The sequence below is a fragment of the Mauremys mutica genome, chromosome 1, assembly GCF_020497125.1.
Source record: "Mauremys mutica isolate MM-2020 ecotype Southern chromosome 1, ASM2049712v1, whole genome shotgun sequence".
Taxonomy (NCBI): Eukaryota; Metazoa; Chordata; order Testudines; family Geoemydidae; genus Mauremys; species Mauremys mutica.
In genome coordinates this window covers 95,236,476-95,288,792 of record NC_059072.1, presented here as the reverse complement: position 1 = coordinate 95,288,792, position 52,317 = coordinate 95,236,476, and the positions used below count along the sequence as shown (strand labels likewise).

At 54.4% G+C, this 52,317-nt stretch overlaps 2 protein-coding genes across 4 annotated transcripts; one reads left to right on the top strand and one right to left on the bottom strand.

Annotated features, from left to right (window-relative positions):
* Positions 1 to 12,411: 12,411 nt before the first annotated feature.
* CDC42EP1 (CDC42 effector protein 1) lies at positions 12,412 to 23,617 on the top strand. Of its 3 annotated transcripts, none has more exons than XM_044992012.1 (3): positions 12,412 to 12,659; positions 17,165 to 18,096; positions 20,431 to 23,617. In XM_044992012.1, exons 2-3 carry the CDS (start codon positions 17,664 to 17,666, stop codon positions 21,261 to 21,263), a joined length of 1,266 nt encoding a protein of 421 aa, XP_044847947.1. In that variant the 5' UTR covers positions 12,412 to 12,659; positions 17,165 to 17,663; the 3' UTR covers positions 21,264 to 23,617. The 3 variants fall into 3 exon arrangements, with proteins under 3 accessions (XP_044847947.1, XP_044847930.1, XP_044847938.1); XM_044991995.1 differs by having other exon boundaries at positions 17,001 to 18,096; XM_044992003.1 differs by lacking the exon at positions 12,412 to 12,659 and adding an exon at positions 13,728 to 13,876 and having other exon boundaries at positions 17,001 to 18,096.
* A 1,901-nt stretch (positions 23,618 to 25,518) lies between these two features.
* Positions 25,519 to 28,278, bottom strand: LGALS2 (galectin 2). The gene is made up of 4 exons (XM_044985961.1): positions 28,041 to 28,278; positions 27,589 to 27,671; positions 26,945 to 27,104; positions 25,519 to 25,723 (listed from the first exon to the last, which is right to left on the bottom strand). Exons 1-4 carry the CDS (start codon positions 28,044 to 28,046, stop codon positions 25,577 to 25,579), a joined length of 396 nt encoding a protein of 131 aa, XP_044841896.1. The 5' UTR covers positions 28,047 to 28,278; the 3' UTR covers positions 25,519 to 25,576.
* Between the last annotated feature and the right edge of the window lie 24,039 nt (positions 28,279 to 52,317).

Sequence of the window (52,317 nt, the reverse complement as noted above, 5' to 3'; positions counted from 1 at the left end):
CCATGTAGAATGAATGGGAGAAGGGCACATATCTGACCCATATCCAGAGGGAGGGAGACTGAAAGCCACACTGGGAGGGTGAATGAGAGGGATACACTGTGGTCACTAGTCCATACACAGAGAAATCAGCCTTGGCTCTCTAGCTCATTGCTGGATGGCGGGTGGCCTCGGATGTAATCGCTGGACCTTTTAGGAAGGGTATGGCCACTTGCTCATAGCAGCAGCAGCAGGGTGGGACTGCAGGAAGGTCAAGTCAGGTCTCCAGCCTGCAAACTGAAGGTAAGACAGAGTACAAGAGGTGATATGCCCAGCTCATAAGAGGCGGGCAGACTAGAGATGAAGAAAGAATATATTCTGATAGATTTGATTAATAAGTGTGTGTTACAAAACTCTCTGGTCTTGAGCACCTCCTTACAACACAGTCGGGCAGCGCAGCATCTCTGCTTTCATTTCCCCTTGGTCTTCCTGAACTCCACCCAGCCACCAACACCTTTCAGTTGCTTTGGTCACTCAGCCCTCCACTCCAGCTAAGTCCCATCGCGTTTAGTGTCCATAGGCCTTATACTCAGGCCTGTAAATACTTTTTCCAAGGCACAGTGCCTTCCTTCTTCCCCTTGACTTCAGCAGAGTGTCAGCTTTCCATCTTGGCTGAAAGACAGCACCTGCAGCAGAACAGCATCTCCCCATTTCAAGGCTCTGCTCGGGCACTGGGTCAATACCTAGTGTGAGGGAAGAGCACTGAGCAACTGACACCACTGCCTGAAGATAGCTAGGTTTTATTTGGTGGAGTTTCATCTGAGTACAGCTCAAGTCTCAGCCTAACTTAATGGCTGAGATCTGAGCCCCAATGGAGGTGCAAGTACGAATAGAGAAGATAACCGCTAACTCAGCCTCCTCATGGTGTGTCAGTTCTCAGCTTTTGGAGGTCTGGCTCCCAAAGTTTTTGTCAGTCCCTCTAATGCAAACTCCTGCTCGTGACTTCTCAAGACAGGTTCATGACCCGCTGGTGCCATTTTGAGATTGGTGGTGGAACTGGACACACCGGTTGCACAAAGCCCTCGTATAAATGCACCCAAATCTTGCTCGAGTGTCACGGTGTTAACAAAAAAATTTCAATTTGCTGAAAGAGGAATTTGCTCATATAAGTTCTGCAGCTGGGAAATGTATCTTGCTAAATGTACACGTGGGGCCATTGAAGATCCCACAGTTATCCCCTGGTCTCGTGATTATAAGGGGAGACATTGCTCCTGATGTCCTGCTCCCAGAACACACAGGTGTCTGGCAGGAGAGTCTCTGTTAACTGTAGTCACAGCAGAGGCTATAGCTGCCACAAGTTGCAGCCACTAGAGGGTGACGTGATCACAGCACCTGAGCAGGTCAGGCAGCCCATCCAGAAGAGGACGGTATACATGCCCATTACAACCTAGAGCATGTTTCCCTCAAGAGTATAGGGCTGCAAGCCCAGGGTCTGAGCAGTGAGGCTGGTAAACCCACGTCAGAGACACACCTAGCCCTGCTGTGCTGCTACAGGAGAAGAGGAAGGAGCAGGCACCTGTCCACTCTCCCAAAGCTGCCAAACCCTCTCACATGTACCTTGCTGACTCCCCACCTGAACTCTCACCCACGTGCCCCCCGTCACCCACCTCCCTGTAGTATGGGCTATGTTTTTGCACTTGGAAAATCTGGTCACCCTAGAGAGGTGGGAGATGCAGCTTCAGGGGAGGGCAGGAGTATCAAGACTCTGCTATGCAGGGCCAGCTTTAGGCCAATTCCACCAATTCCCCCGAACCGGGCCCCGCTCCTAAGAGGGCCCTGTGCCCAGTGGCAGAGCCACCAGGGGGTGGGACAAGTGGCCGAGAATCCCTTCCCTGGCTAGAGGCTCCTTTTAAATTTTTACTCACCCAGCAGCGCTCTGGGTCTTTGGCGGCAGGTCCTTCACTCGCTCCGGCGGCAGGTCCTTCAGTGCCGCCGAAGACCTGGAGCGAGTGAAGGACCCGCCGCCGAAGACTAGGCGTGCCGCCCAGTGAGTACAAGCGCCACGTGTTTTTTTACGTGTTTCTTTTTTTTTAGTCATCCCTGCCGGGGCCCCGTCAAAACTGTTCAAATCGGGCCCCGCACTTCCTAAAGCCGGTCCTGCTGCTATGGCACACACAGAAAGGCACAAATGGGAGAGCGACCTGCCCTCTTTGTGCCAGAGCTCAAACTACCCATGACACAGAAGCCAAATCTCCTGCCTAGGATGTAAGGCACTGTCTGCAATTAGCCATGGGGCGGACCCCAATCTGCTCTCTCTGAAGAGATCAAAGGGAGCCTACACAATAAACATCTGCACTGCCACCACTGAGCCACAGGGTGGTGTCACCCTCACTCTGCTATGCACTCAGACAGGAAGGGAGGAGGGGGTGTCCCACAGGGATGTTGGCTGGCTTGCTGCTAAGTGGCATGGGGAGTTCATGGAGCTGTAGGCAAAAAGGGGAAAGGCTGTGGCAAGCAACCGCTGGTGCAATAGCCTTTGATCTTCGAAGGGAAGAATTTGGATTGCTCATGAAAGCCAGGGCTGGAAAGTGCAGCCTAGTGCTGTGCAAGAGTCTGCCAGTGCCTCTCACTCCTGACCTGCAAAGCCCTCTGTTATTCCAGCCTTGGGCTCTGCATGTGCACGCTCACCCAGTCCTGGCCAGCATCTCTTGCTATCTCTAGGCCCCTCCAGAGGACTGTGTGGCAACTTGTGGAGCCCTAGGCTGAGACCCATCTAACTCATTACACTGCTGACATAAGCCAGAATTGGGGCTCAGATCTTTCAAGGGGAAAAGCCAGTGATTTCACCCCTTACATCCATCTTCCCAGGCCCCCTCCCAGCTGGCCCTTGGGAAGTGACCCTAGATAATGCAGGGGTTCTTGAAGCTCTTCTGTCGGCCGCAGAGGCTCAGCTTTGGCGTCCCCATTGCTAACTCGCTGTTATTTGTATAATTCCTTTAAATATTCTACTCCCACATTCCTGACCATTCCCAAGGCTTCTCATTCCTGTGTCCCGAGCCAATCTGTCCACCCCCCCAGGCCATCCCACAGAGACCAACACCAGCCAAGGACAGAGACAAGATCGCATTCAGCACAGACAAACAAAACCGAGACAAATCAAAGCCCCAGCCCCCGGTGTCGCAGGAGTTATGCCTCAGCTCCCAAGAATCTAACCCCAAATTCCCCTCATGGGGAGGATTTATGCTCAGCCCCTGGGAATCTAACCCCCATCTCTGGTGCAGTGAGATCTATGCCACAGCCCCTGGGAAACTAACCCCAGCTTCCCTGCCCCAGTAAGATCTATGCTCAGCCCTGGGCAATCTAAGCCCAGACTCCCTGGCACAGTCAGGTTCATGGCCTTACAAATCAAAGCCCAGTCTCAGAAGCGCAGGACTGCAGCCCCACCCCAGGGATGCAAGCCCCAGTCTCTTTCTAGCCACAGACATATGACAGACCAAGAGCTGTGAGCTCTCCTCCCCTGGCTCCCTCCCTTTGGGGGGGGGGAGGGTCTGTTAGTTACATAAACAGGAAGAGCCTGGCCTCCCCCCCCCCCTTCAGAGTTAAACAAGTCCCTGTATTCTGTGTGCATGGCCTCCTGGGGGAGGGCTGTTGGCTGCCCCGACCTCAGTCTCTGCACTTCCCATGGCTGCTTCAGAGGGAGACTAAGCCCCTTATTCTCGACACAGAGCATGTCTCAGTGTAAAAGCGCCTACGTGAGGCAGATGCAGGGAGAAAGGAGGTCACCCCAGGCTCTCCCAGCCCGTCTCTGTCACCCCCAGCGACCTAGGGGAGAAGGGGGGGGCCTACACCAGTGCATGTGGCCAGGGCTGTCCCCAGCCTTGGGGGCAGCATGCCCCAAGCCTCACTTGGGTGCTCCGCCTTAGGAAGGGAGGTTGCTGACGGGTAGTGAAAGGGAGCACGGAGCACAAAAGGGCAAGGGCTCGTCTCCAGCCCCGGGGCCAGTCGACTCCGAAGAGCCTCATTTGCTCCCAGGCTTATTTTTAAAAGCTCTGTGGTGTTCCCTCCCAAAACCAAAGGCGTCCGGGCCAGTGCCAGGCCTGGCAGCTGCCGAGGAGGGCGTGCACGGCAGGGCCTGGAGAGCTGCAGCGGGTGCCCTCAAGGGAGGGGCTCGTTTCCTCCTGCTGCCAAGCTGGAGCTGGATTGTCCTTGGCTCTCGCAGACCAAAACTTTTAACCCTTGGCTCGCTGCACCGTGGCGCAGGCAAAGGATTCAGGGCTGGGACCAGAAGCTGGGTCTCCTGCATGGCAGCATGGAGCGTTGTCCCTGAAGGTACTGGCCCACACAGCTTCTCCCAGCCCCTGCCAAGCCACTACAGAGTGAGACTAGCCTGGGTCCCCACAGCATGATCCAGCCCTGGGGAGCAAGACACAAGACTTTGGGTGGAACCTGGGTCTCCCGGTGTGTTAATTCCTTGGGCACCAGGCCCAATGCCCACAGGACTTCCAGGACCCCAGGAGTTGGACTGGGATCTGGGTCTCTCACAGGGCAGTGCAGAGCACTAGCCCTGAGCGGGAAGGAGCAAGCACAGTCCAACCCACCTTGCTGTAGTAACTTCAGCTCATAAAGCAGGGCTCAGTTGAGCCCCCCCCGCTCCGCAGGTCCAGGGTACCACTCCACAGGTACTATCCCCCCTCCCACAGTGCTCTGTGCCACCCCCAGGGGCAGTGGTGCTACTCCCTGCCTGTCTGGTGTAGGAAGCAAAGGGGTGGGTCCCTGATCGAAGCCCCCTTGCATTCCTCTCTCCACCCCTTCCCACTCTCTCCAGGAATGCAGCAGCAAGCTGCACGTGGGAAACTGGAATCAGCAGAGACCTTGGATGTGTCAGCTCCCAGCTAAGTAAACAAGAGGCGCTTTGGCAGGCGTTCAGCCTCACAGTCAGAGACCTCATGGAGGGGTGGAGAGGGGTCCCCCCCACTGCACAAAGTCTACAAACCTCTCTCCAGGCTCAGGCATTAGCCCCGCACCCTTTTAACCTCATGAGGTCAGGCCCTGAAGGGAGCTGCCAAGGACATATGCTGAGCACCCCTGCCATGGCGGGGGCCATTTAGGCCGTTCCAGCTAAGGCCTCTGGGATCTGACCTGGCATAGCCCAGCTCGGGGGATCCCTGTGAGGCCCAGAAGTGCCGATTCTGGGAGAGATGCTGCCACAAGCTGGGGTTAGGGTGCACATGGGGAGAGGAGTCCCCAGTACTGGGAGTTAAGAGAATGTATTGTGCCACCCACCCCCATGCCCTCCCCAGAGGGCAGTCTGACCAGGCTGTGTTGGAGGGAGAAGAACCTGAGCCACTGCTCAGCAGAAGAGAAGAACGGACACTTGCCTATGGCTCCAGCCAGGGGCACGCTCAATAGATGTTGGGTACAGGACAGCTCAAGGGGCGTGGAGTCATCAGCTCTGAGTCTACACAGACTGGAATGGTCTCCTTAGTAGCACTAGGGAGCGCACAGTTTGGGGGAAAGGCTCTATCATCCCCTCACAGACAGTCCTGTTGGGTCCATTCCCATAGGAGAGCTCTCTCTTCCACCTCTCGCTACATATCCCACCTTCTGCAGGTGCAGGGAAAGGGGCACCATGTGCCACGGCCCCGCTTGAGGCGCTTTCTTGGGCGCCACCGACTGGCCCTGTATGTCGTAACGAGCTGTTTGCCCCTCCCAGAATACTGTCTGGTTTGGGGGCACCCCTTGGGGGCGGCAGGGTTCGGCGCAGCGTTGCACAAGGCCCCAGGGCAGCTGTTCGTTCAGCCCCCCTTCCACCTACCGCAGCCCGTGTCCGCCCGCCAGAGAGGCGGTCAAAGGCAGTGCCCGCCTGCTGGCCGCCCGCCCGCATCCCTATCGCTGCTCCGCAGGCACCGACTGCAGGAGAATGAGCCATTGTTTCCCAGCCTCACGGCCTCTTCCTGTCCTCGTAGGCCTGAGACACAAACAAAGGCATAGCTAGACAGTTCGGGGAGGAGACCCGGCCTGCTCCTCTCCTCCAGACCCTGCAGCATCCCCACAGGCAGGCAGACGCCTCCTCGGGGGGTGGGTGGGGAGACCCCTATTTTTAGCTGCCTCCCCCCTTCCCCAGGCCAAAAATACCCAAGCAGGAGGGACAGGCAGAGCAATTAGGATAAAATAGCCGTCCAGCCCCCCGTAGCTGCCTGCCTCCCAGCCTCTCCTGCCTCTGCACTTCCACTCCCCTGCCCGTCCCCACACACATCTCCCCCCTCCATCTCACTGCCTTACCTACAGGCGCACGCTGCCAACCCCAAACCTTCCCTTCTGGCACTCTCCCCACAGTCTACCTCCCTTTCACTACCTCTCTCCTCCCCTCCAGTCTTCCGGCTCGGTCTCCCCTTTTCCCCCTTTCTCTCCACTCCCAGGCAGTCTCCTTTTCCCCCACTCTCATCGGCCCCTTAATCTCCCCGTCCCCAGGGCAATCTCTCCCTATCTCCCCTATCCTTGCAGTCTCCCCCTGCCCGCCCCCAGTCGTCCCCACACCTCCCTCCTCCCGCCAGCACAGACAGACTTTAAACTCCTGCAGATGTGCAACCCCCACCCCCCGCCCCAATCTTCTGCTCAGGGAATGCATTCGGGGGAGGGGAAGTGGACCCAGAAGTGCCCCCCTCACTCTTTTGCTACACAGGCTCCTGCAGGAAAGAAAGCTGATATCTGAGCCCCCCTCTGCCCCTCCTGGCCCCTGAAGGGCCTGTGAACAGGAACCGGAGAATTAAGAGGGATTGGGGGGGGGGGTGAGAAGAAGACGAAGAAAAAAAATCTTTTCCTGGCGCCTGGAATTCCAGAGGCGTTTCCGGGCCCCTGGCAGCTGTTCCTGATCTCCACTTACTGTCTCTAGTTTATAGAACAGCCCCCCACCCCATGGACACCACCCCACCCTCCCCTCTAGAGGGGGCAAGCAGAGAGTGCCCCTGCCCAGGGCTTTCCATTGCCCCTTCCTCTGCACCCCACTCCCCCCAGCCCTCTGAGCCCACCTCTGCCCTCACCACACCCATGCCCAGCCTCCCCAGCAGGCACACCAGCATTGCAGCGCATTCCCCTCCGCCATGCAACCAGGGCTGGTAGGAAGCAGGGAGGACAGGTGGGAGAGGAAGAGACAGAGATATAAAGGTTGGGGGGAGGGAGGGGACAGTGAGAGAGGGAGCCTGGGAACTCGGCCCTCCCCTGGCATCTGGCAGACAGCAATGCCTGAGCTCTCGGCGTCTCTCCCCAACTCCCAGGGGAAAGGCGCCTCCTCCCCCGCTAACCCCCTGGCCACAAAAGGAACCTGGCCAAAAACTCAGATCACTGGGAGGAGGAAGATGGGGGAATAAAGCCCCGGAATCCCTCTAGCTTCTGCTATTCAGTGGCCCAGTGATCTAGAAGCTGAGGAGGTGGGGGAAAGAAGGTCAGAAGTCACCTTCTCCCTCCCACAAAAGAAAGCCCTGCTGTCACTCAGTGAGACACACAGAGAGGGGGCAAGTGCTCAGGGCCAGAGGCTTAGGATCGGGCCTGACAGACTGGCCCTGGGGGCCGGGGGAAAAGGAAGCTGACACCCCTAGGCAGGGTGTGGGGAGGAAGGCCCCCTCCCCTCCACTTGTGGCAGGGGGCTGTCTCTGCCCAGATGCCTGCAGTTATTCCCAGACCGTGTGGTATGCGACCTCACAGCCGCTGCGAGGAGAATGGAAACATCTGGAAGTCGCCCGCAAATGAACGGCGCTCCCAGTTAATGAGGAAACATGAGCCAAGGAGCCTGGGCAGCAACAGGATATCTGCTTCTCGTGTGCTGAACCAGACGCCTGCCCCTGCCCCCACCATCTCTCTTCCTCCCTCCCAAATAACTGTGCAGGGACCAAGCGCTCAGAGACCCCACTCTGCCTGTGTGTGGATGGAGCCCTGGAGCCCTCAGCACGGCCTGCCCTCAAAGCAGCCAACGAGAGCGGCAAGGCCAAAGATAGGGCATCGCTCGCAGGGAAGGGAAATCCCCTCCCGCCCTGGCCATGCAGAGAGCACTGTCACAACACCCACTGTCACCTACCTGGCACATGCCCACAGCCCTCCTTGGCTCACAGACATGGGTCAGGGAAGGGCCACTGGCCAGACATGGAGGGAGGAAAGGAAACCAGGTGGAGAGACAAGGGGCATCCCAGAGAGGCCAAAGGCCACTAATGAATGAATTTCCCTCTACCATTGGAGAGCACCTTCCAGTGTCCGGGAGCCCGAAGCACTTTACGGACTGCACTGTGGATGGACAGCAGGCAGATACCCAGCCATTGAAAGGCAATTACCCTTAAGCTGGGCTTCAGCAGCCATCCTGCACCCAGCAGCTCTCTGTGACAGGGAAGAGAAGAATAACTGGAATCTCCTTCCTGGTCAGGCCCAGCACCCTGGCCTCCTTCAAAGCCCATCTTGCAACAAGCACCTCCACCAAACCCTAGGCACGCGGACACGGCAGACACAAGGAGAGGGAGGAGACATAGGGCAACAAAAACTCAAAGCCAGTCGGGGATCTAGCAAGACACACTCTGAGTTCTGCTGCCCAGTCACTTGGCTTTTCATTGCATCCCCACCCCTCACCTGTGCATTAGATTGTAAACTCCTTGGGGCAGGGACCGTGTCTCCTTGTTTTCTCCATGCTTTCGATGCCACAGAAATCAGAGCTAATAATGACATCTCCAGCTGAAACTGTGGGGTCACTTGGACATCACAATGAGAGGCAGGGTAGAAATGCCTATTGATTATTAGTTAATATTACTGTTTATTTATATGGCCTGGAGGTGCCAGCTGTGATCAGGGCTCCATTGTGCTAGATGCTGCACATCTCATAGCGAGAGACTGTCCCCACGCCAAAGAGCTTACAATCTAAATACGCAAGCCAGACAAAGGGCAGAGGAAAGGAAGGATTATGTCCCCATTTTCCAGGTGGCTAGAGGTGGAGGGAGGACAGTATGGAGTAAGAAATTACACATTTTGGAATGGGGCTACCCGGGTTAACATCCCTGTACTTGATGTACTTGTGCCAGGGATCAAATGTCCTGGCTCCCTTTTAAGGCACTTTCCACAGCACAGCACAGCACCCCTTCCACTGTGCTGGGCCTGGGTTCAGTTCTGATTCAGAGTGACCCCACTGAATGGGCAGCGCCTCTGGTTGCAGCAGCCTGCGTGTTCCTTGGAGGTCTCCTAGCCCAGCTGCACCCCAACCTAATCCTGCTCAGTTGATGGGATACGAGAATCACAATTCCAGGTCGTTTGGCTGCAAAACCACCGGCTGGATTTCCACCCACTTTCCTGGAAACATAGTGGATCCTGCTGCCCTGGAGCTCAAAGATGCTTAGAGTGTGGTGGGGGAGGGGACAAAGAGCAAGAGGAAGAGAGAGTGGACTCCCTGCAGCCCCTCCCTGTGGAGAGTGTTGCCCCCACCCCCATCTGGAAGAGATTTGTTCTGCATTCCCAAGCAGGGTGATTGCCACTCATCTGGAATCAGTGCTCCCCAGCACAGCCAGCACTGGGGAGAGTGGGGGGCCCTCGAGACTACAATGGAAGCGCGGAGGTACCCATCCAGCCAAAGCCAACTTTGGCTGAGTGGCTCCAGCTTGGGAGAGATGCAGACTGAAGGGGATGCACCATGACAGGGAATAGCATTCCTAGATCCCTCTGGGGATGAATGAGATCTGATGAAAGGGCCTATCCTGCCCCTCTCACCACTTCAGATAGCTTCCTCTAGTGGGGCAGCTCCTCTGCCAGGGAGAAGGGAGTGTTTCAGACATCACCTCCTACCCCTCAAATCTATAGGGCTGGCAGGTTTGTATTCCAGGAATGTAGGCTTTGCGTGTTAATAATATGTTGCCCTAATGAATCTGATCTCCCCTCACCCCCATGAGACAGAAAAAATTATCCTTGTTTTACAGATGGGGAAACTGAGGCTGATTTACCCAGGTCTGTTGCAGAACCAGGAATGGAATCTAACTCTCCACACAAGGCTATCCTCCTCCACTACCGCAGGTCTCGCTGCCCTATAAGCGTGTACTCACACACAGTGCTATTAGTAGGACTCTCCATCCCATCCCTGGCCCATGATATTACATGGGGCCACAAGTAGCCTATCCAAACTTCATCAGAAACGAGCCATAACAGTGAAACTCCCCAGAATCCTATCAATTTCATGCTGCTGCTTGGAAAAATTCAGAGCAACTGTAGAGGCATTCTGAGCAGTGTGCAGACTCTGGAAGGTGACACAGCTCCTAACTTCCCCAAGCAGCACTAGCTACTCATGCATTGGAGCTAGTCATGTGGAAAGGGGAACCAAAGAGCAGAGGCCTGGGAAGGGGTGGAAAAGTGGTAGCAGCAGAGGCTCTGGAGAGTGTAAAAGAGATAGACATCTTCCCCTACCAGGAGCTAGAAGAGGGTAGCGCTTCAAACTGATCAGACACTTTGTAGACAGAGGCCCATATCAAAGATGGAGTTTCCCATGCAGAGTCCAGGGACAGCACCCTGGAATCAGGGCCAGCTCCAGGGTTTTTGCCGCCCCAAGCAGGGGGGGAAAAAAAAAGCCGCGATCGGTGGCACCTCCATCGCGCCACTTTCTTCTTCGGCGGTAATTCGGCGGCAGGTCCTTCCCTCCGAGAGGGACTGAGGGACCTGCCGCCGAAAAGTCCAATGTGCTACCCCTTCCCCTTGGCCGCCCCAAGCACCTGCTTGCTGAGCTGGTGCCTGGAGCTGGCCCTGCCTGGCATAATCTCAGCAGCACCCAGGTGGAGATGCCAAGGGTCTGAGCTTCATTCCCATCTTCCATTTCTCCCTCTGGCTAGCAGCTGTGTAGCAATTTTGTCATGCCTGGCCTACTCAGTGCCAGAGAGCCCCATCTCCCCTCCTCTACCTAAAGACCCCAGATTGTGCCACCAGTGGGACCCTCCATTCCATTCTGGCCCAGAGCTCCCACACAGAGCCACAGGATCTCATCCCACCTCTACCTTGTACCTCCTATCAACCAGACACTCCACCCTACCTCTCCCAGGAGATTCCCCTCATGATGACATTAATGCAACATTCCCTCCCGCAGGATTTTTCACCACACTCCTATAAAGGGAAAAACCCCTGGCGATACCATGGAGATGATCCATACAGGTGCAGAAATCCTATGCAGTACCCCCAGTAGGATCCTCCATCCCCACCCTACACAGTGCCACCAGTGAGACCCTCCAGCCTTACCCTGCACAGGGCCACTAATGAGACCCTCTGTGATGTCCCAGGTCTTGAACTCAAACCTGGGCCACTCCAGACAGCTGCCACATCCTGGACTCCCAAGGTCTGTCAAAACCTGGTGGACTGAGAAGCTAGTAAGACTATAGCCTCAGCCAAGGCACCACCCACAGGAGCCCTGACTGGAGGATCCCCCGGCTCCACCGATTGGTCCAACCACACTTTTTAAGCCAGAAGGAGGCACAGGAAGTTTGTTTGAGTGACAAGGTGATTTCCTGTTATGGCAATATTGGACCCTATTTGTGCCTGCCTCTTGCACCCAGCCCTGTTCCTGATTCCTGCGCGGCTCCTGCCTTTGCTACTGTTCCCACGGTGCTCCTGCTCTGGGCTTGATCCCTGTCTCTCCTCCTGTTCCCACCCTTATGCCTCACCTCCAGCCATCAGTTACCAGTCCTAGCGCTGACTTCTGGCCCAACTCTGACTTGGCCCCAGCTCTGGTAACTGGCAGTTGACTCTCATACAGACTCTTGGCTTTGTTCCCCAACCTGGACTCCTGCTCTGACTACTAGGCAAGATTGCCTACATCCCGCTCCATAACACCATCTTTCCTGACCCTGCACAGTGCTGCCAGTGAAACCCTCCATTCCCCACCCTGATCAGTGCCCCTAAGAAGACCTTCCTTCCAACCCTACCCAGAGACCCTGCTCAGTTCTACTAATGGGACCCTTCCTCCAAGCCAGCCGGAGCTCTCCCCATCCCTTGCTGGTAAAAAGGGGATGTGTGTGGCAGGGGCAATCCTGGAGTAAAAGTATAGTGGGGGAGGTGAATCTCAGAGCTCTCAAGGACTGGGACGCCCTCAGACTTGTTCTTAGTGAGGGGTGCATCACACGGCAATTCTTAGCCTTGCTGGCCACACCCAGTCACCTGTAGGCAATGCTGTCCCACGGCACACACAGGCTGGGGCAAGGGACCTCTGACCCAACCATGGCTTCCTGATAGACAGACTCAACTAGACACAGGCGTTCTCTGAGGCTGCTCTCTTGATGAGGGTGAGATGCTGCCGACCCAGGCACGAGGGGTAGTGGGGAGGGAGGGGGCAGAACAGGGGCTCCTGCAATCTTTTCTCCTGGACAGTTGGACTAACTCCCTCTTTTTCTCTGGCCTCCTTTCCCAGACAGCTGGGGATTGGTCAGTAAATGTGGAGACCCCACCCACCGCTCCCACATCCCCTCCCCATTCCCTTCTCCCTCCCTCCACTGGCACCAGTGCTCCTGCACAGCAGCCAAGGAACAGCGCAGAGAAGGGGGAGACTGCTGAGGAGCCAGCCCCCAAGCAGTGGGAAAAGAGGGTCACCTCCCCTGGGAGCGGCAGCACTTCACCAAGAGCCACGGGGAACGTTTGAAACCTCGGAGAACTTTTCTTTTTTTAAACCTTTTTTTTTTCTCAAAAAGGTAAAAGCTAAAGTTAAGACTTGACGGGCATGGGGGAAAGTTCAGTGGAGCAGAGGGCAGGCGAAGGAAGGCGCGTGTGGTGGGGTGTTGGAGAACAGGGGGTTTGAAGGAGGGGGTAGGGAATGGGGGAAAGGGAAATATGGCAGAAGAAGGGGAAGGGAAGAGGGGAATGTGGATGGAGGGGGAGGAGAGGAAGGGGGATATGGCAGAAGGGAGAGGATGGGGGGTGGAGGGAGGGACGCAGAAGAAGAGGGGGAAGAAGGGGCACTGAGGCAGCAGGAGAGCTGGAAGGGTTGTAGGGTTCCCTCTGCCTTCCTACGCTCAGCTGTGGCCACCCATTCCCGCAGGGTCCGAGGGAGACTTTTTTTTTCCCTAACAGGAAAGGGAGTAGTTTTGTTTTGTTTTCGGAGTGGGGGGTGGCCAAAAAGTGCTGCGTGTGGAATTCCAGCCTCAGCCTCAAAGCGGGTCTGTTCGGAAAAACCCCTACGTGATCTATCTATATATATATAGCAGCAGGCGGCCCGGGAGCTCAGCGGTGCTTTATTCCAGCACATGCAGTCTGCATTTCTCCTGCGCTCAGAGGAGCTGGAGATGGTCCTGTCTAGGCCATTCAGCACCGGGCTGTCCCCTATAGCATCCCCTATAGCACGCTTCAGTCTGGCTCTACATGATCCAAGCAATGGGGCTGTTGTTTCCTCTGGGAGACTCTTCCACAGCTTGATAGACCCTCCCGGCTAGGAATGTTCTCCCAATCTCCAGCCCAAATTTCCCTTCGCTCCTCCCCATCCCGATGTTCCTCAGACCACCGTGGACATCTCCTCTCTCTCCTGGGCCTTTATGCCCTGGGGGCGGGCATGTGGTGGGGGAGTCTGCCTTTGGCAGTCCTGCTCGTCTGGATCACTTTTTCCCTCTCTGCTTTCCGCCCATCCCAGCGGAGACAAATCAGTGGAAACCAGCTGAAGTTAGGGAGAGATGTTGGCAGTCTGATTGTGGCTTGCCTTTTGGGGCCCCCTGGGGAAAGGGGAGAGGCGAGGAGGATTAAGGAGAAGGGGAGCTGTTGGAGAGGGAAAGGGCCCAGCCGTTGCAGTGATGGGCTGTAACACAGACACAGCAGGAGGAATAGAACGCATGCCCTGGCTGACCCTTTGCTCAGAGAATCACGAGTTTCACATGGATGAAAGAATAACTGGAGTGGAGCTGAAAACGAGAGAGACCAGGTGGGAAGGGTTCTGAGCGCCTCTGTTGATTTTGGGCGGCCACACACCAGCGGGGGCTGACAGGCAAGAAGGAAAGGGGTGACAGGGACAGGCCGGCGACAGAAGGCCTGCCCTGCAGCCTGGGTTTGGCATTGCAGGGGAGGGCAGTGCCAGCTAGAGGCAGGGTGGGCTGCTGAAATCCAGACTGTGGTTGTGGGCTAGTCATTTTTGTGGTAGTGAGGGAAAGAACGAAGGGGAGAAAAGTACCCGCCTCCTCCTCCAAGGATCCCGCCAAGCAGGGAATGGGCCCACAACCCCCAGCCCAGATGGGCCTTTTGCTGAACACCACCTCTCTCCTGCCCCCTTTCCCTCTTCTTTCTGATCTGACCCCGCTGTAGCCTTGAGCATCTGGGCCCCATGTGCCCCAAGGAGAGGGAGACTCCTGCGGGGGGCGGGGGAATGCAGAGGCACAGCTATCCCCTCTCCCTGTTCTCTGAGCCTGGCCCAAGGCCAGGGGAGCTGGAGTGCTGAGAACCGTCTCAACTGCCCCATTGCCTTCCCTGCACAGGGGGCTCGGCTCTTCCTGGCCCCGGGATAGCTCAGCGAGGCTGCAGGGGGCGTGCAGGGCCCGCGGCAAATTCCCCTGCTCTCCCCACCCCCCACCCCGTCCTTTTCTTGCCTGGGCCAACGGGTGCAAGCTGTGGATGGGGTGAGGGGTCTTCATGGGGGGAGGGGGAGCCAACCCCCCGGCTGGAGGCAGTGGGGAATTCACACAGCCCAGTAGGAGCCCAGCCCAGAGGGGAAGCCTGGATCCCCATTGTAGCCAGGCCTGGCTGATCCCCAAGCCCCCCCCACACCACATGCCTAGCAGGTCTCAGCTGAGAAGGGAGAGCTCCCCCAGTTTCTCCATCAGCAAGGAGGCGGGAACCTGGGGAGCCATGGGGTTAGAGGATCCCGGGAAACAGGCTCCCTGCCCCCTGATCCCCAGGGAAACAGCCAATGGTTGCAGTGGATTTCAAGGGGAGTTTTGTTTTGCATTTGCCTACCTCTACCCCCTGGCAGATAAGAGGGGCCCTGGGTGAGCAAACAAGGCTGGGGTGGGGAAGGACACGTGGCACCAGTGGTGACGGAAACTCGTGGCCAGCGTTCCCGGAGCATAGCCCTCCCTGGCACCTGCTCCCTGTCAAGGTGACTTGCAGGCAGCAGCACAGGGGCACGTGGCAGGGAGGGGAGCACAGAGCGGGAGGCTGAAATGGGCTGGGAGCTCAGCTGGGGACAGGACAAAGGCTGGCTCTGTTGGGGACAAGGGCCAAGGAGCACTGGAAATGCCACTGGCAGGGGGTCTCGGCTGGGTTTATCACTGATCTCCTGGAGTCTATTCTGGCATTCCTCCTTCTCCCCCATCCTACTTCCTCCGCACCATTCCCCCCCCCCCCCCAGTCCTGTGCACACACAGCCACAGAGCGTATCTGTGCTCTCCAGCTGCAAGGCAGAACCTCAAGGGCTGGGCCGTAGGTAATCTCACCCCCAGCCCTCCAAGAGTCCTCCAGACCCCAGCCCAGCCAGCAGCCTGTCTGGCTCACTCCTCCCTGTCGCTAATCCTGCTGAAAGGACCCAGCCCTGCCCCTCAGTGTAGGAACCAAGGTGTCTTCCTCTGGCCCTGGGGCTGAGCTTACCTGGGCAGGGGGAACATGCCAAGGTGCCAGCAGCCTTTGGCCCATTGATTATTCACCTGCTGTGTTGGCAGAGGACTGCTCAGTGGAGGCCTGGAGTGGAGCAGCCTCCAGGGGATTCTGAAATGGCAACACTCCACAATGCAAAGGTGATCTGAACAGCTACCCTGGCCCCTTCAGGGCTGGAAAGCAAGACTGGGAGTCTGCTAGGAGAGAAACTTGGCTTAACCTGGGACCGGGAGCCCAGAGACAACCTGACCTACCGCCACAGTCTGCCTACTTATTTCCAGCGTGCCTGTCGCGATAATATTTAGGGACAGACTATTTGTGCACAGACTGAGAGCTGGCTTCCAATCCCAGCTTGGCCCCTGGCTTGGACAAGTCACATCGTCTTTCTGTGACTCAGTTTCCCTGCCTCCAGAATGGGCGGTGCAGGGGCTGATGCTTAATACGGTAGCATTGGTGAAGTGCTTTGTGAACCTTGGAGAGAAGTTGCCATAGAAATGCAAACGAATTCCCCAATAATCATAATATTTAATGTATTTCTTTCCCTTTCTAGCTACCCCATGGGTTGGGCTCGGGCACAGGTCTGGGGGGATACAAGTTCAGCAGTGGGGTCGGACATAGGGCAGGCGCAGGTGCGGGGGTGGGTGGGCATAGAGTCAGGGGTGGGTACAGGTTCAGAGGTGGGGTCAGGGGTGGGGTCGGGTGCAGATTCAGGGGCGGGCGCAGGTTCGAAGGCGGGTGCCGATGCAGGGGTGGAGTCGGGCGCAGGTTCGAAGGTGGGTGCAGATGCAGGGGTGGGCGCAGGTTTGAAGGTGGGTGCAGATGCAGGAGTGGGCGCAGGTTCGAAGGTGGGTGCAGATGCAGGGGTGGGGGTGGGGTCGGGTCCAGGTTCGAAGGCGGGCGCAGGTTTGAAGGTGGGTGCAGATGCAGGGGTGGGGGTGGGGTCGGGTGCAGGTTCGAAGGCAGGTGCAGGGGCAGGGGTGGGGGTGGGGTCAGGTGCAGGTGCAGATGCAGGGTCGGATGCAGGTTCGAAGGCAGGTGCAGGGGTGGGTGCAGGTTCGAAGGTGGGTGCAGATGCAGGTTTGGGGTCAGGCAAAGGTTTGAAGGCGGGGCGGGGGTGGGGACGAGTGCAGGTTCGAAGGCGGGTGCAGATGCAGGGGCGGGCGCAGGTTCGAAGGCAGGTGCAGATGCAGGGGCGGGCGCAGGTTCGAAGGCAGGTGCAGATGCAGGGGTGGGTGCAGGTTTGGGGTTGAGCACAGGTTCAGAGGTAAGTGCAGTCGCAGGGGTGGTGTCGGGCACAGGTCCGGAGTGTCCATTCTTATTTCACCTGGCCCGTCCCTCCCCAGGCGTTGGCATTACTCATTCCTGGCAGGAACCCTGCAGAGCACCCCGGTAACTCACTCCTGCAGCCAGAACAGTCAGAAAATCTCAGCCTGAGCCTTCACCTTTGCTGTTGTCATTTTTAGGCCGTCTTACATCAGGATCAAGGAGTTTGCCCTGAGATCCCCCCTTCGGCTGTGACCTGCTGCCCCATCTGCCAGCCACTCCCACGCTAGCAGGCAGCGGGGGCGGAAGCAGGGAGACGGAGGATGGCGGATTAACATTAATCCCCAGCTTTGCTTACTTCCAGCCGCACGAGAGCTCCAGCGGCAGCAGCCAGGGTGACGACTGACTCCTTGGAGATACCTTCGCCCCAGCCCTGCCGTCCTACTTGCCCAGGGCCAAGCAGGACTCCCCGCACCCACCTGGAGAGATGAGGATCCAGAGGCCTGCACTCAATAGCAGAAGCTGCCAGGGGTGAGCCAGTTCGGAAAAGCCTCCCCTGGGCAGTTTAATGAGTGCTGTGGAGAGCAATTATCCAGAAGGAGTGCTGAACCAGAGAAAAGACAGGCCCACACTCCCCCCGGCCGCTCTAAGGCATCTCCAAAGATCGGGAGCAGGGGCTGGTCCCGGGAGCAGCTCCCCAGCCCAGGACACGACCCGGCCGAAAGGAGGGGGTAGCATGAGTGATGGGGAGTCCGGGGGCGTGACAAGCCACTGTGACCCCTCTGGAATTTGTGCCCCCTCACACTGAAGGCCAGTTTCCTGTGTTTTAGGGGAGAGGGTGTGGAGTAACAACGGGGTGTGACATGAGTCTTGGGAAGCTACCGGTGCTCGGCTGGGTGTCGGGCTCCCATGGCAAACGCCGGTTGAAATCGGAGCTGACACCGGACATGATCAGCCCACCACTGGGGGACTTCCGGCACACCATGCACGTGGGGCGCGGCGGGGACGTCTTCGGGGACACCTCCTTCCTCAGCAACCACGGCGGCACCGAGACGGCCAAAGCCAACAACTTCTTCGCCCGGACCCTGCGGCACGTGCGGAGGACGCCACTGAGGAACCGGGGCAGCGGGAGCAAGGCCGAAGCCTCGCCCGCCCCCCCAGACATCTCGCCCATCATCAAGAACGCCGTGTCGCTGCCGCAGCTCAGCGAGGGGACCTATGGGAGCAGCAGCCCGGCTGGGAAGTTCGCCTTCAAGAGCGCTCCAAACAACGTGTCCGAGACACACTGTACTTACGGTGAGTAGTCCTGTAGCGGGGGCACGGGCCTCGCAGACGTCAGTGCTATTCCCGGCTGTGTCGCTGAAACCAGGGCAAGTCCCTGCCCCCCCTCCTGTGCCTCAGTTTTGGTGTAATCTCCATCTCTGGATGGACCGGACTATTTAAGAGCTATGATCAAGGGAGTTCCTGGTCCCGGTGAATCCCAGAATGATCCTTTTCTGAGATACACCCTTAGCCCCCAGTTGTTCTTCCCCCAAACCCACTTCCCCTTCGACTTCACCTGTTAACGGCCCTGCAGAGCTCAGGCCATTATGGGTGGGATATAGTTTCTTACCTCTAATCCTCCAGCTCCAGTCCAGTGCTGGGGTGGTAGTAACCCAAGGTCGTTCCCATCTGATGGCCAATTGGTGGCCTGTGGGAAATGAGTCGGGAGGGGAGGGGGGAGCAGGTCTCAAGCCACCTCCTATGAGAGAAACTTGTTCACAGACAGCAAGGGAGACCCACTGTCCCCCTGGCCGCCTCAGGGTGCGAATGGGCCACAGAGCCTGCGTGCCCCACTGGGAACGGTCCATCCAGTGTGGAGGGGAAGCACCGGGGGAGAGGCTGTGCTGCTGGCGTTCACACAGAAGGGCCGTCTCCAGCCCCACAGCGAAGAAAGGAGTGGGGGGTGATTTAGGTGAACTTTACTGCTCCTGGGAGTAGGCAGCAGGCGATGCGCCCCCAGCCAGCCAGCTCTGGAGACACAGCCCAGTGGGAGACAGTGGCCTAATGGTTAAAGCACCGGATTGGGAGTCAGGAGACCTGGGCTCTATTTCCCAGCTCTGTCCCTGGCCTGCTGGGTGACCTTAGGCAAGTCACTTCCCTGTCCCGTGCCTCAGTTTCCCCATCTGTAAAATGGGGAGGATGTAAAACACTTTAACATCTGCTGAGGAAATGCGCTGTGTAAGAGCTGGGCGTTGTTACTATTTCTGGACCTGCACCCCCCCCCCCCGCTTATCCAGTGCCCCCCCTCCATGCCCCCAATGGCTCTGCTGATGCTCCTCCCGGTTGCCCTGTTCCAGCCCTGGCTCCCTGCCCAGGCCCCTCAGTCCTGGCTACGTCTGAGCGACGCTCTGGCGGGTGCCGGGGGCTGGGTTCTTTAGCACAAAGGCCGTGTTCTCCAAACGCAGCGGCCCAGCTCAGCATTTCCCCTGGCACTAATGCTCAGGTCAGTGTGACCGGTGTGGGAGTGGCTGGGCCTGGGCCAGGGACGAGCAGCGAAGGTGGCATGGTGCAATGCTGCCACCTGCTGGTCACAGGTTATACAGCCATTCCAGTGGAAATAATTTCCCAGGGCTGATCACCCGTCACCCTCTCGACGTCACCCTCTCAACTCTTGGCAGAGACCAGTTCCAGCACGTGCTGTTATCTTCCAATTTGGCTGGGCCATGGGTGTCCGGCACCGAGCAGTCCTTAAACAGCGGGACTGATTCCCATCTTCCCTAGCACCGGCTAGTCACGTTACAGTGGAGTGTAACTGGTGCTAGTTTTCACTAGTACAAGCCAGATTTTCCCAATATTGAGCATGCACTAGATCAGGGTAAGCAACCTATGGCACGTGTGCCAAAGGCGGCACGCGAGCTGATTTTCAGTGGCACTCACACTGCTCAGGTCCTGGCCACCGGTCCGGGGGGGCTTTGCATTTTAATTTTAAATGATGTCGAGTATCAGAGGGGTAGCCGTGTTAGTCTGGATCTGTAAAAGCAGCAAAGAGTCTTGTAGCACCTTACAGACTAACAGACGTTTTGGAGCATGAGCTTTCGTGGGTGAATACCCACTTCGTCGGATGCATCCAACGTAGTGGGTATTCACCCACGAAAGCTCATGCTCCAAAACGTCTGTTAGTCTATAAGGTGCCACAAGACTCTTTGCTAATTTTAAATGAAGCGTTTTAAACATTTTTAAAAGCTTATTTACTTTACATACAACAATAGTTTAATTATATATTATAGACTTATAGAAAGAGACCTTCTAAAAACGTTAAAATGTATGACTGGCACGCGAAACCTTAAATTAGAGTGAATACATGAAGATTCGGCACACCGCTTCTGAAAGGTTGCCGACCTCTGCACTAGATGGTGAAATTGCTCCTAGGCTGTCTAGCAAAGTGATCCATATGAGAGTGATTGATCCCAATATAGCCCAGCTGACATGAGTGTGACTTGTCTATCCCTGTTCACATACAGTCACTGGTCCCAGTCTCCCATAGTACAGCCCAGTCTGTCCCCACCCAGTGTGATAGTTGCTGCCTCCCCCTGGCTCTTGTGCAGTGCCAGAGGCTTTCCACTCACCAAAGGCTCCTTGTCCTTTCAGGGCTGGAGTCCGGGTTCTGCACCATCCCACGTGCTCCGCGCTCAGAGAAGGCCCGGGAGAGCTCCTTCCCCGCAGAAGCAGAGCTCCAGCGCTCGGACTCCCTGCTGTCCTTCCGCCTGGACCTTGGACCCTCCCTCATGAGCGAGCTCCTCCAGGTCATCAGCTTCACAGAAGCCATGGACAGCAGTGACAAGACGGAGGAAGCCAGGGCCCTGGCTGGCAGCCAGGCTGCATCGCCCCTTGCCCTGCATGGCGAGTGGGTTGAGGCCGGGGTCCCTCGGGGATCAGGGACACCCAATGCCAGGTGTATAGAGGGCGACATGGCAGAAAGCCTCTGGGGCTGCTCCAGGCAGGGGGCCAGCTCCCCAACGGGACACTTGGTGCATGCCAATGGAGATGCTCATGCCCTAGAGCATGCTGAGGAGGGACCTGCCTATGCTGGGAGCAGGCACCAGAGCCCTGCATGGGGCTCAGCACCCGCTGAGGAGCCGGGGGCGCTCCCGAAAGACAGCCTGTGGCAGGGGCACTGGAATGACTGCAGCATGGAGGCGGGAGAGTTCCACCGGGCTGCCCAGGTCCTGGCTCGCCACTACAGCGCGAGAGGTGCACATGGCACCCTGGAGGAAGAGGAGGAGGGGCCCCGGGAGAGCCCCATTGTCAGCTCCTGGCGAGCGGAGGAGGCTGGGTGGAGTCACAGTGAGGAGGAGGAGGAGGAGGAGGAGGTGGCTGCGCTCCCAGCTGTGCAGGAGGGGGAGGCCACGGCTGGGGAGGGCCGCAGCGACTCCTTTGAGTACGCCGACGAGGAGGAAGAGGATGATGAGGTGAAGGTCTGAACAGCCACCGTCTCCTGTGGACTCCCCAGCCCTCCCCGAGAGATGTCAGCTGTCTGGGGGCCAGCGCCCCTTGGGAGCTGTGAACCCTCCTGCCGCAGAGGGTTGGTGGGGATGGAGGCAGGGGAAGCAGCTCTTCGATCCGCCCCGCGCAGGCCCCGCCTTCCCCAAAGGGCAGGTCATGCTAATGGGGAAATCGCAATGATCGCATGCTCCTTCCCCCCACTCCTCTCTCTCATTCGAAATGAGGCGCCCGCCCCCTGGGAGGCTGGGCTGGTAAGGGAATGCTCCTGTCAGGTCACCGAGCCCCCAGCAAGCACCGAACAGGAGCAGACAGAGAAAGCACTCCAGCCGCACGGCTCGCTCCCCCACGTCCCCCCGAGCTAGAGGCCTGGGGCAGGCTTGCTTTCTGAGTCGGCCACCCCGGGCTGGGGGTGCATTAGCATTAGCATTCTCCCTCTCCCTCTCCCTGGGGCCTGAGTGCTCCTGGCCATTCTCCCAGCGCGCGGCTGGGCCTGGGGATTGAACCAGGTTCTGCCATGCAGCACCACACAGCGCTGTCCGCGAGCGGGCTGGGCTAGTCTCACACAGCTCCTACCAACCCTCGCCAGTTCTGTTGCCTTCAGCCAGCGGCCATGCCAGCTGGGCTAGCTAATTCCTGGTTCCCTCCTGCCAAGGCCTGCCCTAGCAAGCCAGTTATGGGGCCTCCCCTCCCCCCTGAGGCCATCCAAGGGCACAACAATCCCCTCCCCTCCCCATGGAGCAGGCAACAGAGTGGGGAGTCCTCCCACCTGAGTGGGGGGGGCCTCCTTCCTTGAGCTGATGCAGGGCAGTGCTCAGGGAGAAAGGCAGGTGTGGCTCCTATCCTCCAGCAGTACCGTGAGCTGGAGGCTCTGAGGCTGGTTCCAGAGAGCCAGCTGCTCCACTCTACAGATTGGGGAGGAGCTCCCCCTGCCCCACTCCCCAAGTTCCTGCCACACTGTCCTCGGGGAGGTGTTCAGAGCAGCAATACAGGAGGCTCGGTGGGGGTGGGGGTGCGGCCAGCAATGACTTGGTATCCAAATGCAGCACAGCCGAGGAAATCATGCCATGGCCCTTAACCTGGGCACCAAGGAGCCCTGCCAGAGTCAGGCGCCAAAACTCATGAGATTTTTCAAAGCTGTATCTGGCGGGTTCTTCCATTTGCCCTCCGGTGCTGGACTGCGCCAAGGAGCCGTTTTCAAGGTTTCCCCCACAACCAGGAGAGCTAGAAACTTCCTGTTGTTGTGTAATGAAAGCTGGGAGACTCAGGCAGTAACTGGCTTTGGCAGCTGGGCCTTCAGGGGAAACACCAAATCGCGCTAGAGTTGCAACAACGTCGTTAGCGTTGGCAATGCTGCGACTCCAGTAATCAGGCAGAATAAAGACAATGCCGGGGTCCCACTGCCTTTGCCCCTGGCAGACCCCTCCATACCCCGGAGGGGACACCCCCAAACTCCAATACTCCCTTCCGCCCCCTCTTAGCACAAGAACATTTTCTCTGTGCTATAGTGTTCAGCCCAGGCAGTTGAAAGGGGGGCTGCCCTTGGTCTGGGCAGCCGTTCCAGGGATGGGTTCCCACTGACACCATTTAGAGGGGTCTAAACTCGCCCCCCTCCAACGCACTTCCCCTTTCCGGTGGCCTTTTGCCAGCAGGGGGTGGGGGCTGCTCACTGTGCTCCTTGTGTCTCTGGGCAACGCGGCCCCTTTGGAAGGAGCCGCTCCCCACACTGTCCCGCGTGCGGACACGCTCACACAGAGGGGGCTTTGTGCCACGGCCTGGAGCAGGAATGACTGGGGGGGTGAGGTCATTCCGCTGGCCCGCACAGCATGCCCATTGTTCGCCCAGGGCCCGCGAGCCTGTGGCCGGAGGGATCCCGTGCCCACGCTCCCGCTGCCCGGTCGCCCCGGGGGTCTGTGTCTGTCAGGGAGCACGAGAGAGCATAATAACCAGGCTTTGACACCAGGGGGGGTGGGAAGAGTCCTAGGAGCCTGTTCTGCTCCCCACACAGGCCCTGCAGCTGCCAGCTCACTGATCTGATCACACTGCAGGCAGCTGCTCAGCCTTTCACGCTCAGCCATGGGGGGAGAGGGGGCTGAAGTGAGCGGGAGCTACAGGTGCCCAGCAGGGCTCTAGAGTGTAGAGTCCAGAGCCTGCAACCATTGCTACGCATCACTGCCCCCACCTTGGGAGCCAGGGTCTCTCAGATTCACCCTGCTCATTCAAGTTTGTCACAGAAGCTCCATACCAAAGATCCACCCCCAAGGAACATCCCAGCTGTCTCCCTTTGCAGCCTGTGCACTTATTATTGATCTTATTAAAACAGTTTTTGATACTATTCTCTCCTCTGATGGTTCTTCCCATGCCCCAGCCAGCCCCAGGATTTCAGCCTGCAGAACAGCAGCAAATCAGTCTACTCCCTCTGCACCTTCAGACTCCAGGGAGTCATCTCCTCCCAGCTCCCAGTGGCTGAACCCCCTCCCTGCATTGGTATTTTCTGCACTTCCAGTCCTGAGACTCCTGGGAAAATAGGATTTGCTACCCCATCTCAGATCACTGGACCAACCATTCTAGTCCCTACACTCCTGCTGTGACCCATACGTGTTGCATCAGAGGAAAGCAAAACCCCAGTAATGCTGGCCAGGGTGAGGAGATTCCATCTTGACCCCAGCAGTGATCAGTTTACACCTCGCATCTAGAGCCCTGATTACCCTGCTCATAGCCAGCCTGGCTACAAATGTTCTCAACCAGCCCTAGCACTTGAGCCTGCAGCAGTGAGTTCCACAGGCTGGCAACATATTTTATGAAAGTTATTTGTGCTGCATTTTACTGAATGACCCTCAGACACTGGAGCAGGGTGGAAGTAGAAGGGAAGGAGCAGTGTGTGCTCCTTCAGGGGAGTCTCTCTAACTATCAGTCTCTTCCATGCTTGGCCTTTGCCGACTAAATACCCCTAACATTTGCTATCCTTATATCCTGAGCATAGCGTTAGCCATATGCATTGCCATCCCACCCGAGGGCCAGGTAGCCCAGTATCCTGTCTCTGACCATGGCCAGCAGCAGATGCTGGAGAGGAAGGGGTAAGAACCCTGCACTAGTCAGCTATGGATGAGCCGTCCCAGTTCTTTCTCACCCCCACTTGTTAGAAGTTGGCTCTTCTCTGAAGCCACTTTAAACCTGGTAAGGCATGTCCCTTTGTGGGGCTTTGGGGGAGTCACATCTAATGTCTGTTTTCCCTGTGCTGGGAACCCCTTGTCCTGTACTGTCAGAGGGCAAGACTGCCCCCTGCTGGTACCAAAGACTTCCTATATTTCAGATGTGTGGGGTGGAGGGGAGTTACCCATAATGCTTCAAGCCAGTTTTTCTCCAGCGCCATTCCCCCTGAGGCATGTGAACCTCTGGAGTGAGTCACTGCAACTTTAACCAGAGCTGTTTCACCAGGCATTAGGTAGTGCCAGCCCACGTGAAGGACGCAAGCTGACACAGGTTTCATTCCCTTGCCATTCCAAAGCCTCCCCTCTCTCTCACCCACACTGACTGAGATAAGATATGGGAAAGGCTGGGTAATGGATAACTTGGCTGGAATTTCCCAGCTGATAAGAGACGCAGTGATAAGAATGAAGGAGATAAGGAGAATATTCCTCTATCTCTTGCTGGATACAAGCGCTTATTAACACCTGTGCAGTTGCATCCTCAATGCTGTGCCTGGTACCACCTCTTACACCAGCTGGTGGGGAAATTCCATGTTTAGGGACAGAATCCCCTATTAGTACCAAGGAGAGACAATCTCCCCCTGCACCAGCAGTGTCCCCCAGCCTGGAGACAGAGCATTCTGCAGGTGCAGGACATTACCATCCTCCTACTGAGACAAACCCTGGGCTGTGTCTCCCACCTGGCCATCAGTTCATCCCAGCCTGCTGAAAACACAACCCGCAACCTAGCCTTGCCAAAGAATCATTTCCTTCCTTTGCACACTCAGGCTTGGGAACTCCTCTCCACTCTGTCAGTGCCCCCAGGGCAGCGCCCCCTTCTGGTGCCCTGGAGACACTTTCATCCCAGCCACTGTCTCCCGCTCCACTAATCACACCCATAAGTGCCTAGAGAAGACGTCCTACCAGAATAGCGGACATCCGCCTCTTCCCAGCAGATGGTGAGCCCAGTTTTGGGTGTTCCCACAAGAACCTTTCCTGTATTGGGTGCTGAAAGGTCATGGCCAAGGACATCACAGGAGCCAGCACAGTTGGGACAAACTGGCCCCTCACCTGGGGTCTTTATTAGAGCAGGGAAGCGGGGCCCATCATTCTTGTTTGAAGGAGATGACTTTGAACCCGCCCTTCACACTCAGATAGGTGATCTTGTCATAGCCGTGCCGGTTGGGGAACTCCACCTCATGCCCGTCTGGCAGCTTCACCTTGAACTTGTCTCCCAGGAAGCTGACGATAAACTGCAAGAGCGGGGAGCAAGGAAAGGACAGGAACGTGGAGGGGAGTTAGCATCAAAAGCAAACAACTGGCTGGCAACAGCAAGCACCTGCCCCTACTGCCTGGGCGGAGACGCCCCGATTCTGCTGGCCTTAGGCACGTTGTTGGGAGCTGAGCTCACTAAACGCGTTGCAGGGTTGGGTGCCAGAGGCCCAGGTCCTCAAAGATATTTAGGCACCTAACTCCCATTGAAATCAGAGCAATCAGCTTGTCTCAGGAAGTTGAAGTCTTGCCTACACCGGGAGACTGGGGGCAATGTCTCCCACACCGCTGCTAACTCTGGTTCAGCTGCAATGGCGGTGCAACACCGGGAGCCCTAGTGTAGACAAGGCTCCTGTGCCCACCACTGTTTTAACGCACTGCGTTGCTTAGGCCTGCTCTGCACTGGGCGGGACAGCACATGAAATACCAGCGGCTGCAGGAGCCTTGCCCCACTGGCTCTCCCACTGTTACCCCACCAGTGGATCTGACTTGGGGTTAGCAACAGTGGGGAAATGCCACTTCTAGCCCACAGCGCAGACAGTGCAAGGGGACAGGACGGACCCAGGACTCTTCAAAGAACAAAACTAATAACTGACGGCTGGAAATGAATCGTCTCCTTCCCGCGGGCACTCCCCTGCCCCAGCCAGCCCAGCCCGGGGAGCGCTGGGCAAGGAGAAGGAACCGTTTCCAAGCCACAGAGAAACCGGGTGATTAACTGTGCAATGCTAAGAGGCAAACAAACAGCTGCCCAAGCAGAAGGGAGCAGGGAGCCCTAAGAGTCTCATTCTACAAAGCACTGGAGGGAAGAAAATAAGGAATGGGAGCGGGGAGAGAATGATGGAGACAGATCCGAGGGCCGGGGGAAGAGGGATCTGCTCCCTACAGCCCTCTCCCTCCCCCAGCGAAGGCGTGAGCACCTGCTGGGCAGAGGCACGGGGGCTCTTGAAGGCAGGTCACAGGCAGCCTTCAGGAGGCCTCCAGCATGGGCAGGGTTAGATGGGAAGAGAACAGGATCTGTGGGGACTGGGACTCTGAGCAGGCTGATGAGGAGGGTTCAGGGTCGCAGGAGCCAGAGATGCAGACAGGGAGAAACAACGCCTGAAGACACCAGCCAGGAGGGGAAGAAGGGGGGCAGAGTAAGAGCTTGGCAGCTCATCCAGCCGCCCCCCACCCCCGCCCTGCTTTCCCAGGAGCCGCCTCACCTTGACCTCCGAGCCCCGGGAGAACCCCAAGTGCTTGTCGCGATGCTCCGACTGCCAGCAGTTGGCACATTTGGAGTTACAGACGATGGTGGATTCATTGAAGCGAGGGTTGAAGTGCAGCCCCAGCTCACTAGGACTCTTGCCAAGGTTAATTGCAAAGCTGCGGGGTGGGAGCAGAGCAGGCATTAGAGACTCCCCCCACGGAGCCAGCATTGCTGCTACAGGAGCCCCACCCCTGCCCGAAGGAGGGCAGCTGAATGAGTTACACCCACCTCTCCTTTTACCAATTTCATGGGGGCAGAGGGCTCCACCCTGCCAGTTTCAGGGAGAGCTGGGGCTTCCAGCCCAAGAGCCACTTTCCCTGGAGGAAGGTCAGGCCTGTGGCTCAGGAGACCTGGGCTCAGCTCCCAGCTCTGCTGCAGACACCTTGGCTGACCACAGGCAAGTCGCTTTAAGCTCCGTGCCTCAGTTTCCCCATCCACAGACAGGGCCAGGACATCTGCGGAGCACTCAATTACAAGGGTGGTGGGGGCTGTATAAGTACCAAGCCAGAGACACAGACCTGGTACAGTCAGGGAAACTGGGGTGCTGCCCCCATCTCTGCAGCCCATGCCCCCCTCGTCTGAGGCCGCTCTCACACTCACTTCTCAGCATCATCGGCGACCTTGCCCTTTATCTTCAGGGTTTTCCCTGCTTTCAGATCCAGGTTCAAGATTTCAAATTTCTCCTGCAGCAGAGAGACCTGACATCACGAGACTCCCTGGGTGACCCATGCCCACCCCCTGCCCCAAATGAAAAGGAACGAAGCTCAGCAATTCCACCTGAGCCGGGACAAAGGCCGGGAGCAGGTCCCCTGCCCTCTCGTTGTCACCTCATGGCCCTGAGCCAGGACCATCCTGGTACCCCGCACTCCTTGCTTGGCGAGGGGAAGAGGTGGGAGTGGAAACCGGAGAGCTGGAAAGGTGAGGGGGAATGAACGACTGAGCGGGGGTGATGACAGCAGACACAAAGGCAGAACGTGAGAGCCCACCGATACAGGGGAATAGCTGAGAGCAAGAAAAGGAAAGAGCTCACGGCGAGACACCGCAATCCTTACAGACATCCTCCTTGCTGGTGCTGGATAGACGTGGCTGGAGCTGCTGAGGATCTGGCTCAGGTACACCTCCCGCAGGAGATCTTATAGGCCTAGCGTCTCGGCGAGTTACACATTAACAGCTCTCTCTCACCTCTCCAAGCCATTGGGGAAGGCTGCAAATCAAAGAACTATCTGCTCCCCAACTTCCTCTGACCAAAGAATTGACGTGTCTTGATCAATACCCTGCCCCTGCCCCAGCCCTGTTCCCTGATAAGGGATCAGCACTCTGCTGACTTGGGAAAGTTACTCCAGCTGCCTGACCCCGAGGGTGTTTAATCACTAATGGACCTTGTCATGAGGGTGCACTCACCACTAGAGGCGCCTCCTCCTGGCCACTCTGGGGATTAGCACTTCCCAGGCGCTGTGCCCGCCTCTGGCACTCTTTCAACTCATCTATTTCTCTCGCCCTGCAGCCCCTCTTGAGCCAGGAACTGCAGCTTCCTGTTTGTGACCTGGCCCTGTGGCCAGGCCACTATGGTCCTCCACTTCTGGGGTATCAAAGGCTTTTGAGGCAAACTGTTCCAGGCAGCCTGCTTTGCACTACCTCATCGGAGCCATTTCCCCCGTGGCTGGGGGAGCAAACCTTGCTGCCTTTCCCCCAAGCCTCTCCTACCTTGCTGGCTTTCCCCACCTCCCTGGGTTTGCCAGCCCAAACTCCCACCTCTCAGGGAGTATCTGTGGATTACCCTCTGTAGTCCCAACCATGCCTCCCTTCTCCTAGGCCGTGACTGCAGCCTGCTTCCCTGTCTACTCCCCACCCCTGGGCTTTATACAGGTGCCTCCTGTTCCTGCCCAGCTGAGTCTCATCCCTGCTCCCTGGCACCTCCTGCAGGTGCAACCTGGGGATTTCATTGGCCCAACTGCCATCTTAACCCCTCCAAGTCTTGTGAGGGGATGGAGACCCCCATGGGCGGTGTGTATAAGAGGCCAGGGGAGGTTAAAGCTCCCCAGAAAAGCTGGCCATGCATGGGGGAAATGCCACGGCAGCATGGGTCACCCCTCCGAAGGCACGCTGGCCTGCCACTGCCTTTGGACCACCAGAAGCGAAGCTCCAGAGAAGTGGGGAGGAGGCCCCGCACCCGAACCATGACCCCGCCTGCACTCCACCCCACCCTTGCTCTGCCTCTTTGCCAAGGCCCCACCCTCACTCCGCCTCTTCCCCCAAGGCTCCCCCCCAACTGCCGCTTGCTCATCTCCACCCCTCCCCTCTGTCGCTCCCCTAGGGCAGGACCCCCGTTCTGGGAAGGGGGCAGGGAGGAGCGAGTGGCGGGTGGGGGACCTTGGGGAGGGGGTGGAGAGGAGCGAGCAGCGGGTGGGTCTCAGGGGAAGAGGCAGAGAGGAACAAGTGGCAGTGGGCGAGGCCTCCGGGGGAGGGGCAGGAAAAGGTGGAGCGAGGATGGGGCTTTGGGAGAGAGAGAGGCCAAGCGGAGGTGGGGCCTTGTGGGCAGGGCCACAGTCCAGGTGCCTGTGCCCCCCCACACTTCTAGAGAGCTCCCAATCCCTCACATCAAAAATCACAATATTCAGGTTATTCCCAGTCCCAAGGGACCAGTCACTTACCCCAGGTCAACTGCACTTAAGATCTTATACCAAAGATCACACTTCTAGCCTATAATAAGCTAAATATAAATGTATTAACTAAAAAAAAGAACTAAGGGAGTTACTGACAAGGTTAAAGCAGGTAAACACACACATGAGTTACAGTCTTAGGTTCCAACAGGTGGTAGAAGCATCTATAATAAATAAGCTCTATATATCCTGAGGGCTAACCCAGGCCAAGTGCTGGGGATCTTTTGCTTATGCTTAGTAATCCTTTCCCCGCAGAGTCCAAGCAGCATAAAGCTACAGTTCCTCCTTGCCAGGGATTTTTATTTGCTTCCCCTAGAGTTCAAGCTGGTGGGACGAGTCCACATGCACGTCCCCTGTTCATGGCTGGAGGAGGAAATAATCAGCAAAGTATTTTGTCCTCTGATGTTCCACAACGGCTTGTCTGGTGTCTATGGGCCTTCTTTTGTTGGGCAGGAGATGAGACCTCTTGTGGCAAAATAGTATTTCACAGTTGGTAATGCTGCTCTCCTGATTTAGAGTTTCAGAGCCAACTCTCTAATATCTTCGAACATGGGATACAGCTATTATCCCATGTAAGTGAGATTAACGCATGTAGCAACTCACAAGCATTTAATAAAGTCTAAACACTCAATATGTTTTTATGAATCGGATCCCTATTTTAACAGTACTAACACCTAGGTGAGCCAGACTGGTTTCCAGCTATGCATTTGTCAGTGTTCAGTGAGGCCTACGGGACTTGCCATGAGTTGGCACTTGGTCTGTCAATGTCACAGGACCATCACCCCATTTGCTCCTTCCCACTCCCACCCCACAAAAGACTAATATCCTAGCTGCTCTCCTCCCATGAGGGAGCATTGATTGGCCTGGCTGATCTCTTTAGGCTCCCCTCCCCCAGTAACAGCTACAATTCAGTGGGAAACTGGGACTGTCAGATTTCATGGAGGGAAATGATCTTGTCCAGGCGCAGAGGGGACGCTCTGATGTGGTCGGTGGGAAGGAATGGGGGTGTCCCCAAAAAGAGGAGCAAGATCTTGGAAGATAGAAGTTACTCCAGAAATCCCCCTCTGCCCTGTCACTTCAGAGAGTGGCTGCATGCAGATTCACACTACCCTTGCAAAGCAGATGGGAAGGGATAGTCTCTGCTCCTTCCACACAGAGGCGGATCAAGGTTTCGTTGCACCCTGGACCAGAGCAAGTGGCCTTTCAGCACCACAGCTAAAACATATATATACACACCTAGAGAGAGCCCTTTTTGTGGTGCATTGGAGAGGGGGGGAATTCATCCCTGCCATGTGCCATATAGATTCAGGGAATACCCCCAACGTAGCAGGAGTCTCCAATGGGCACACAGTCAGTGTAGCCAGCTCCATAACCCTGGAGCAGGGGCAGTGGTGGAGGAGCAGGAGAGGACAGGGCATTCCCGAATGCCAGCTTTTGGCAGTGGTGCAAAGGTCTACAGAGATTGTTGCAACCACAGTGTAAATGACAGCTGCCTGGCCGCCACCAAAGGGCCAAACCAGCCCCCAATTAAGGGGAGGTGCATTGTCTGTCCTCTTGGTCCCTGCGCTGGGCTAGGGATGAATCCTGGCATGTGTCAGCAGAGCTTGTAACTCCAGGGAGGCCTCCACTGTGTTTGATGGAGAGACTACAGGTGGATCTCTGGCTTGTCTCTGCAACATCGCATCTCCACACTGCTGACTTATATGTGAAGACTAATGCCTGGTCTACACTGGGGCGGGGAGGGGGGGGAAGAATCGATCTAAGTTACGCAAGTTCAGCTACGTCGTGAATAACGTAGCTGAAGTCAACGTACTTAGACCTACTCACCGCGGTGTCTTCACTGCGGTGAGTCAACTGCTGCCGCTCCCCTGTCGACTCTGCCTGCACCTCTCATGGCAGTGGAGTACGGGAGTCGACAGGAGAGCGCTTGGGGGTCAATTTATCACGTCTAGACTAGACGCGATAAATCGACCCCCCGCTGGATCGATCGCTGCCCACCAATCCGGCAGGTAGTGTAGACGTACTCTAAGATGCAGGGAGTGTAGTCTCACCTTTAGCTGGAGATCAGGCTGGTGGAGGATCAAGTCTCTGGCCCCAAAAGAAGTCCCAGCACATGATAATCTCGTTCTGGTTCTTTCTGGGTTTGTGAAGGTGAGTCACAGAGGAATTGCCACTGAAGGGTGTCTGCAAAGGAGGAAGATGGTCTGTGCAATGAGCTGGGGGGGAAAGAAGGGAGGAGGGGAGCGTGTGGGGGAAAGGAGGAAGCAGCTCTAAGGGAAGGGAGGAGGATACCAATTGAGAGTGACCATGTCAACCAGCTCAAACCAGGCTGCAGCCCCCAATGGTGGGGATGCAGCAACCCGAGCTGCCCATACACCTGGCTCCACCAGTGCCTGGATCAGCGTATCTCCTGGGCAGCGTCCTCCAGGCCACACCCTTTTGGATGCCTGGTGGAGGTCAATGGGCCTACTACTGGCTGCCCCCGACCCCCCAGCTGCAGGGGGCGTGAATGCCTGGACACAGAGCGTGCATGCAAACTGCACCCAAGGGCGGGGGAATCCAGCCCCACCCTGTGGGAATCATGCCTGGAAGGAGGCCCCACGAATGGCAGGAAGTGTTTAACCCACTTGAGCCACAGGAAGCCTAGTCTAACCAAATATGTGCTTTACAGCTGTATGCATGGTCACAGCAGAGGGCACTGTGCAGTGCCATGCTGAGCCCTCGCCCAAGAATGACTAACTGTCACAAGCAGCCATACACGCCTAGCGAGCCAGGCTTTCAACAGGATGTGAGTCTGCAATTCAGCGCAGCTAAAATGGGACAATCAGATGAGAGGTGGGAGACCTACCTGTCATGTGTAGAAGCGCATGGGTGTTAATACCATACTAATGACCACAACTTACATTTATAGTCCTGTTCATCCCAAAGGGCTTTACAACCTGTACATAGGAATCACAACACTGAAAGGCAGCCACCTCTGGGATGGAACAGGGCAGCTGATTAACAATGAATGGCAGCAACAGTTCTGGACAGGAAGGGGAGGTGAATACCTAAAGAGAAAAGCAGAGAATGCATTTACTAAATTGGAATTTGACCTGGGAACTGAGATTAACATCCCTATAAGATTACCTAACCTCTAGCTTCGAGGAGATCTCCTGGGCCCTTAGGAATGCTTTCAAAATCTCAGGCCCCTTGAGGTGGAAACAGCTGCCAGTGTCACACACATGTCCCAGCTGTAGTAACCACAACCTTAAGCATGGCATTTAATAGTTTTAGGCCTGGTCTACACTATGAGTTTAGGTCGAATTTAGCAGCGTTGCCTCAATTTAACCCTGCACCCGTCCACACGACGAAGCCCTTTTTTCCAACTTAAAGGGCTCTTAAAATCTGTTTCTTTACTCTACCTCCGACGAGGGGATTAGCGCTGAAATTGGCCTTGCCGGGTCGAATTTGGGGTAGTGTGGACGCAATTCGACAGTATTGGCCTCTGGGAGCTATTCCAGAGTGCTCCATTGTGACCACTCTGGACAATGCTCTCAACTCAGATGCACTGGCCAGGTAGACAGGAAAAGTCCCGCGAACTTTTGAATTTCATTCCTGTTTGGTCAGCGTTGTGAGCTGATCAGCACAGGTGATCACGCAGAGCTCATCAGCAGAGGTGACCATGGAGTCCCAGAATCGCAAAAGAGCTCCAGCATGGACCGAACGGGAGGTAGGGGATCTGATCACTGTATGGGGAGACGAGTCCATCATGCTAGGTGAACTCCGTTCCAGTAAACGAAATGCCAAAACATTTGAAAAAGTCTCCAAGGGCATGAAGGACAGAGGCTATAACAGGGACCCGCAGCAGTGCCACATGAAAATTAAGGCGCTCAGGCAAGCCTACCACAAAAACAGAGAGGCAAACGGCTGCTCCGGGTCAGAGCCCCAAACATGCCGCTTCTATGATGAGCTGCATGCCATTCTAGGGGGTGCAGCAACCAGTACCCCAACCCTGTGCTTTGACTCCGTCAGTGGAGTAGGACGCAACATGGAAGTGGGTTTGGGGGACGAGGAAGATGATGACAGGGAGGTTGAAGATAGCTCACAGCAAGGAAGCAGAGAAACCGGTTGTCCCAACAGCCAGGATCTGTTTCTCACCCTTGACCTGGAGCCAGTAACCCTTGAAACCACCCAAGGCGGGCTCCCGGCCGGACCCTGTAGGCAGAGAAGGGACCTCTGGTGAGTGTACCTTTGTAAATACTATACATGGTTTAAAAGCAAGCGTGTTTAATGATTAATTTGTCCTTGCATTCGCAGCCAGTACAGCTACTGGAAAAGTCTGTTAACGTGTCTGGGGATGGAGCGGAAATCCTCCAGGGACATCTCCATAAAGCTCTCCTGGATGTACTCCCAAAGCCTTTGCAAAAGGTTTCTGGGGAGGGCAGCCTTATTTCGTCCTCCATGGTAGGACACTTTACCATGCCAGGCCAGTAGCATGTAGTCGGGAATCATTGCAGAACAAAGCACTGCAGCGTATGGTCCCAGTGTTTGCTGGCATTCAAACAACATCCGTTCTTTATCTCTCTATGTTATCCTCAGGAGGGTGATATCATTCCTGGTCACCTGGTTGAAATAGGGTGGTTTTATTAAGCAGACATTCAGAGGTGCCCGTTCCTGCTGGGCTGTTTGCCTACGGCTGAACAGAAATGTTCCCCGATGTTAGCCACGCGATGGGGGGAGGGGTGAAGCCATCAAAATGCGACCTTGTAACAAAAGCACGTGCTATGTAATGTTAACAGCAAGGTTTACCGTGAAAGAGTCTACCCATTGTTTAACTACCACTCTCCCCTTTTTTCCCCTCCACCAGCTGCATATATTTCTCCTTCCCAGAGGCTAGAGAAGATTAGAAGGCAAAAAAAATGCACTCGGGATGAAATGTTCTCTGAGCTCATGCTGTCCTCCCACACTGACAGAGCACAGCAGAATGCGTGGAGGCAGACAATGTCAGAGTGCAGGAAAGCATAATATGAATGCGAGGAGAGGTGGCGGGCTGAAGAGAGTAAGTGGCGGGCTGAAGACGATAGGTGGCGTCAGCTTGCTGACAGAAGGCAAGAGGCAATGCTGAGGCTGCTGGAGGATCAAACTCATATGCTCCAGCATATGGCTGAGCTGCAGAAAAGGCAGCAGGAGCATAGACCGCTGCTACTGCCCCTGTGTAACCAATTGCTCTCCTCCCCAAGTTCCATAGCCTCCTCACCCAGATGCCCAAGAACGCGGTGGGGGGTCCTCCGGCCACCCAGCCACTCCACCCCCAAGCAACAGAAGGCTGGCATTCAATAAGTTTTTAAGTTTTAAAGTGCAGTGTGGCCTTGAACTTCCCTCCTCCCCCACCCCTCCTGGGCTACCTTGGCAGTTATCCCTCTATTTGTGTGATGAATTAATAAAGAATGCATGAATGTGAAGCAACAATGATTTTATTGATCGAAAGGGGGAGGGGAGGGTGGTTAGCTTACAGGGAAGTAGAGTGAACCGGGGGCAGGAGGGGTGTCATCAAGGAGAAACAAACAGAACTTTCACACCGTAGCCTGGACAGTCATGAAACTGGCTTTCAAAGCTTCTCTGATGCGCACCGCACCCTCCTGTTCTCTGCTAACCGCCCTGGTGTCTGGTTGCGCATAATCAGCGGCCAGGCGATTTGCCTCAACCTCCCACCCCGCCATAAACGTCTCCCCCTTACTCTCACAGATATTGTGGAGCGCACAGCAAGCAGTAATAACAATGGGAATATTGGTTTCGCTGAGGTCTATCTGAGTCAGTAAACTGCGCCAGCGCGCTTTTAAACGTCCAAATGCACATTCTACCACCATTCTGCACTTGCTCAGCCTATAGTTGAACAGCTCCTGACTACTGTCCAGGCTGCCTGTGTATGGCTTCATGAGCCATGGCATTAAGGGGTAGGCTGGGTCCCCAACTATAGGCATTTCAACATCCCCAACGGTTATTTTCTGGTCTGGGAAGAAAGTCCCTTGCTGCAGCTTTTGAAACAGACCAGAGTTCCTGAAGATGCGAGCGTCATGTACCTTTCCTGGCCATCCCACCTTGATGTTGGTGAAAGGTCCCTTGTGATCCACCAGTGCTTGCAGCACCATGGAAAAGTACCCCTTGCGGTTTATGTACTCGCTGGCTTGGTGCTCCGGTGCCAAGATAGGGATATGGGTTCCGTCTATCGCCCCAACACAGTTAGGGAATCCCATTACAGCAAAGCCATCCACTATGACCTGCACATTTCCCAGAGTCACTACCCTTGATAGCAGCAGCTCTTTGATTGCATTGGCTACTTGGATCACAGCAGCCCCCACAGTAGATTTGTCTACTCCAAACTGATGCCTGACTGACCAATAGCTGTCTGGCATTGCAAGCTTCCACAGGGCTATCACCACTCGCTTCTCAACTGTGAGGGCTGCTCTCATCTTGGTATTCTGGTGCTTCAGGGCAGGGGAAAGCAAGTCACAAAGTTTCATGAAAGTGCCCTTATGCATGTGAAAGTTTTGCAGCCGATGGGACCAGGCAGCGCAGTAAGGGAGCAGGGAGGGGGTGTTGGAAGAGGGCAGGGGAGTTTGGAGGGTTGTGGGGGGGTGAATAGGGGTCAAGGTGGTAAGAGGGCAGGGAACAAGGAGATTGAATGGGGGCAAGGGTCCCATGGGGGAAGTCAGGAAGGAACAGGGACTGGATGGGGCAGTGGGGGGCAGTCAGGGACAGGGGTTCCAGGGGCATTTGGGGACAGAGAGAAGGGGTGGTTGGATGGGGCAAGGGTCCCAGGGGAACATCAGGAATGAGAGGAGGGGTTGGATGGGGCGGCGGGGGGCAGTCAGGGGACAGGGAAGGAGGGTGGATGGGGCATGGGTCCCTGTGGGGGGGCGTCAAGAACTTTAGGTGGGGTTAACATGCATCCGCATACATTTCGCAATGTACGTAATATATAATTGTGTTATTATTTATATAGTTATGAAAAGTAAATAATACATGGAAGAAATGAAAGGGGTTTTTTTACATGGTTTTTTTTTTTTAAGTCATCCCTGCCGGGGCCCCGCTGAAAATGTTCGAATTGGGCCCCACACTTCCTAAAGCCGGCCCTGCCTGCCAGCCCATCCCTTTCATTCACAGTGGCCCTGCTGCTGGGGTGGTACAAGGCCTCTCCAGGGACCGGGTGCAGTGGCACGCACGCTGCGAGGTTGGAGGAAAGGGCTGCAGCAGGTGCTCGTCAGCCCCATCCGGGGCCCCACGAAGTCACGAGGCCTCCTCGTCAACCTCGTCCTGGTCCTGGCCAAACTCTCTATCTACACTACCAGGAGGAGGATGCTACACTCGGGGGTGCTCTGCGACTGTGGGGCCTATTTCCGTTCCTCCCTAGTTTCACGCATCCGGGCAGAGTCCCACTGGGCAGCGACCGCTGGCTCCCTCAACACCTTTGAGGAGCAGTGGGCACTGTCCGGGGTTCTCTGCTCGGTGTCCCCATCTGGTACCCTCATTTTGAACCTATGACCTTCACCTCACTCCCTGTTTTTCTCATTTGTTGTCCCCCGTACTCATTTGGTCCCTGGGTCCAGTGGTCCCTCCCGCTAGGCTGGGGGAGGGGCCTTTAGAAGTGGGCGGGTGCACTTCCCGGGTTTTCCAATAAGACTAGCACCGGGTAGGTTCTCAACAAGGCCCCTGCCAAGGGCCTGGTAAGAGGAATGCTTGTCCTCAGGTCTTCCCACTGGCAAAGGGGAGAATGCACAGGTTGCTCGCTGGCTCTCCAGCTCTGCCTCAGCCACTCAGGCGGGATGCGACACTGCCAGGCAAAGGGAGGGGAGAAGAAACCTATTCACAGTGCTCCGGGAGGAGGGAAAGCCTGCGAGACCCTGAACTTCCCTAGCACCTTTCATCAGCTCTCTGTTACAAAAGTAAAGGCGCTGTCACCGCAGCCCTGGTGGAAGGGAAATATTAGCCTCCTCTTGAGCAGATGGGGAAACTGAGGCACATGACAACATGAGGCCTACAGTTTGAAAAGTGTCCAGGGATTTTGGGTGCTCCACTTGAGACACACCAGGCCAGATTTTCCAAAGAGCTCAAATCTGCCCTAGGACCCTAAATGGGAGCTGAACTCTTTTGAAAATCTGGCCCAGACAAGCTGGCGTTCAGAGTAGCCGACCACTCCCAACTCCAGTTGAGGCCCACAGGAATTGGAGATGCTCAATGCCTCTGAAGATCAGTCCCTTGGTGTCTCAAACTGGGCCTCCAAAAACAGAGCCATTCACAGTTAGTGGCCACTCTTCAAAACTGAGGCCCGGGTCTCACAGGCCAAACTCCCACTGACTTTGAGGGGAGCGTCTCCCGTAGCAAGGACTGCGTAAGGCTGCATGACTGAGCTCAATGCAGTAAAAACAAACCTGCAATTTCTGCTTGCTGATGACATTGCTGAGGGGACTGTGGCTTGGAGCTCGCCCTAGCGTCCGACCACCTCCACATCCTTCACACTCACCCGAAACATGATGGCGGTGACATACAAATAATTGCACACACATTACATCCAGCAGGATGGGGCCAACGCTGAGAGCACATTATCAGTGACTGTGGCTATTCATCACAATGGGACAGCAATGATCCAAGGCAGCCTGGTCAAATCTGAAGTCTCACAGAAATCCCTAAGACAGGCAGAAAGTGTCTGTCTGAGTCACACATGTGACAGAAATGCCAAGGATGGCTCATCAACTGGAAAAAAAAGGAGAAGCTTCTGAAGTTCAAATAACACGTTGAGAGAAGCCACAAGACTTCGTAGCTCATGAGCTACCAAGAGGGAGAACAAACAATGTCTGTTCCCTGGTCATCAAATCGCCAAAGTCCAAGGGGATGGATCCTGCAAGGTGCTGGGAGCATGCAGAAAAATGCCAAGCATCCTTAATTCCCACCAGCTTTAACGGGGTCTGAAGGCACTCAGCGCCTGGCAGGATCCGGGCCTAAATGATGGCTTAGAGAGGATGTCAAGCTGAAACCATATGTTGCTATGAAATTAACTAGAACAAATTCCCTTTGATTGCCTACAGCAAGGGTAGGCAACCTATGGCACGGGTGCCGAAGGCGGCACACGAGCTGATTTTCATTGGCACTCACACTGCCTAGGTCCTGGCCACCGGTCCGGGGGGGCTCTGCATTTTAATTTCATTTTAAATGAAGCTTCTTAAACATTTATAAAACTTTATTTACTGTACATACAACAACAGTTTAGTTATATATTATAGACTTATAGAAAGAGACCTTCTAAAAACGTTAAAATGTATTACTGGCACACGAAACCTTAAATTAGAGTGAATAAATGAAGACTCGGCACACCGCTTCTGAAAGGCTGCCGACCCCTGGCCTACCGAATGAAACGGCAAAACCAAACCGGATGGAAACTGAAAATAAAAGCCTGCTAGAAAAGGGAACAGAAATCCCCAAATAACTGAGTTGAGTGCTGGGAAACAGGCCTCTAAAAAGGGGAACCTCAGATAGCCAAAAGAGAACTAAGAGAAGCCCAGGTTGATGCAATGAGCATGCTGCCAAGAGAAACGCCAGAAATAAATGAAGCTAATGGGACTAAGAACTAAGGGCTTGGATACACTTAAAACACGATAGTGGCCCAGCTGTAGCATTTCAGTGTAGCCACTACTACGCTGACAGCAGGGATTCTCCTGTTGGCATAGGTAATCCACCTCCCCGAGAGGCAGTAGCTAGGTCGATGGAAGAATTCTTGCATTGACCTAGCGCTGCGTACACCAGGACTTAGGTTGGCTTAACAGCACTGCTCAGAGAGGTGGATTTTTCACACCCCAACTGATATAGTTAACCCAACCTAATTTTCTAGTGCAGAGCAGGCCTCAGACGACAACCATATAGTTATTGCAGGTCGGAGTCGATCTTGAGAACATATGACAGATTGCATTCATTACATCCTTCCTGCTCCCCAAGGAAGGACAGGTGACAGCAACTCCCAGTGCACTCCCCTAGGGTTTCCACCAGAGCAGGGCAGCTTTCAAATCCACCAGCAGTCAGCTGGGCCAGGAAACTGCCTAACTGTTCTGACACGAGCCCTTGGCTCTTCAGGCAGAGCTGCCCCACGCCAGCCTCCCTACAGCAGAGGGATTGGGGCTGCTTTGGCCTGCCACAATTCCCCCCTTCAGTGGACTTTCTGCCCTACGTGTTACACTTGCAGGAGCCGCTCTGCGCCCCTGGCTGAATCCGGCCTGTGCCCAGGTTTCTTGGGAGAGACAAGCCCCCACAAGCGATCCGTTCCTTCTATTGGATTCAGATTGCTGGCTGGGAAACACTCGGTCCCACAAGAGGGAAAGAGAAATACAAGTTAAATGCCTGAATGCAGATCAGGCCAGACAAGTTTTATCAAGTTTACCAGGCTGAACAAGCCAAAACATATTGCCATCTACCCAGAAACAAACAAACTCGCCCAGCCAGCAGATCTGATAAAAGCCATGGGACAGCTGGCAACACTAACTGCAAGACAGTACCCGTCAGTGCAGAGATAGCCTTATCTCCTCAGCTGCCAAGGTGGGACACGCATCCCCAGCTACTACGCAACAGCAGTGCAAAGCCTGTGGAGGCCTGTTGTCTGTTCCTGAGCCTGGATGTAGCACCTTAGTACAGCGCAATTTCTAAGGGGTGTCTCTATGACTCACTGCATCTCGTTAAAACAGGAGAGTGAATAGTCACTGAACAGCTCCATGGGACCATCTCCCCGTGGATCAGGGACCAGAAATTACTAAAACACGGTGCCATCTAATCTGGACACAGAGCTAAATGACATCAGTTTACCCAGCTGCAGTAACAGAGCACACTGGCTACAATAGATTGAAACAGCAGGGGGAGCTCTTGCTGCACCAGCCAAAGGGCAGGGGGGAAGGAGTGGCTGTGCCGGGGAGAGGAGCAGGGGAGCCCCTCTGTTTTTAGCAAGGGAGGAGGCTGTGCTGCTCCACTGGCACGCCCCTCATTTTAACCTCTGCCGTAGCACCATCAAGGAAAGGCCCCAGTGGGCAGAAACAAAGCACAAGCTGCAGGGCCTGTTGGGAAAGGAATAAATAGCCCCTGGGCTACTCAGATTGTAAACTCATTGGGGTAGGGACCATCTCTTTGTGCTGTGTTTGCACAGCGCCTGGCACAGTGGGGTTCTGGTCCAGGACTGGGCGCCTCGGTGATACAGAAAACAAATCAGAACAGGAAGTGTACAGGCTGAAACGATTGCTAGGCTGTGCCAGCGTTGCCCGAAGTACATTATGGTGTCATGGAGATTTTGTGCTGTGAGGGTTTAATTGATGCAGGGACCATGTTCGTACAGCACCTTGCACAATGGCTAGGAGTGGGGCTGCTAGGCACCATGGCAATAAAAATAAATAATAATATTAATCATGGGCCAGATCCTCATCGGCTGTGAACCAGCATGGCTCCACCGAGGGCAGCAGAGTTATGGTACTTTACCCCAGGTGTGGATCTGGCCACATGTTTGTGTCTAGGGAGGATTTACAGTTTGCCATGCTCTTGGGGGTCCCCCAGCTTTAGGTGTCACCAGACATATAAGCCAACAGATTCCATCACTCTCAACCCCATGCCCAACTCACGGGGGGCACCCCACTATTCATAGCGTCATAGGGCTTAAGGCCAGAAGGAACCACCAGTCATCTAGTGCAACCTCCGGTAAATCACAGACCACCACCACCACCCAGCACCCACACACTAGACCCAACCACTATTCACCTATCCCCACTCACACAGAGTGACCCTTCTGAGGGATTGCCAGGGCAGGTAGGAACAGACACCCCCATGTCACAGCTCACAGGGAGCAGCTGAAGGCATAGCAGCTTGCTTGCTGGGAAATACTAAAGGCTTCTAGTTCTGATTGGGCCGGCTGCCAGCGAGCCTCCGCAGCAAACACCATGCACATGGGCACACAAACGACAGCCGCCCCAGAAGGCCTCCGTGGGGGATTCACTCAAAGTCCTGCCTGGGGGGATGGAGGGGTCTAGGATTAATATGGCCCACAACAGTTCTCCAAAGGCAGGAAGCAGGGGGCCACTGAACCCCACCAGGAGAGAAGTGTGCACCTGTGCACCTGTGCAGGTACATTTCAGGTCTCTCCTCTTTTAAGGCTTCTCTGCCTTTTGTACTCCCCACCCAGCTCTCTTGCATCTCCCAGCTGCTGGGCTGCTTCCTCTTCAGTCAGCAGCCACCCCCGCTCCCCCTCCCCCCGCTGTCCCTTAGCAGCAGGCAGCCGGGGCTGAAGCTGGCAGCATGTGGCAACTGGAAGGGGGCGAGGCTCTAGCACAGCCAGGATAGATAGTGCTGACAGCAGTGGAACAGCCTCCTCCAGCTGCTTCCCACGCCTGACTTAGGCCAGGACTGAAGTTTCTCAGGAAGCCTCGGGCAGGACAGCAGGTCTGGGATTTTCAGCTGGGGCCAAGGACTGCCAGTCAAACTCAAACTAGACCAATGCACAGCTCAGACCATATTAGAGCAATGGGGCATTTAGAGGCAGTAACTCCTAGGACCTCCCTTAGCTCCACGTTAAAGCCAGACTGCATAGGTCTGACTTTCTGAGCTTCCCAGACGGCTGCGGGACCAAGCATCCCCAAGAGCAGCTCTGCTATTTCACATTCGATTGCCACCACGACCTATAGAGGTATTTACCATCCAGACCTGGTGATTCACCGTGCTTGGTTTTCTTAGGCTGCTCCGTAACTTCCACCTCGGAGGCTGTACTCTGTGCTAGGGCCAGACTTTGCTCATGGAATATGCTTTTGCAATAGGAATTCCACCTCAGCCCCCCCCCCCCCCCCCCGCCATCATCCTTTATGGTAAAAATGGATAGCAATAAATCAGAGAAATGCATTTAACCTCTTCTCTACTTCCCCCGCTCCCTCCCTCCCCTCTCTGGCAGTGGCAGGGATGGAAGCTGTGACTCAAGCCATCTGGTTTCTAACAGAGAATCCATTTACCTTTTCAATAGCCTCCCTCTGCCTTTATCATTTGCAGTGGGCCCTTCACCAGCAGACCATTTGTCCCATCCTGGGCCTCCAATCCTGCAAGCTGCTCCGTGCTTCAGCAACTTCAGTGAGGCTCCCCCATCCGGATCCGGGCCTGGCTTTGTACACAGGATTTCTGCTCTTAAAAGAGGCTCACTTAGCCCTAATGAACTCCCACACTTCACCGTTTAACCTGACAGAGTTTTACTCTCCCCATTTCATTTCTGGTTTAGAGGAACACGGCCCATCCCGGCTCCTCAGTCTCCAGGCCGAGTCTGATCTGGGCTTTCAATGAGTCTCCTTGCTGTACTCTTCAGCCTGCTACTGGGTATCTTCATCGCCATGTTAAAGTCTTCCATCCTTCGTAACGCTCACTAACTCCCGCCCCTCTGCGAGAGCAAATTCAATTGTCCTCTTTGCCAGTAGCGTAGCTGGTGGGGTTCAGCGGAAGCAGCTGCTTCTCCTCAGGCCGGCAGGCTCGGAAGTGGTGCCTGCCGGCCGGCACTACCAGCCACACAGCCAGAGGAGCCGCGGGGTGTCAGCGGAAGCCCGGCGCGGAAACGGTGCCTGCCGGCCGGCGCTGCCACCCACACAACCGGAGGAGCCGCAGGCTGCAGGCCGGTGCGGAAGCTGCACAGGCCGGCCGGTGCAGCCAAGCGCTGGGACAGGAGCCGGGGACAGGGGGCAGCGCAGGAGGGAAGGTGTGTGGGGGGGGTCCGGTCTGGGGGCGTGGCCAGAGGAGTCAAGGGGGCCTGGCCAGAGGAGGAGCCAAGGGGGGCGCCTTTTTTATGTTTTTTGTTCCCCCTACACTGAAAACCTGGCTACGCCACTGCCTCTTTCCCACTGTATGCACCATCTTCTCCTAATACCCGCAGCTGAGAGGCAGGCAGAAAGAGGGGGACTGCCAGGGATTCTTCAAAGGCACCAGGGGACCCCTTGGGCGGATGATTCGGTGGGAGGGTTTGCACAGGACAGGGGGCAAACGGATGCTGATGTTCACCTCCAAATGCCCATAACATTCACTTCCTCTGCTTCCCTGTCTCTCTGACCCACCTGCTACTAGGATACTACTCTGAAAAGGTTTTCAATCCAGAGATCTGAAAGCACATTAAGAAAGGCAGTAAGTGTAATTATCCCCTCTAGGCACAGAGAAGGGAAATGCCTTACCCAAAGTCACCCAGCAGGACAGTGGCGGCTCCTGATTCCCAGTCCAGTTCCCTAGCGCCTCGGCAGACTCACGCTAGCATGACTGCAGCATGGTTTCCCTGATCACAAGGGACCCATCATCCTACAGTAAAAAGAAACCTGCTGCATTAAGAATTTACAGTGTAGAAGAAAAGGGACTGGACAGCTCGTGAACATGCTCCTTATTGCACATCAGTCCCCTAGGAACTGCCGACAGAAACTCCTATTAGACTAACAGGGAAAAGTCCGAAACTTTCAACTCTGTCGCTGGCTCTTAAATAGCAACACTCCACGGGGAAAAGCATTGAAAACTCTTCCAGAGGTGAGGGACAGACGAGGTCAGGGAATAGTGAGGCTTCAAATCCAGAAGACTGTGTAAGACGCATGGACAGAGGTGATGTCAGGAGAGGAGATGCTGGCTCTGTTGCAAGGGAAAGCAGCAGCCACAATTCAGCCAAAAATCCAGGAACTGTCTGCTGCAATCAGCTAAAGGAGGCACATGGGAAGAGAACAAAGGCACTGCAGTACAGAGTCTGCAAAAGTGAGCGGTACAGCATAACGCATCCCGGATCAAGGAGTAACCTAGCTGGGGAAACAGAACCCACCCTTATAGGCTACATCTGAAGATCTAGCTCCCAGTATGGTGAAATGCTCGGTAGGCGGTGTCAGAAGATGGCGACAAGCAATACTGCTTGGATCATACATAGACAATTATTCAGAACCAAACGAGCCTGTGTTGGGGCGGGGGGAGAGGAAGGACTGATGTGTTCCAGGGGAGATGCACAGATAAACACAGCTGAGCCCTGGCTGCTAGAACTTTCTTCCACATGATCTCTGGAGTCAGCTGAGGAAATCCTAGATGCAAACAGTCTCTTTCTTTCTGATTACTGTGCACGTAATTCTGTGTGTCTGTGATTCAAGTGCACAACTTCAGAGAGCTTTCGAAACTGACGAATATTCCATAGCCTTTCTCCTGCCTTCCGACCACTGCCCTCTGCTGGATGGAAAGCATCAGAGCTGCTCACCCATGTGCACACGCCTCCCTCTCAGTCCTAACTCTGAAGTATATTCTCTGTTACTACTAGGGCACAAACAATGAAGTGCTCCAGTTTGTGTGTGGTGACATCTCCAGCAAGCAACCACAAGCCCAGCAGTGGCTCCAGGCACCAGCGCTCCAAGCGCGTGCCTGGGGCGGCAAGCCGCGGGGGGGTGCCCTGCTGATCCCTGCGAGCGCAGCAGTCAGGCAGCCTTTGGCGGCTTGCCCGCGGGAGGTCCACTGGTCCCGTGGATTCAGTGGCAATTCGGCGGCGGGTACGCCAAAGCCGCGGGACTGGCGGACCTCCTGCAGGCAAGCCACCGAAGCCGCGGGACCGGGGACCTCCCGCAGGCACGCCGCCAAAGGCTGCCTGCCTGCCTGCCGTGCATGGGGCGGCGAAAAAGCTAGAGCTGCCCCTGTACAAGCCAATGGTTATACATCATAATACTAGTATGTAAGAGGGAATGTTTTCTAGGTTGGAGTTAGTAATAATATGGAGTTTTTCAGCTCATCATCAGTTCAAATCTGGTCCAGGAGAGTGCTGGCTGAGAGGCCTGGCCGTCCTAACTACCTGTGTACAGTGAGGTCAGGTTTTCAACCCAGAGGACAATGTCGCACATGACATAAACCACCACTGTAAGCACAGCGCAAATGAGCTCCCAGCTGCAAACCACAGCTCTCTTAATTTTACTGAAGCCCATTGATGGGGACAGCATCAGTGTGACATGGAATGGATTCAAACGGGTATGGAGGAAAGGCCCTGTGTTAGGTTTGCGGGAAGGAACAGAAGGTGTTCAGTAGGAGGCCATACATATTGGTGCTGTGTCTGGGTTCATCCAGCATCTTCAGTGGTGATCCAGAAGGCCCAGACAGTGTTCTAATTCAATTTGCATATGCTACTAAAATGGGAGGAGCTGCAAACCCTAGGGAGGACAAAAAAAGAACACAACGGGACTCAGAATGACAAGAAATAGGAGCTGAAGTTCAGTGATCCAATCAGGACAATGCAACTGACAATATCTGGTGTGGGGAAGGGAGACAATCTAAACTGGTATTTAATGGGAGACACTTGAGAAAAGCAGTAATGCCAAAATGCTAAAGCTAGAGACGATCAATAGCCTATTAGATATGGGCTTGAACTGATGTGGTGCCCACACCAAGAGCGTCAGTAAATTTGAACCGCAGACATAGAAGCATCACCTCATGGAGCAGGAAGGATACACCCTTTCTATAAAGCTCCAATGTGACTGTACCTAGTGTGACGTTATGAGACACCTAGAATACCAGGTTCCACTCTGGATACCACGAAGATGTTAAAGATTCTCAGAAATGCAACAAGAGGCATAAGGGGGGAAAAAGACTGACTCATAAGGAAAGATTACACTAGCTAATGTATAATGTACTGGGACCCAGTTGGGGGAGGATATGGCAGCTGTCACGTATCTGTGAAGGGCATAATAAGGGAGAAAGGGAAATGGCCAGACATGGTACAATGGAGTAATGGGATAAAAGTAAGAAAAGAAATATGAAGGTTGAACACCAAGAACTATTTCACAACAATAAGGCAGATCAGTCTCTTTCATGGCCGGAGGCATTTAAGATCAGCCTGACAGACTGTGAGAGAACACACGTTGGACAGTGGGGTGAGACACACTAGATGTGACCTAATAGGTCATTTCCCTCTTTTACACCCCTGGGCCCAATTCTTACACGTGAATAACTCTACCCGTCTGTAATCCCATACACGAGTTCCGTGGGAGCCTGCGGGATTGGACTTGTATGACTGAATGGACCCTGTAGGATTACTGGATCCTTCTTAGTGCTACAGGTGGTCCTTCAAGTCAAGACATGCTGGTGGGCAGAGCTGATGCTTGGAGTGCCCCAGCCCATACTGTGCTGTTGTGTATTTGGTGGTCATGGGTTTTGTTACTATGGCAACTGAGTTAGACTATTAAGGGATAGCTCAGCCGGTTTCAACCGGCTGAGTGAGCTCTCTGTTTCTGTAAATAAAATGGAGGTTTTGGTTAGCTGTCTGCTCTCTGGCCTCAAGTGATTGCTTCCTACACCGGCTGCCCCTAGGACATAACACTGGCGACGAGGGTGGGATCCTGGTGCTGCTCCAGTAACAGAAGGAAGTAGAAGTCAAGGTAAAGACCAAACAAAGAAAAAAAGCTGCTTGTTTGCACTGACTGTGAAAGTGAAACTAAAAATCATGGCTACTCTGACCAGGCCCCTGGAGCCTTTTGATGAGAATACAGAGCAGTGGCATGTGTATACTGAGCGTTTTGAGCTTTTTGGTATTGCAAATGACATTACAGAAGCGAAGAAGGTGCCAATATTCTTAACTGTTGTAGGGGCTAAAACCTACTCTCTGCTACGCAGCTTACTACACCCTGTTAAGCCTGAGACTAAATCTTACAGTGACATTGTGGAAATCCTGGGGTCTCATTTCTCCCCAAAACCACTGGTAATTGTTGAAAGATATAGGTTCCACAAAAGAGATCAAAAGGAAGATGAAACAGTTGTACAATTTGTAGTCATTTTAAAAAAGCTAGCAGAACACTGTGAATTTAAAGAGATGTTAAATGATGCCCTGCGTGACAGGTTAGTGTGTGGCCTCTGCAGTGAAGCTATACGGAAGCGCCTACTGACAGAGGCTCAGCTTACATTACAGAAGGCTGTTGATATTGCTGTCTCCATGGAACTGGCTACAAGGGAGGCACAATACATCGGTGCATCCCCTAGGGTGCAAAAAGTGTCACAAGAACTGACCCACAAAACGGTGCAGAGTCAAGAATGTTACCGCTGTGGTAAGCTGGGTCACCAGGCATCAGAATGCTGGTGTAAGGACCTGGTGTGTCGACACTGTGGCAAAAAGGGACACATTGAGTATGCCTGTAAACAAAAGAAAAAGAGGCCTGTGGTCTGGCCGACAAAAAGAGGAACCTTGCATACCCTAGAGCAGACCCACGATGATCAAGGTGACACCTCCTCACAAGAGGAAGTGCCACTGCATGTTTTGTCTTTGGCAGCGGGCTCACATGAATACTGGGTAACCCCCTTATTGGAGGGCAAACCTATACGCATGGAACTAGACACCGGTGCAGCTGTCTCGCTGGTTCCTGAGACTGTGTATAAGGAAAAGCTACAGCATCTTCCGCTTAAGGCAACAAAAACTGTTCTGAAGACGTATACAGGTGAAGCTGTGCCCATGTTGGGCACTATTGATGTTAAGGTGGAGCTCAATGGACAGGCGGCTAAATTGCCACTGTTTGTGGTGAGAGGTGACTACCCAGCCTTAATGGGTAGGTCTTGGCTTGGGAAGATTCAGCTGAACTGGGCAGAAGTGCACCGGATGACTAAAGAAGAAACCAGTCTAACCCCTATACTAAGGAAACATGCTGCTGTTTTTGGAGATGATTTGGGAAGTATGAAGGGAATCACTGTGACATTGAACATTAAACCTGGCAGTCCACCAAAATATCTGAAAGCCCGAACTGTGCCATATGCCATCAGGCCAAAAGTTGAAGCAGACCTGGAGCGCCTGGTCACCAATGGAGTCCTAATACCAGTTACCCATAGCTCATGGGCCACTCCTATCGTTCCAATAGTGAAGAAAGATGGCTCTCTCCGGATTTGCGGTGATTTTAAAGTCACTGTCAACCCAGTGTTGTGTGCAGAGCAATACCCGCTTCCCCGCATCGATGACCTCTTCGCAGGCCTGGCTGGGGGACAAAAGTTCAGTAAGATTGATCTGAGTCAAGCATATTTACAGATGCACGTCGATGAAAAGTCCCAAGAGCTGTTGACTATTGTGACTCATAAGGGGCTTTATCGATACTGTCGCCTACCCTTCGGAATCACATCGGCTCCCGCCCTGTTCCAGAGGGCTATGGACCAGATCTTGTGTGGCTTGTCAGGAGTTCAGTGCTATCTGGATGATATCCTGGTCACTGGAAGAAATGAAGAGGATCACTTAAAGAATTTAGAGGCTACCCTACAAAGACTGGAAGAGTATGGCCTACGAGTTCGCAAAGACAAGTGTGAATTCTTCAAGCCCTCTGTTGAATATTTGGGACACATCATCGATTCTGCAGGTCTTCATAAGGCCCCTGCAAAAGTTAAAGCTATTGTGGAGGCTCCCCCACCTCAAAATGTAAGCCAGCTACGCTCATTTCTAGGACTACTGAACTATTATGGAAAGTTCATCTCACAGTTAGCCACACTGCTAAAACCACTTCATGAGCTCCTTGGGCAGAACAAGGCCTGGAAGTGGACTGAAGCCTGTGATGTTGCATTTAACAAAGCTAAGGATGCATTGTTAAATTCTGAAGTTCTAACGCACTTTGATCCATCCTTACCCCTGCAATTGGCCTGCGATGCTTCCCCTTATGGAGTGGGAGCGGTCGTGTCACACATTATGCCTTCGGGAGAAGAAAGAGCTATTGCTTTTGCTTCACGCACTCTAAGCAAAGCAGAAACTAACTACGCCCAAATCGAACGTGAGGCATTAGGAATTGGTTTTGGAATTAGGAAGTTTCATCAGTACCTGTTTGGGCGAAAGTTTACTCTTCTTACAGACCATCGACCTCTGACATCAATTTTTGGACCCTACACAGGCATTCCCCCATTAGCTACTAGTCATATGCAACGTTGGGCATTGATACTTTCTGCACACACGTATGAAATCAAATATCGGAAATCCACTCTGCACGGCAATGCAGATGGCCTCTCAAGGTTGCCTTTACCGGTCAAACATCAAGATAGTGCCCAAAAGGAAATCTTCTACTTTGAACAGGTAGAGAATACACCCATCACTGCTACTCAGATAAAGAAGGCAACCCGCGTTGACCCAGTATTATCCCAAGTTATGGACCTGGTGATGCATGGAAAATCTCGACAAACCTCTCCGGTCTCACCCGACCTTGTTCCCTACATGTCCAGGCGGACGGAGTTATCGGTCCAATCTGGTTGTTTGTTGTGGGGGAGGCGTGTCATTATTCCACCACCCCTGAGATCACAGATGTTAGAACAGCTACATTCCGGTCACTGTGGAATAGTGCGCATGAAGGAAATTGCACGAAGCTATTTTTGGTGGCCTAGATTGGACAGTGCTATTGAAGAGAAGGCAAAAGCTTGTATGTCATGTCAGAGTGTAAGAAATGCACCCCAGTGGGCACCCCTACACCCATGGGACTGGCCTGAAAACCCGTGGCAACGTATTCACGTTGACTTTGCTGGCCCCCTTGAAGGAAGCATGTTCTTGGTGGCAGTAGATGCCCATTCTAAATGGCCAGAAGTCTCTATAATGCAGTCCACTACTGCAGAGAGTACTATCCAAAAACTACAAGGACTCTTTAGTCGTTTTGGTCTGCCAGAACAACTTGTGAGCGACAACGGACCGCAGTTCGTCTCTCAGGAGTTTCAAAATTTTATGAAGGCAAATGGGATACACCACATCACGTCAGCACCATATCATCCGTCCACCAACGGATTAGCTGAAAGATTTGTGCAGACAATGAAAAACGCTTTGAAATCAGCAAAGGGACAACACTCCATTCAAAAGCGTCTGGATACCTTCTTACTTTCCTATAGAAACACACCTCATGCTACGACCCAGGCTTCCCCAGCCTTTCTAATGATGGGACGACAGCTGCGCACTTGCTTTGATCTGCTGAAACCTTCTGAACCCAGACAAACTGTGCAACATCAGCAGCAATATCAAGTAATCAGACGGGCACCCAGAGCAAAAGACCGAACCTTTAGCCCAGGGCAGCCAGTTTTGGCTCGGAATTATACTTCCAGAGCTAAATGGGTCCCGGCCACAGTCATCACTCAAACAGGACCTGTTTCCTATACAGTCCGGACTGCAGAGAATCTTACCTGGTGGCGACATGTAGATCAGCTGTTGCCAGGTCATGCCAGTCTTCAGGACCCATCTGCAGTTGAGGGGTCTGACTTCACCCCTCCTGGTGAGACACCGAATCATGAGTCACCTGTTCCTGACTGTTCTCCTCCATTACTGCCGGCAGCTGAGATACCCCTTTGCCCAGCACGAGCTGATACGACCTCCTCACCTATTCGTGCTGCGGACCCTGAGCCCCTAGTACTTTCGGGTGCAACAACACCAGAAGTTCGCCATAATCCACCTAGAGACAGAAGGCCTCCTCATCGGCTGGATCTTTAGTTAGGGCGAACCCACGGTTATGGGGCAAAATAATCCCCAGGGTTTAGCCGGGAATGGAGGCAGTCTACCCTCCTTCTCTAGTTTAGTGTGTGTTTTATTTAGGGGATGTTCTTATTAGGGGGGGAGGAATATGTTGTGTATTTGGTTGTCATGGGTTTTGTTACTATGGCAACTGAATTAGACTATTAAGGGATAGCTCAGCCGGTATCAACCGGCTGAGTGAGCTCTCTGTTTCTGTAAATAAAATGGAGGTTTTGGTTAGCTGTCTGCTCTCTGGCCTCAAGTGATTGCTTCCTACACCAGCTGCCCCTAGGACATAACATGTGCAGTATCCATTCTACAAATAAGCAGAGGTCTTTAGTTTCCAAAGTTGTCAAGTTGGCACCTTTCGCCAGCATTACATTTTTTTAAAAGGCACTGTGTAGAGAACACATAATGTTCCCTCCAAGACCACTAGAGCACAGAAAATACAACCAGCGCTTACTAAGTGTCATAATTGGAGCCAGACTGGATTATTGAAGCAGTAAGGAGAAAGAGGACACATTGAATTTGATTTTTTTTTCCAGGATTTTTTCCAGCAGCTGTTCAAACAAGGAGGAAAAGTACGTTCCAAATTCAAAGAGAAAGGAATGCTATTTAATGATGTATCCAGCCACTTTAAAGTAAGCCAGGACGGGAAGCAATTCACATTCTGGTTTTTATATTTTTAAATCTTCATTTCCTATAACGAGCTCTCACTCTTTACAGTAAATTAAATGCAAGAGAACTGCAGTAAGATTGAATTCAAAGGGAAAGGGAAACCATCCACTTAAAAAACTCAGTCTGAAAATCATACTTAATATTGTTACAAATAATTTTTGTTAAGGATAAAGGGGGGGGAGAAAAGAATTTCTCCCTCATTCTGCTTCTTTTACACATTTGGCAGCACTTTGTGGGCAGTCAGTTTCAGTTTTCCCTCTTTATATTCAATCAGTTGTGGATTTAATTTACTTGTGTGTCTCCACAGCAACAGAAGAAAAATACGGAGATAGGAAAATGTCCTCAGAAAGCCAGTTTCTAGGGGAACTCGGGCAAATTTAGTAGCTGAAATTACTGCTGACTCATTTTAAGTTGATTAGATTTCAGGTCAGTATCCCTTTAAGGTTCCAGCAGCATCTGTGACTCAGCCCCTTGCACATACATTACAGTAGATGTCATTTTACAGCCCTGCAGAAGGTGTGAACTTTAATATCT

Excerpts from the sequence above, each read along its gene's own strand:
- LGALS2 (XM_044985961.1), bottom strand. Across the intron at positions 27,105-27,588 it reads GTCGCCGATGATGCTGAGAA|CTTTGCAATTAACCTTGGCA; the intron begins GTGAGTGTGAGA and ends CCCACCCCGCAG. Across the intron at positions 25,724-26,944 it reads CCCGGGGCTCGGAGGTCAAG|TTTATCGTCAGCTTCCTGGG; the intron begins GTGAGGCGGCTC and ends CCGCTCTTGCAG.
- CDC42EP1 (XM_044992012.1), top strand. The coding sequence starts at position 17,664 with ATGAGTCTTGGGAAGCTACCGGTGCTCGGCTGGGTGTCGGGCTCCCAT. Across the intron at positions 18,097-20,430 it reads CGAGACACACTGTACTTACG|GGCTGGAGTCCGGGTTCTGC; the intron begins GTGAGTAGTCCT and ends TTGTCCTTTCAG.